Consider the following 72,089-nt stretch of genomic DNA (forward strand, 5'->3'; position numbering starts at 1 on the left):
AGGAATCACTTAACATTAGTCATAATTTAAGTGAAAATAGTTCAATCATAAAAGAGAACATTTTCAAAATTTTACAAAGTCAGATTTTCAGATAATCATGTTTTGGATTCAATAGATACTTTGCAGTTAGCAAAGTGACAAGATTTAGAATGTTCTTACCATTCACATTTTTAGAAATAAAATTCATGAATCACATGTCAAAGCTAGATGGATACTACATTACAAGATCTCTCTCGAGCTTCAGACCAATGTATACACATAAGTCACTGCTGCCGAATGAGCAGTAACAAAACTAAAAGGTCAGTACAATTCTTGGAGGCCCATGGACTGCACAGACATGTACAGACTTGGGGAACCAGGAAGAGCAAGGGAAAGGGTAATGCACAGCTCCTTGTTTTCCTGAGGTTCTAGTGAGCCGGAGTAGGGACTGTAAGGAAAGGTGACTAGTGCTGCTCAAAACGTACTTGATTGCTTGCCAATCCAGGTACAGATGAGAGAGAAACACGCTTTGCATCCACACACTTGTTTCAAGCCCGCCCTGTTTAGGGCTCTGGCCACACCTCTGGACAAAGAGCTTGGAGCCCCTGCTCTTAGGGATCAGTACTATGGAAAGATTGTAGTATTTATGTATGTATGTATATATGTTGCACTGGGTCTTAGTTGGCGGCAGGAGGGCTCTTTAGTTGTGGCATGTGAACTCTTAGCTGCGGCACGCATGTGGGATCTAGTTCCCTGACCAGGGATTGAACCTGGGCCCTCTACATTGGGAGTGCGGAGTCTTATCCACTGCGCCACCAGGGAAGTCCCCAAAGATTGTAATCTTGCTTAGCCATAATCTGCTTCTCTGTTAAAGGAGAAGGGAAGACAACTTTCTTTTTTTTTTTTTCCTGGAGATGCAATAGAATTCAGTATTGGCGTTGCCCATATTATGCCGATTTTTAATAATCATAGCATAACACTGGACAACTTCACTTAAATGTCTCAAACATCTCAAAAATAGCAAGCACCAAACTAAACTACCCTTCTTCCTCTCCAAACCAGTTTATCACTTTTGTTTTCTCTTTTGGGATGGTCCAGCCATTGGCCCAAGGCATTATCTTTTTAACGAGGGTAAGTTTTACCCTTAACTTCTTTCTCTCTGTCCGTACGTTGTTAGTTACAAGTTCTGTTGATTCTGTCTTCTGGATAGTTCTACAGTCTGACCAACCCACTGCATAGCCCTAGTGCAGGCTACTGACATTCTTTATCGGGACCAATGCAACTACCTCATCATTCATTCCTCTGTGTTCCTGATCTTCTAATCTAACCTCTGAATCACAGTTTTTGTCCAAATGAAAACTGGAGGGTGTAATGTGTCTCCTTAAAATCCTGAAACTCTTATGATGAAACCTAAACTCTTTGACATGGTTTAGAAGGCTCTGGATATTTCTTTCTTCTTCTGGCTTCTCATTCCTTACTTCCCACTTATCTGGCCACATCTGGCTCACCATTTAAGGCTTCGGTTATTTGCCAGCTTTTCTGTGAGATGCTTGCTCACCCCTTAAATTAGGTTTGGGATTGGCTGTGTGTTCCAGCAATGTTGTTTGCTCTCCCGTCATAATACTCAACAAATTTCTGACCTTCAGGGATCTGTGAGGGCAAGAAGCATGCTGGTACTTTGTTCATTAATATATTCCAGGTACACAAGGTACATGCTCAATAAATATTTGCTGAAAGGAGATAAAAGTGATCTGGCACAGTTATTTTTCCAGTCATTTCTCTTGCCGAAGTCTCCCCAATTAACCTTTATGATCTAGTCCTGCTGAATTTATTTTCAGTTTTCTAAAATCATGTGCTCTCTTATCTCTGGTCCTTCACACTTGCTGTCCCCTTACCAGGAAGCCTCGGACTCTGCCTATGTGCTACCATAATGTCTTGGAGTTTTTTGACTCTGGTGCTTATCAAACTGTATGGTAAAATTCCAATGCACAAGTATCTACTGCCCACAAGCTTGTTCCCTATGTGCATAGGAACTGTATTTTTCATTGTTAAATCCCCAGCATCCAGCAGCGTACCAGCCTGTATTACGTGCCTAATCCATATTTTTGATTGCAGTAAATGAACAAGGAAATGAATTCATACATATGGAAAATACGGAGAGAGTGCCTAAGAGATTTAAAAATGCATTATAAAAAAGATAAGTACATTATGATCAATGAGAAATGATCTGTCTTGAAAAAGTATGGAAGGAAAAAGTTGTAAAATGTCAGCATGACTGGTTAGGAGTGGTAGGACTCAGGTGATTTTTTTTTTCTACTTGGATTTCTAGAGTTTCCTTAAGGGACAATATTCAAAATATTTTGAAAACTTGAAGAAAAACACAACATAAATGACTGGGGATTGCACCAGTATCTTTTGAATACATTGATGCTTTCTAGAAATACACGTATTTATAGTCAACTTTACAATCCTTGATAAGAGAACCTCCCAGAGTTAGATGAAAATACAAAATGACAAATCAAGTTCTACATTTGGATATTGCAATTTCCTTCTGTTTTTCTGCTAGGTTTATGAGTTTGAGAAGATTATATCTGTCCTTGACTTGCATGAACAGGCAGAGTTCAACAACAAACAAACCTTTTGTCAAACAGAAAGGTAGAAACATCCTTAATTGCACAAGCAGAACTGACTTCCCTTCAGGCTGATCCTTATACTTAATGAAGGACACGTGCAAACTCAGCTAGGAGCTCAACAAGTCTGTACAGTTCATCCTACATGAACTTGGCTTAAAATATCTTTGTATAACTGTGGGAGTTATTTGCCTGTGGGTTCTTTAAAGAACAATCTAAAATGAGAGTCATCTACTCACGTACAACCAAAATCTTCACATCTCAAGAGGTACTAGGTTGTCCTCTTTTATCCCTGCAGGGGTATTGCAGAAGCCAGAGTGGCCTATCGGCTCAGTACACAGATAACATCAATGAGACACAAAGATGTAGATGAAAGTTTTCCAAGCTGTTACAGTATTTCTGCTTCCCAAGGCACTTAAGTATTTTAGAAAATAGGGTTATAAATGAGTCAACTAGGATTGAAATTCTTATCCACTTTGGATTTATGACTGATTTAAATACAAAGCTTGGTCCTTTCTTCTCTTGGGCTTTTACAACACAGAACAAGTTATTGGCCAAGATCCAAATCTGTCTCTTTCTCTACACCTGTACTTGAACTAAAATGAGTTGGTTAAGCACAAGACAAAATATTCCTGTCTTTTAAAAGTTAACTTTCAGAATGACACAGTGATCACTGTTTATTTACAAATACCAAGTGGTATTTGCAAAAAAAAAAAAAAAAAAAAAAATTTTTTTATCCACTTTAACTATTTTGAAATGAATTACTTATCCAATAAAGGAATGCAGAAATATGGTGTTTTAAATCCGTACATTGCTTCTTTTATAATTTAGGTAGTCTTTATTTTATTTTATTTTATTTTGACAGTTCTATATAGTAACTTAATTTTTTTTTAACATCTTTATTGGAGTATAATTGCTTTACAGTGGTGTGTTAGTTTCTTTAGGTAGTCTTTAGATAGAATGTTGGTCATAGTAGGAAAAAACAACCCCTGAATTTTTAATTAGAAAAAACAGTTGCATTGTTCACCACAATTTGACCTGTGTAAGTCACTTAAGCAGATTCTGTTACATTAACCTTTGAAGTGGGAATAATGACACCTGTCTTCCCTACCTTAAAAGGTTAATGAAGGGCTAAGTGAATTAATGTAGGAGTTAATTCACTCCTACATTAGGGCTTAAATGGCAAGTAGTTAAGCCCTATATAAATTTCAAGGCAGACATGATGTTCGTTATGTAAACAACAGCTTGTTTTAATTTCTTCATCTGGATTGGTTGGCTTTGCCATGTTGCTCTGGTCCAAGCAATAATTAACCTAATCCCTGAAAAAACTGAACTTGGGATGCGAATCATAAAATATACGACTACAGATGTATTCCAAATCTTTAGACTTGGAAATAACTGCCATTTGGGTAGTTTCAAGACATTTATGCCCTCATTTTGGACATTCCCAGAAAGAGGTTGCCTTAGATTCCCCCTTCACCCACTCTCTTTGAGGGGGAGGATGAAATGAAAGACATGTTGAACTATTTTGGAATTCTGTGTATATCTATATCTAGATAACAGGCAGCCTTATAAAAATAGCTAGCATGTTTATGGTGTTTTACATGTTTTCGATCTTGAGCCTTAAGGAAATCTATTAGATACGTACATGTGGCAGATGTTATGCCCATTTAACCAATAAGAAAACCTAGACAAAGATTAACAAAATGATACTTCTAAGATCACAAAATCAGTTGTTTGTTGTCTTGGATGATGTTGGGTAAGGTGGAAGGAGGGTTAGAATTCAAACTCCTAAATTAAAAAAAAAAAAAAGCTGCTTATTCCACACTACATTTTACCTCCATAATTTTGCTCTCCTTTTGTATATTTTTACTGTAGCTGTGCCCTCTACCTGCCTTACCTAACTCCTTTCCTTATCTGATGCCTGTTTACCAGCAACACCAACATTATCTCCTCAGTGAAACATTCTCTCCCATGGTTAGGTGCCCCTCCTACACATACTCATTCTTCTAACAAAGCATGGATCACATTCCAGTGTCTGCTGGTTTGCTTCTGCCTCTGCCCCTTGTCTGTTGAAGTCTTGTCTTTTTTTTTTTTTTCAGTTGAAGTATAGTTGATTTACAATGTTAATTTCTGCTGTACAGCAAAGTGATTCAGTTATACATATATATATACATTCTTTTTTAGATTGTTTTCCATTATGGTTTATCACAGGATAAAGTCTTGATCATTCACAGAACAAGGTGAATAGCAAATAAACAAATTTTCTGTATCTTACTCCCAAATCTCTACATACTTATTACTGTTTCTGGTATTCACCTTGACATGGGCAGGAGGTGTTATTAAGGAGTTCTAGCCTCACTATCTGTATTTCACCTTTACCCTGGCTATTTAGACTGGTTCTCAATTTATGATTAAGTAGGATGTTTTCTTGAAGCTCAACCCCCTACTTCAATATTTGCACCAAATCCTCACTTCTATATCTCTGTGCCAGAATCTTGGTCTTGGTATGCCAGTCTCCTCCCACTGTACTCTCTGTCTGATAAACTCTTTGTTGTAAACTACTGTAAACTACTATATTTTCAGTATTCTAAAATCCTTTTAGGTACATCTCCACTTTTCTACAGTATTTTTTTCCTCTTAATGAAGCCCGGTGGTCATGTGCTTTGCCTCCTAAGGAAAGATTTTCTTCATGCTGAGGAGCTTCCCTTCCTGTAGGTGTTTTAAAATCTAATCTATACATGGATTTCCTGTCACCAGCTTTTGCTTGCCTCTTCACATATGCTTGTTAGTGTGTGCTGAACTTCTAACATCTCCCATGCTCCATTCCTCATGCTAACTTCTTTCCTGGACTATCTTTGGTCAATGTATGAAAATAATAAGTTGACTTTAATTTACTAGTAAATATCATTAATATAATCTGTCACATATAAATCTCAATAAATTATTACCAAAAATAAAATGATCTATAATGTCAAAACTCAAGCTTTATCCCTACAGGAATATTCCACAACTCACCTGATCCTTTGTCATCTGTATCATCTATGTCTTCTATATCATGTGACCCTTTGTCAGCTATATCCTTTGTCATCATGAACTTCATTATCCCTCTCAGATCCTTCAGCCTACTTCCTCTAAGTTCCACCCACCCCAGCCATAATAAACTCATATATAGCAGTACATTCACTTATAAAGCATGCAGAATAACAATAACCGATGTTTGGCAACAAGAGAGAAACAATATAAAAATGTAGGGGAAGTTTTTTCCCCTTAGAGTCGCCTTCATTTATAGGTAAATATGAGATCACCAAATTAGTCTGACTGAACATCAAAATTGTTACTAATAATACTTCCCTGGATGATTTAGATCAATTGCATATTAATTCATCTCTTCCAATTACTCAAGTAGGGTAAATGTAGATGAAGGTGTTATCAGGAATAGTTTAATAGCTTGGTGTACTATATTCAAAGAAATGAATGGTACTAAAGTAAAATTAGTCTATAAAATAATTATTTAGTATTCTAATGTGTTCTGTACATACATTGATGAAACACATGAATTAGTATGTATTTTACCAATAGGGGTATTTATAACATACAAAAATGTATCTTTGCGATTGATAATCTTAGAGAAACAAAATGTGTTTATTTGTGATTAATTTACATTTTAATTTTAAGATTTATTCAATAAGCATTTCATAATTTTTCCTTTTTACCTAAGGCTAAATTTTTTCCTGGAGTGTTCAGAATTCTGAGGTATAAATTGGAGGTTCATGATGCATAATCACTATAACTGAACTTTGCCTCCCAAGGACAGAGTAATGGTTTTACACTAGGATAATCCATGAGATAATGAAGAAAACACCATGGTTTCTTTTTTTCTTTCTTTTTCTTTTTTTTTTTTTTTTTGGTTAATCCAATTTACTGACATAACTCTGGAAAGAGTTTTTCTTACGTATCATGGACTTTAAGTGATCTTTGTGGTTATCCCCCTTCACAAGGATATTTTCTCTTGCCAAGATAAATGGAATAGAAGTAAACATAGTATTAAGCAAAATGATAGGTCTGCTTTCTCTTTGGATTAGTGGCAAGAACCAGTGGTATTTAGTGACTTCTCCTTAATGGGTAGATGAAATCTGAAGCTGTATAAATGAGATGATGAAGAAATTATAAGTCTGTTTGCTTCCAGTGTTATTCTTCAGTTTTAATTCTGCTGGAGGGCAAGTACCCTTGGGAAAGTTAAAACCCAGAAGTAGTACATTCAAAAAAGAGGCAATCTTGTAGGTCTCTCCTAAATAATTATATATGTTCCTGTAATATTCTCCACTCATTTAATAGAGTGTCTAAGAATTATTTTGAATTAAGGAACTCTTAACTTGCCTTTAAGCTTTATCTTATTTGTTGAAGTATTGTCATATCTTTATTTTGAATAACAGTAGAGGTATTTAAAATATTAACATAATCTGTCAGTGACATTTTTATGCAATTTCTTCTCCTACTGGCAAAATAATTATTTCTAGATACTATAAACATTCTATAAATTTCTGTAAATTCCCCTTCTAAAATGTTTTTCAACTTTTTACTCTAGCTGAAGTATATTTGGTTTGTTATTCAAGGTAAATTTCTAAATTTTCTTTCCAAATTTTTATTTAATTATACTAGGTTTCTATTTAGTTTTTAAAATAATCCTTTGAAACTCCCTTGTTCTGCAGACATATGGGATCTCATTAGAACTTGCATTTTTTGAAATTAAACATAACGTTTGTGTAAAATAGCAAATGATGTACATGTAAGCTTGTAGAATAGTATTAACGCAGAAACCTGTTTAAGGGAACTTTGAAGTCTCCAATGTGTCTGTCTTTTATCTCTCCACTTTACCATCATCTTCCAGAAGTTAATCATCCTCTAATTTTCTTGATAATTTCATGTCAGTATTTTCCAGATTTGCAGTTTTCTGAAATTTATATAGAGTAGTAATATGTGTACTTTTGCCACTTTCTTTTTTAAAACATTATAAAGATTCTTCTGTGTGAGATGATAAGCTGTAGTTCACTCATTTTCACTATCCTAAGGAATTCTACTGCACAAATGTTACCAGTATATACTTATCCATTGCCCTATCTATGGACATTTGGTTTGTTTTTAGGATTTTGCAATTATATAACACTGCAATGAACATTGTCTCTCCATTAAAATTTTTTACATACACGGAGCTCCTCTTTGTATTTGTGTTTGTTCAAATACCAATATTTCTGTTGAACTCACATTGAATATCAATAGACATTTTGGAAACAATGAGAAGAATTTAATACAATTTATTGTAAGCTATATGGCCATTATTTAAATTCTCTCCAAAATGTTAATATAAGAAGCACTTTATCTGACTTATAAATCTAAAGGGACTTTATTCACTGAGAGAAAGTAAATCATGATAAAATTTAAAACTCTATAAAATAATTACAAATCGGAAGTAATTTTGTTAAAGTATTTTTTTTTTTTATGATTCTTTTTTTTTGGAATTTATTGTTGGGCTTCAAAAATAAGCTTAGAATGCTCATTAAAATCAAGGTCTGATTACTTGCCTCTATTTCTTTTTTATTTTTTTAAGACTCTATAAATAGCTTTTAAGAAGCAGATCCAGTGCCCCCAAATTAAATTAGTAATAAAATACAACTCTTTAAAAATACTTTTTCTCTTTGGAATGTCATGGTACTTTAATGGTACCTTTTATTAGGAATATAGGTAGGTCACTCCACACTTATGGTAAGACTAACGCAGAGTGATTTTTTCCATGGTTGAATAATAAGTCTGTGGTATATTTGGGAATGATGTCTACATTGTTTTTTTTAAACTAAATTTTATTTTTAAATGAAATATAGTTGATTTACAATATTAGTTTCAGGTGTACAACATAATGATCCGGTATTTTTGCAGAGTGTACTCTACTAAAACTTATTACAAAATAACAGCTATAATTTCCTGTGCTGTACAATATATCCTTGTTGCTAATCTATTTTATACATAGTAGTTGGTATCTCTTAATTCCATACTCCTATCTTGCCCCTCCCCCATCCTCTCTCCCCTCTGGTAACTACTAGTTCGTTTTCTATATCTATGAGTCTGTTTTGGGTTGCTATATACATTTGTTAGATTTTTTAGATTCCACATACTTTAGGATGTAAGTATTTGTCTTTCGCTGTCTAATTTCACTATGCATAATATTCTGTAGGTCCCTCCATGTTGCTGCAAATGGAAGAATTTCATTTTTTATGACTAATAGTCCTCTGTGTGTGTGTGCACATGCGTATATCACAAATTCTTTAACCATTTGTCAGTTGAGGGACACTTCGGTTGCCTCCCTATCCTGGCTATTATGAACAATGCTGCAATGAATATTGGGGTGCATATATCTTTTCAAATTAGTGTTTTCATTATTTCTGAATATATACCCAGGAATGGAATTACTGAATCACATATTTCTATTTTTAGTTTTTTGAGGAACCTCCATACTGTTTTCCATAGGGGCTGCACCAATTTATATTCCCACCAACAGTGTGCAAGGGTTCCTTTTTCTCCACATCCTTGCCAACATTTGTTATTTGTGGATTTTCTGATGATAGTCATTCTGACAGGTGTGAGGTGGTATCTCATTGTGGTTTTGTTTTGCATTTCTCTTAATAATTAACAAAGTTGAGCATCTTTCCATGGGCTTGTTAGCCATCTTTATGTCTTAGGGAAAAATGTATATTAAGGTTTTCTGCCCATTTTTTTTATTGTATGAGCTACTTATATATTTTGCATGTTAACCCGTTGTAGATCATGTCATTTGCAAAGATTTTCTCCTATTTGCTAGGTTGTCTTTTTGTTGATGGTTACCTTTGCAGTGCAAAAGGTTTTTTTTTTTTTTTTAAAGAGCTCCTGACTTATTTATTTATTTAATTTTTTGGCTGTGTTGGGTCTTCGTTTCTATGCGAGGGCTTTCTCTAGTTGTGGCAAGCGGGAGCCACTCTTCATCGCATTGCGCGGGCCTCTCACTATCGCGGCCTCTCTTGCTGCGGAGCACAGGCTCCAGACATGCAGGCTCGGTAGTTGTGGCTCACGGGCCTAGTTGCTCCGCGGCATGTGGGATCTTCCCAGACCAGGGCTCGAACCCGTGTCCCCTGCATTGGCAGGCAGATTTTCAACCACTGCACCACCAGGGAAGCCCCAAAAGGTTTTTAAACTTAATTAGGTCTCATTTGTTTATTTTTGCTTTTATTTCTTTTGCCTGAGGAGACAGATCCAAAAAAGTAATGCTACGATATGTGTCAGAGAGTGTTCTGCCTGTTCTCTTCTAGGAATTTTGTGGCTTCTGGTCTTACATTTAGGTCTTTAATCCATTTTGAGTTTATTTTTATGTATGGTGTGAGAAAATGTGCTAATCTCATTGTTTTGCATGTTACTGTCCAGTTTTCGTAGCATCACTTGTTGAAGAAGACTGTCTTTTCTTCATTGTCTATTCTTGCCTCCTTTGTCATAGATTAATTCTCTGTAAGTGTGTGGGTTTATTTCTGGGCTGTCTGTTCCATTGACCTATGGGTCAGTTTTTGTGCCAGTACTGTGCTATTTTAATTACTGTAGCTTTGTATAATATAGTCTGAAGTCTGGGAGGGTGATATCTCCAGCTTTATTCTTTGTTTTCAAGATTGCTTTGGCAATTTGGCATCTTTTGAGGTTCCATATGAATTTTAGGATTATTTGTTCTAGCTCTGTGAAAAATGTCCTGGGTATTTTGATAGGGATTGCATTAAACTGGATTGGATGGCTTTGTGTAGTATAGCCATTTTAACAAAATTAATTCTTCCAATCCAAGAGCACAGGATATCTTTCCATTTCTTTGTATCACCTTCAATTTCCTTCATCAGTGTTTTATAGTTTTCAGAGTACCGGTCTTTCACCTGCTGGTTAAATTTATTCCTAGGAATTTTACTCTTTTTGATGCAATTTTATTTATTTATTTATTATTAAACATCTTTATTGGAGTATAATTGCTTTACATTGTTGGATTAGTTTCTGCTGTATAACAAAGTGAATCAGCTATATGTATACATATATCCCCATATCCCCTCCCTCTTGGGTCTCCCTCCCACCCTCCCTATCCCACCCCTCTAGGTGGCCACTAAACACTGGACTGATCTCCCTGTGCTATGTGGCTGCTTCTCACTAACTATCTATTTTACATTTGGTAGTGTATATATGTCAATGCCACTCTCTCACATCTTCCCAGCTTATCCTTCCTTCTCCCCCCCGGTCCTCAAGTCCATTCTCTAGTAGGTCTGTGACTTTATTCCTGTCCTGCTCCTAGGTTCTTAAGAACCATTTTTTTTTTTTTAGATTCCATATATATGTGTTAGCATACAGTATTTGTTTTTCTCTTTCTGACTTACTTCACTCTGTATGACAGACTCTAGGTCCATCCACCTCACTACAAATAACTCAATTTCCTTTCTTTTTATGGCTGAGCAATATAATTGTATATATGTGCCACATCTTCTTTATCCATTCATCTGTCAATGGACACTTAGGTTGATTCCATGTCCGGGCTATTGTAAATAGTGCAGCAATGAACATTATGGTACATGACTCTTTTTGAATTATGGTTTTCTCAGGGTATATGCCCAGTAGTGGGATTGCTGGGTCGTATGGTAGTTCTATTTTTACTTTTGTAAGGAACCTCCATACTCTTCCCCATAGTGGCTGTATCAATTTACATTCCCACCAACAGTACAAGAGGGTTCCCTTTTCTTCACACCCTCTCCAGCATTTATTTTTTTAGACCTTTTGATGATGGCCATTCTGACTGGTCTGAGGTAATACCTCATTGTAGTTTTGATTTGCATTTCTCTAATGATTAGTGATGTTGAGCATCCTTTCATGTGTTTGTTGGCAATCTGTATATCTTCTTTGGAGAAAAGTCTCTTTAGATCTTCTGCCCATTTTTGGATTGGGTTGTTTGTTTTCTTGATATTGAGCTGCATGAGCTGCTTGTAAATTTTGGAGATTAATCCTTTGTCAGTTGCTTCATTTGCAAATATTGTCTCCCATTCTGAGGGGTGTCTTTTCATCTTGTTTATGGTATCCTTTGCTGTGCAAAAGCTTTTGAGTTTCATTAGGTCCCATTTGTTCATTTTTGTTTTTATTTCCATTTCTCTAGGAGGTGGGTCCAAAAGGATCTTGCTGTGATTTATGTCAAAGAGTGTTCTCCCTAAGTTTTCCTCTAAGAGTTTTACAGTATTCGGCCTTACATTTAGGTCTCTAATCCATTTTGAGTTTATTTTTGTGTATGGTGTTAGGGAGTGTTCTAATTTCATTCTTTTACATGTAGCTGTCCAGTTTCCCCAGCACCATTTATTGAAGAGGCTGTCTTTTCTCCATTGTATATTCTTGCCTCCTTTATTGAAGATAAACCCACGCACATATGTTCACCTTATCTCTGGGCTTCCTATCCTGTTCCATTGATCTATAGTTGTATTTTTGTGCCAGTACCATACTGTCTTGATAAATGTGGCTTTGTAGTATAGTCTGAAGTCAGGGAGCCTGATTCCTCCAGCACCGTTTTTCTTTCTCAAGATTGCTTTGGCTATTCGGGGTCTTCTGTGTTTCCATACAAATTGTAAAATTTTTTGTTATAGTTTTGTGAGAAATGCAATTGATAGTTTGATATGGGTTGCACTGAATCCGTAGATTGCTTTTGGTAGTATGGTCATTTTCACAGTGTTGATTCTTCCAATCCAAGAACATGGTATATCTCTCCATCTGTTTCTATTATGTTTAATTTCTTTCATCAGTGTCTTATAGTTTTCCATATACAGGTCTTTTGTCTCCTTAGGTAGGTTTATTCCTAGGTATTTAATTCTTTTTGTTGCAATGGTAGATGAGAGTGTTTCCTTAATTTCTCTTTCAGACTTTTCAGCACTACTGTATAGGAATGCAAGAGATTACTGTGCATTAATTTTGTATCCTGCTACTTTACCAAATTCATTTATTAGCTCTAGTAGTTTCCTGGTAGCATCTTTAGGATTCTCTATGTATAGTATCATGTCATCTGCAAACAGTGACAGCTTTACTTCTTCTTTTCCAATTTGGATTCCTTTTATTTCTTTTTCTTCCCTGACAACTGTGGCTAAAACTTCCAAAACTATGTTGAATAATAGCGGTGAGAGTGGAAAACCTTGTCTTGTTCCTGATCTTAGTGGAAATGGTTTCAGTTTTTCACCGTTGAGAACGATGTTGGCTGTGGGTTTGTCATATATGTCCTTTATTATGTTGAGGTAAGTTCCCTCTATGCCTACTTTCTGGAGGGTTTTTATCATAAATGGGTGTTGATTTTTGTCGAAAGCTTTTTCTGCATCTATTGAGATGATCATGTGGTTTTTCTCCTTCAATTTGTTAATATGCTTTATCACATTGATTGATTTGCATATACTGAAAAATCCTTGCATTCCTGGGATAAACCCCACTTGATCATGGAGTATGATCCTTTTTATGTGCTGTTGGATTCTGTCTGCCAGTATTTTGTTGAGGATTTTTGCATCTATGTTCATCAGTGATATTGGCCTGTAGTTTTCTTTCTTTGTGACATCTTTGTCTGGTTTTGGTATCAGGGTGATGGTGGCCACATAGAATGAGTTGGGGAGTGTTCCTCCCTCTGCTACATTTTGGAGGAGTTTGAGAAGGATAGGTGTTAGCTCTTCTCTAAATGTTGCTAGAATTCACCTGTGAAGCCATCTGGTCCCAGGCTTTTGTTTGTTGGAAGATATTTAATCACAATCTCAATTTCAGTGCTTGTGATTGATCTGCTTATATTTTCTATTTGTTCCTGGTTCAGTCTTGGAAGGTTGTGCTTTTCTAAGAATTTGTCCATTTCTTCCAGGTTGTCTATTTCATTGGCATATAGTTGCTTGCAGTATTCTCTCATGATGCTTTGTATTTCTGCAGTGTCAGTTGTTACTTTTCCTTTTTCATTTCTAATTCTATTGATTTGAGTCTTCTCCCTTTTTTACTTGGTGAGTCTGGCTAGTGGTTTGTCAGTTTTGCTTATCTTCTCAAATCATCAGCTTTTAGTTTTATTGATCTTTGCTAATGTTTCCTTCATTTCTTTTTCATTTATTTCTGATCTGATCTTTATGATTGCTTTCCTTCTGGTAACTTTGGGGTATTTTTCTTCTTCTTTCTAATTGCTTTAAGTGTAAGGTTAGGTTTTTTATTTGACATGTTTCTTGTTTCTTGAGGTAGGATTGTATTGATATAAACGTCCCTCTTAGAAGTGCTTTTGCTGCATCCCACAGGTTTTGGGTTGTCGTGTTTTCATTATCATTTGTTTCTAGGTATTTTTTGATTTCCTCTTTGATTTCTTCAGTCATCTCTTGGTTATTTAGTAGTGTATTGTTTAGCCTCCATGTGTTTGTGTTTTTTACAGTTTTTTTTCCTGTAATTGATGTCTAGTCTCATAGCGTTTTGGTTGGAAAAGATACTTGATACAATTTCAGTCTTCTTAAATTTACCAAAGCTTGATTTATGACCCAAGATATGATCTATCCTGGAGAATATTCCATGAGCACTTGAGAAGAAAGGGTATTCTGTTGTTTTTGGATGGAATGTCCTATAAATATCAATTAAGTCCATCTTGTTTAATGTATCATTTAAAGCTTGTGTTTCCTTATTTATTTTCATTATGGATGATCTGTCCATTGGTGAAAGTGGGGTGTTAAAGTCCCCTGTTATTGAGTTGGTGTTGATTCCCCTTTTATGGCTGTTAGCATTTGCCTTATGTATTGATGTGTTCCCATGTTGGGTACACAAATATTTACAGTTTGTTATATCTTCTTGGATTGATCCCTTGATCATTATGTAGTGTCTTCTTTGTCTCTTGTAATAGTCTTTATTTTAAAGTCCATTTTGTCTGATATGAGAATTGCTACTCCAGCTTTCTTTTGATTTCCATGTGCATGGAATATCTTTTTCCATCCCCTCACTTTCAGTCTGTATGTGTCCCTAGGTCTAAAGTGGGTCTCTTGTAGACAGCATATATATGGGTCTTGTTTTTGTATCCATTCAGCCTGTCTATGTCTTTTGGTGGGAGCATTTAATCCATTTACATTTAAGGTAATTATCGATATGTATGTTCCTGTTACCATTTTCTTAATTGTTTTGGGTTTGTTATTGTAGGTATTTTCCTTCTCTTGTCTTTCCTGCCTAGAGAAGTTCCTTTAGCATTTGTTGTAAAGCTGGTTTGGTAGTGCTAAATTCTCTTAGCTTTTGCTTGTCTATAAAGGTTTTAATTTCTCCGTCGAATCTGAATGAGATCCTTGCTGGGTAGAGTAATCTTGGTTGTAGGTTTTTCTCTTTCATCCCTTTAAATATGTCCTGCCACTCCTTTCTGGCTTGCAGAGTTTCTGCTGAAATATCAGCTGTTAACCTTATGGGATTCCCTTTTATGTTATTTGTTGTTTTTCCCTTGCTGCTTTTAATATTTTTTCTCTGTATTTAATTTTTGATAGTTTTATTAATGTGTCTTGGCGTTTTTCTCCTTGGATTTATCCTGTATGGGACTCTCTGCTCTTCCTGGACTTGATTGACTATTTCCTTTTCCATATTAGGGAAATTTTCAACTATAATCTCTTCAAATATCTTCTCAGTCCGTTTCTTTTTCTCTTCTTCTTCTGGGACCCCTATAATTTGAATGTTAGTGTGTTTAATGTTGTCCCAGAGGTCTCTGAGACTGTCCTCAATTCTTTTCATTGTTGTTTCTTTATTTCTGCTCTGTCGTAGTTATTTCCACTATTTTATCTTCCAGGTCACTTATCCGTTCTCCTGTCTCAGTTATTCTGCTCTTGATTCCCTCTAGAGAATTTTAAATTTCATTTATTGTGTTGTTCATCATTGTTTGTTTGCTCGTTAGTTCTTCTAGGTCCTTGTTAAACATTTCTTGTATTTTCTCCATTCTATTTCCAAGATTTTGGATGAACTTTACTATCATTACTCTGAATTCTTTTTCGGGTAGACTGCCTCTTTCCTCTTCATTTGTTTGGTCTGGTGGGTTTTCACCTTGCTCCTTCATGCTGTGTATTTCGCTGTCTTCTCATTTTGCTTAACTTACTGTGTTTGGGGTCTCCTTTTTGCAGGCTGCAGGTTCGTAGTTCCCGTTGTTTTTGGTGTCTGTCCCCAGTGGCTAAGGTTGATTCAGTGGGTTGTGTAGGCTTCCTGGTAGAGGGGACTAGTGCCTGTGTTCTGGTGGATGAGGCTGGATCTTGTCTTTCTGGTGGCAGGACCGAGTCCGATGGTGTGATTTGGGGTGTCTGTGAAATTATGATTTTAGGCCACCTTTCTGCTAATGGGTGGGGTCGTGTTCCTGTTTTACTAGTTGGTTGGCATGGGGTGTCCAGCCCTGGAGCTTGCTGGTCGTTGAGTGGAGCTGGGTCTTAGCGTTGAGATGGAGATCTCTGGGAGAGCTCTCACTGATTGATATTACATGGGGCTGGGAGGTCTCTGGTGGTCCAGTGTCCTGAACTCGGCTATCCCATCTCCGAGGCTCAGGCCTGACACCCAGCTGGAACACCAAGACCCTGTCAGCCACGTGGCTCCTAGTGTTGGAGGGTCTCCTGCAGAGGTGGGGCATGGCTGTGGCTTACCATAAGGACAAGGACACTGGCAGCAGAAGTTCTGGGAAGTACTCCTTGGCATGAGCCCTCCCAGAGCCTGCCATTAGCTCCACCAAAGAGCCTGCAGCTGATGCAGTTTTAAATGGGATTTTTTTTAAACTTTCACTTCCTAATTGTTCATTATTTGCATATAGAAACACAATAGGTTTCTGTATATTAATCTTGTATCTTGCAACTTCACTGAATTCATTTATTAGTTTTAATAGATCTTTGGTGATTTTAGGGTTTTCTATATAAAGTATCATGTCATCTGCAAAGAGTTACAGTTTTATTTCTTCCTTTCCATTTTGGATGCCTTTTATTTCTTGTCTGAGTTGCTCTGTCTAGGACTTCACTTTGAATACTTTATTAAATAGAAGTGGTGAGAGTGGGCATCCTTGTCCTGTTCCTGAATTTAGAGGAAAGGCTTTCAGCTTTTCACCATTGTGTATGATGTTAGCTGTGGGTTGGTCATAAATGGCTTTTATTATGTTGAGTTATGTTCCCTCTATACCCACTTTGATGAGAGTTTTTATCATGAATGAGTATTGTATTTTGTCAAATGCTTTTTCTGCATCTATGGAGATGATCATGTAATTTTTCTTTTTTGTTAATGTTCACATTGATTTGTGAATATTGAACCATGCTTGTGGCCTTAGAGTAAATCCAACTTTATCATGGTGTATGATTCTTTTTATACATTGTTAGTTCGGTTCACTATTATTTTCTTGAGGATTTTTGCATCTATGTTAATTAAAGATACTGGTCAGTAATTTTTTTTTGGTAGTGTCTCTGTCTGGTTTTGGTATCTGGGTAAAGGTGGCCTAGTAGAATGAATCTGGGAGTGTTTTGTCCTCTTTACTTTTTTGGAATACTTTGAGAAGGGTAGGTATTAGGTCTTCTTCATATGTTTGGTAGAATTCCCTTGTGAAGCTGTCCAGTACTGGAGTTTTGTTTACTGGGAGTTTTTAAAATACAAATTCTATTTCACTACTACTGATCGGTATGTTCCAACTTGTCTGTTTCTTCTTGACTTAGTCTTGACAAGTTGTACCTTTCTAGAAAATTTGTCAATCTGTTGGCATGTAACTGTTCACAGTATTCTTATGAATTTTTGTATCTCTGGTATCAGTTCTTATTTCTCCTCTTTTTGTTTCTTATTTTGTTTATTTGGGTCCTTTCTCTTTTCTTCTTGGTAAGCCTGGCTAAAGGTTTATCAATTTTTTTATCTTTTCAAAACCTAGTGCTTTTAATTGACCTTTTCTAATTTTTTTTGTTCTCTATTTTATTTTCTCTCTGATCTTCTTCCTGCTGCTGACTTTGGGCTTTGTTTTTCATTTTCTAATTCCTTTAGGTGGTAGGTTAGGTTGTTTGTTTGAAGTTTTTCTTGTTTCTTGAGGAAGGCCTGTATCATTATAAAATTCCCTCTTAGAACTACTTTTGCTTGCTGTACCCCATAGATTTTGGATTGCTGTGCTTTCATTTTCAACTGTCTCGAGGTATTTTGTGAATTCTCTTTGTTTCCTTCATTGACCCATTGGTTTTTTAATAGCTTGTTTTTTAGTGTCCATGTTTTTGTTCTTTTCCCATTTTTCTTTCTGTAATTGATTTCTAGTTTCATATCATTGTGGTCTGAAAAAATGAGAATTTCTGTTCTCTTAAATTTGTTGATTTGTTTTGTGGCTTAGTATGTGTTATTCTGGACAGTATTTGTGCACTTGAAAAGAATGTGTATTCTTTTGTTTTTGGATAAAATGTCCTATAGATATCTATTAAGTCCAGTGGTCTACTGTGTCATTTAAGACCAGTGTTGCCTTAATGATTTTCTGTCTGGATGATCTGTCCATTGATATTAGTGGGCTGTTAAAGTCCCCTAGTATTATTGTATGATTGTCAGTTTCTCCTCTTATGTCTGTTAGTATTTGCTTTACATATTTAGGTGATCCTATACTGTGTATATATATATGTTAAGGAATAGAATGTCCTCTTCTTTACTGACCCATTCATCATTATATAATACCCTTCTTTGTCTTCTGTTATAGGCTTTGTTTTAAAGTTTACTTTGAGTATTGCTACCCCCACTATCTTATCATTTCTGTTGGCATGAATATCTTTTTCCATCCTCTCACTTTCAGTCTGTGTGTCTTAAGCTCTGACATGAATCTCTTGTAGGCAGCATGTTTAAAGTTCTCTCTTTTTTTTTTTAAATACAATCAGCCACTCTGTCTTTCAGTCAGAGCATTTAGTCCATTGACATTTAATACATGAAGTGTACATTGGTAGATATGTACTTATTGCCATTTTATTACTTGCTTTCTGGTTGTTTTTGAAGTTCTTTGTTCATTTCTACTTGTGTTTGTTTTTTCCCTGGTGTTTTGATGATTTTCAGTGGTTGTATGCTTGTGTTCCTTTCTTTTTAGTTTTTGTGTTTTAGTTTTGTAGGTTTTTGATTTGTGGTTACCATGGGGTTTGTATATGTTGACCTATAACTATATTTACTTGTTTTAAACTGGTAGTCACTTAAGTTCAAACACATTCTGAAAGATCCACATTTTTCACTCTGCTCTGCCACATTTTGTGTTTTTGATGTCATATTTTACATTTTCATGTTTATCCCTTAACCATTTATTGTAGTTATAGTTGCTTTTAATTTTTTTTCTGTTAATCTTGGTACTGGCTTATTTAATGGTTGATCCTCAGTGCTTATTATATAATTGCCTTTCCTAGTGGCATTTTTCCTTGCCTATAGATTATTAGTTCTTTTCCACTATTAGAAAACCTTTTAACGTTTCTTTGAGGGTAGTTTTAGTATTAAAGAACTACTTTTGTTTTTGCTTATCTGAGAAGTTCTTCATTTCTCTTTCGATTCTAAATGATAGTCTTGCTGGGTAGAGTGTCCTAGGTTACAGGTTTTTCCCTTTCAGCTCTTGAAAAGTCATGCCACTCCCTACTGGCCTGCAAATTTTCTGCAGAAAAATCAGTTGATAGCCTTATGGGGATTCCCTTGTATATGACTTTTTCCTTTGCTGCCTTTAGAATTCTCTCTTTAGCATTAAATTTTGCCATTTTAATTGTAACATGTCTTGGTGTGGATTTGTTTGGGCTCATCTTGTTGAGGACCCTCTGTGTTTTTCGTACCTGGATATCTGCTTCCTTCTTCAGGTTTGGGAAGTTGTCAGCCATCAAATACGTTTTCAATCCTTTTTCATCAAATACATTTTCAATCCTTTTTTCTCTCTCTTCTCCGTTCATCAAATACATTTTCATCAAATACATTTTCAATCCTTTTTTCTATCTCTTCTCCTTTTGGGACCTCTATAATGAGAATGTTGGTATGTTTAATATTATATCAGAGATCTCTTAGGTTGTATTAATTTTTTTTTATTTGTCTTTCTGCTGTTTTGATAGGGTGATTTCCATTTTCTATCTTTCAGATCACTTATATGTTCTTCTGTATCACTTAGTCTTCTATTCATTCTCATGTATTTGTTTCACTTACTGAATTCTTCATTTCTGGTTGGATCTTTCTTATATTTTCTAGTTCCTTGTTAACATTTTGGCTGTGTTCATCTATTCTTTTTCCTAATTCAGATAACATTTTTATTACCAGTCTTTTGAATTCCTTGACTGGTAAGTTATTTCTGTTTCATTATTTTCTCAGGGGTTTTCTCTTGCTCTTTCCATTGAAAGTAGTTCCTCTGCCTTTTAGTTTTGTTTAACTTTCTGTGCCTCTGTGAATTTAGGGGAAACAGTTACCTGTTGTGGTTTTGAAGGGGTATTCTTATGTGGGAGTATCCCTATACAGACTCTATGTGCCCAATGCCTTTGGTGGGAGAGCAGAGTTTGATGTGGACATGAGTCATGACTTTATCAGGGTGTGCTGGCAGCTGTAACCTTGGTAGGTGATGAGGCTGGAGATGGAGGGGCTAGAGCTGGAGCCCTGTGTGAGGTGGGGCCTCCCCTCTGCTCAGCAGCCATCACTGCTATATTGTGGGTGGCGTCTGATCCCAAATTCCTGGAGCAGAAGCCCTGAAGGTAGGCCTGAGCTGGCTCTGTTCCCTTTAAATGTATGTTTTCCCCCTCTTCCTGCCCCAGGATCCTTGTCCCGAAGAGGGGAAGTGCTGAAGTCAGTTGGGGGGGGGGGGCGGTGTGAGCGCGTGCGTGCGCAGTATAGGCTTTCAGCTCATCTCAGCCACAGACAGAGGTCTGAGCTGTCTCTCATGTACTCCCTATGCACGTGCTAATAATTGTTTCCCTCACTCTCCTCACATGCATCCTTGGGTGCAGGTCCCTTTACTCCTCACAGCCGATCATTGCCCCCAGCTTCTGCCATCCCTGCCCTGTTATGGAGGCACACTGCAGGGCAGGCAGGGCCTGTGTGGAGCTCTGAGCATATATCGGGGCATGAGCCGTGGTGGGTGGCTACCATCAGAGTGCTGGGCTGCTGCTGATGCGGTACTGGATTAAGTGCCAGCAGTGGCTGCCGCTGCACCCCCCAGGTGCTCTCTCAGGACAGGGTTGCGTTTGTATCCCACAGCGAGTCTTCTCTGCAGTTGTTGCCACTCCAGGTCCAGTGCCACACTGTGACATGGAGTGAGTGGGGCTGGAGGGTTCACGTGGCTTGGGCTGGGGTAAAAACACTGAGGTGGTCACAGGAAACCTGGCAGGACCTATAGCAGTCTTCTCTCCAACTTGCCAGGATGGTTGTTTGTCCGTGTATTCTCCCTTTTTCCTCTGAGTCCCTTCCCAGAAGCACAGGTCCCGAACGATTGCTTTTCTTCCCTCTCCACCCGATTATGTGTACATCTTTCCTACAGCTTTGGTTGTATGGGGGAGGGTGGGAGGGTCCTGCTGCCAGTTTCCAGTTAGTTTTCAGTGAGAATTGTTCACATGTAGATGTATTTTTGATGTGTTTGTGGTGAGAGGTGAGCTCCACATCCTCTTATTGGACCCTCCTGATTGATCTCCCATAATGTCTGTACTCTAAATTTTAGAATTTAGATTTTAACTAGTGGACCACTGATTTGGAATATGAAGGAAAAAGCAGGTTGACATATTTGTTGTATACCAAATAGAAATAAGGTATAGATTAATAGTAAAACATGACCAGTAAATAGACAAATGTTTGAACAGTTTATATGAAGAAATATAGGCAGCACAATCTATAGGTTAAGAGCATGGATTTTGGCCAGTTGTACCTGAGATGAGACTTCACTCCACTTAAAGGCTTTGTGAAGTTGGGCAAATTACTATGCCGCTCTGTAATCTGTTGCTTTAGCTGTGAAATAGAGACAAAAATAGCACCTACTTCATACAGTTTTTCTGGTATTAAGAGAGATAATACACCAAAATGCTTTGTAGTGTCTCACAACTATAAGTACTAAATACATGTTAGCTTTTACTAAGAGCAATTGTAGGGAAAGTGTCATCCCCTAGAGAAGTATAGTGAAAACAGAAAACTCCTATATTACTGTCTCAGTGAAAATTGATCCTCTCCTTTTAGAAGAACCATGGCAGCAACTTTCAAGAGCCATAAAATTGATAAGTAGTCTTTTAGTAAATAACAACAGTTTTAAAGACTCATTTTAAGGGGAGGAATCTAAAGCCGGAAAAATGTGCCTGCCAGGAGTTGTTTATCTGTAGCAGAGTACCAGAAACAACTGGAAAGAGCCAATAGTAAATGCATTTAACTGGATAAAATATTTTGTCATCATAACAGTGACATTTATGATGAGGAGAAGACGTAAAAGTGCTTACACAGACATGAAAAAAAATCAGATAAGAAACTTCTGTATAAATATATTATATATTATTCATAATATATTATGAATTGACCTATTGGATGGGAACATAGCATCCTGTTGGCCTCGTTGGTGGTTATGAATAAGCACTGATAGGGATTTATGGGGGGAGGGGCAGCCTACTGACAATACAGTGTACTCTTTGCATCTAAGGAAAAAGTGCAATACCTTAAGTCACTTTCTGTGGGTTGCTTATTATCATTTAGGATTAGCATGTGAAAATCTCCCAAGGGCTTGATTTAGTCCACATGAAGTCAATTTTATCTCCTCCCAGAGCTATCTATCTCAATCAACTCCTTTTCTGTATGTATTCGTCTACATGTCTCATCAGGAATGTGGCAGTAACAAGTTGACTGAACATAAAATACTCTGGGAAAAAAGAATTCAGCAGGAGATGTTGAGGTTCAAGTGCTCTGAGCAGCACAGCTTCATAATTGTGCACTGACTAAAAAGAGATTGTCTTGTCTCTAAGTTGTACAGTGGCCAGACAAACTTGTTTTTATATAACAGGATTAATGATAGGACTGCAAGTACAAACCCAGTTTGTTGGCCCAAACAAGTTATAAGTTTGTAAAGGTGCACAGTCATGAGAATGAGCTTGCTGGAGATGTTTAGAACCCAGCAGTTAAATGACAGATGGTATTACTCACACTGTTACTCCTCAAGCCCCCAAACTCTAAACTTCTTATTTCTCCACCCAAGATAAGGCTTTATGAGGAATACCATCTGTGAGAAAAATTTCTCTTTAGTAAGCCTGTATGAGCTTGCTTTAATTCACTTTCTAATTCAGACTCTCCGACCTCCTATCATTGTTGTGAATTATATGCACTGGATGACTGTGGCGTTGGCACTGTCTGAAGGTATTATTTGTTCACACGATAAAGCTTTACACTTTGATAATGATACATTCTGTGATTTTCCAAAGGGAATGGAAGATGGAATTGTACACAGGCACATTTTTAGTGTAATTCGAAACTCTGTATTACCAAGTGAGGATATTAATACACATGTATTAAAGGTAGAGGTGTGATTGACAAGTCAGTTTTTATTTCAATTAAAAAAATAAAACCAAATGTTCATCACTGTAGTCAAACATTGTTATTAGCATGAGATAGCTACAGTAATTTATGAAATGGTCCACTGAATGGTGCAAGATAGTAAATAAAAATTTTGTGCTGTAATTTATTACAGTTTCACAGTTTCATGGCTGAACAGTGAATTAGTGCCTTTACCCAACATGGTTTCAAATTATTTTCTATGTCAAACCTTCTTTAAGTAGTGGTCATACGTTGCATTATATAATTTTAGAACTAGAAGGGGCTTTGAAAGCATTTAATTTACTAAGCCTTGAACTAGTCATTGTCATATATAGACTTGTTAAAATCAAAAATTTCTCTGGATTGAGAGAGGTCTTCTCACCCTATACGTTGTTGTTTCTTGATATGGCACTCAATCTCCCTGCCGCCAAATACAGTCCATGTGTTTCCCAGGCTGTAGAATATGGAAGAATCTCAAATAGATGATACAGTCAGATGCTGCTGTGCAAAAGCGATGCCAGCAAGAGCATAGGGGTGATGCCTGGCAGAGCTTAGATGATATGTCTCAAGAAACCCTTTAATGATGTCCTCACATCTGCCACACCAAGCCCCAAAGCAGCAAAAGATTTGTCATCCTCTCCAGCTCTACTATCCAGTGCTTGTTTTGAGTTTCATGGTAGCAGTAAATAATTGAAAACAATGGACGAGATATTCTTTCACTTCATCCACTTGGCGTTTGTACTTATAAGAATAATTTAAAATCACCAAATCATTATTTTCACCTAGCAAGTTTAGTGGAGGAAATCTGTTAAACTGTGGGAATATGTCAATAGATTGTCAGATTTATTTATTCATCTAACATGTATGAATACCTACCTTGTGCTGGCACTGGGGGTACAATAAGAATGAGAGGCTTTCTGTTTTCAGAAACTTGCAAGCTTCTGTGGCTTCATGCATTAAAATCTACATTAAAGAATGTTTCATCTAGAGGTTTTAACAGTTATTTTTAAAGAATAGTTTTTTAGCTTCTTTTTTCCTCTTGCCAAACAGTCAGGTTTCTCCCAGCACTGACTCATACAGTGTATCTGGGAAAGATGATCTGAATGACAAAGTGAGTCATGTGAACCATCAAAGCTTCAATTTAAAGTCGCAAATGTGTAAGTCAGGCAGATAGTTTTGTCTGAGAAGATCTGAAGGCTAAAGGGGAATTTGAGGATTCAGTTTTCCTAGCTTTCAAATTGTTTGGGATATGGCCTAGCTTAATAGGTCAGGAGACTAAATCTTTGGTTGGCAAGGCAACAAATAGAAGCAAAATTTTCTTGGTAACATGAGAGTCATAAGTAGAATAAGAATGTGTAAATAACAACTTAGATGGTCTGAGTTACCCCTAGCTGGTATGTGGGAATAACTATACACAGGCACAAATGTGTCATTCTCTGGATATTATGAGAGCATGTACATTTTTAAAGACATATCTGTTACCCCATGACTAAAATTTGGCGATCAGCTTCCAAAGTACAAGCGTCAGCTGCAGCTTTACCATCAGCTCGAATAGAAGTGAACTATATAAAACATACTACTAACTCAGCCACAATTACCCATCAATGTCCTCATCTTTTTAGTAATGCCTCTTTGGTAAAAACAGTAGTATGTAGTATGTCAAATTTCTCATTTAAGAGAACTCCTAGGGTGATGAAAATTTAGTAGAGGAATGATTATTTTAATGCTTTGCTTTTGAAAATTGAAGTGGGAAAAATTATTTAGAACTTAAAATGTTTGAATGGTTGTTAAACCTTCTGACTCTCAGATACACTGAAAGAAGGAACAGGTTCGGAAAGTAGTGAAGTCCCTATCATTGGATGCATTCAAACTTGTGGCCCTGTATTCTCTCTCCCTCCCTTTGCGTCAGAGCTCCATGATTTATCAGTGAGGATCCATGTAGTCCTTAAAAAGTGAACTTCAGTCTTGGTACTGAGAGTGGAGAACATGCTCAAGGCTAAGCCAAAAAGCTGATTCAACCCTTGAGCCACAGTAATTGGCCATTGAGTGAGCACGTGACATAAGGTAGTCTATCATAGCAAGCCTGGGGCTTTGCTTTGATTGGCAGGCCAGAGTTCCTTCCGAGTGAGAAGAAGGTAGCTTTTTGCCCTGGAGGCTGTTGGCTCTTTGCTAACAATGAGAGGAATTGACTTTAGGAGGATTTGACACCATGGAGTACCAAACAGAGACATGGATAGAAGGTGGGGGCATGGTGGTCTTGTTTTGCCACTGGATTAAGACTTCCTTGAAATCCAACCTTCTTCTGAAATTTAGGTATATGAACCAATAAAGTAATTTTATTATTTAAGCTATTTAGTTGGGTTTGTATTACTTGCAACTAAGAAGTACTCTAGTGGATTCAGATATATGATGGGTAACACCATGGAAGAGATACTAGAAAAGGTATTCAGACTGTAGACTGGTAGTTGAACTGTATTGTCTTGAAGAAAGCTTTCAATCTTAGAATTCTAATATGGAATGAATCTTGGTTTGTGTACTCCATCACCTCCACATGAGTCTGGAAAATGTTAACCAGATTCCCTTCAAGCTGTATGTATGCCATCCACAGTGTATGATTCAGCAACGAGGACTACATATTTCTCAGCTCAGTTTATTGCCAAATGATCACATTTCATTGTTCACCTTTATCCAAGATGGTCCTTGATTAATTCTAACTAGGACACATTTCTAATTTATTCTTATTAGGATACTTATTTCTCGATATGATTTCTTTTTAAGAGGTCGTTGTTCCAAATAAAAGAGCAAGGTGTGAAAGAGATTTAACATAAGATTTAGGCAATATAGGTTCTAGCCAAACCTTTACCTTTGATGTGTTGTTCTTTCTTATCCATAAAAAAAAAAAAAAGAAAAAGGCAAAAGGCTAGGTGTATCATTGTAGATGCCATTAAGTAGTAAATGTCATTTAATGTTAAAGAGGGACACATTTTTCTGGATAAAATTTTAGATTAATGCCTATTACAATCCAACCATGTTGGAATAGTATTCCACATTGAAATTGATGTAAAATATGGGAAGTCTGGATGCATGTGGGAATCCTACAGAATAAAGTGATTAAGACAACCTCCAGTATGGACTGAAGTCACATCACTATAGTGTTACTAACCAAGACTGACTACTTTCCTTCTAAAAACAAGGATTCAGCAAGACTGTGGAGATAGAACCAGGGTAGGGAGGACAATGGATTTTTCTCAGTCTGTTGCCATCCAATAGAAGTTTGAATCATCCCTGGCATAGAAAAGGAAAAGGCTGATTCCAGGAAGATCACCACCTGAGCTTGTTTGGACCATTTCCAGAGCAGGATACCTGTGCTACAAAGAACTTCTGTTGTCTTCTTCCTGGAAGATGTGCTTCAGAGCTTCACATTTTTGGCAAACATGCCTCCATTCCCTTTGGGCATCTGTGCTTTTCTTTTCCAGAGAGTACCATTTTTTCCTCCATTGATTATATAAGTTTGTTCTCAATCTTCCATAGCAGAAGGAATCTCCTAAAATCACATCCACTATTTGCATGTATTTCAGAAATCTGTTCAGTGCTTTTTAAAAGATTTTAAACGTCTTTTAAAAATTGAATCAAATTGAATATCGTGTCTGGTTTTTGTTCTTGACCAGTATGAGTTGAGAGCAGGAAGAGCTGCATATGGGGAAGTGAATTAATGAGCTTTATTGTGCCAGAGATGCCAGGCCTGGATTCTCAGAGGTGGAGTTTTTATATAGTTCTTAAAAGTGCACATTATTCTATTGCACTTAAGAGTGCATTATTATTCATTTTAGTAATGTGCACATTATTCCTTGTTTCCAAGAAAACATTTTAGATAATTTTGCAACACTTTTTATTGTGAGCTTTGTTCACATTCTGTAAATTCTTTAAATACATTAATAGGGTTTGTTGTTGCTTTATATGCACATTGAGAAAACAAAATGGGCCCATCTTTTTACTTAAAATTCAGTCTGCTGGAGAAGACTTGGCTCCTTCTGTATGAAATATACTGGAAGATTTAATCTGAGGAAATTTCTTGTGTCAGCAGCTGTCACAAAACGTGTGGCCTGTTTTGGAATCTGGAGCAGCTGCCATGCTGAAATACTATTTCTTTTTCGTGGGGAAATAAGCATATCAGTGGAATTTGTCATCTTTGAAGTGCTTCAGCCCTTTTATTTCTAATTTCAGATGTCAGTGGCCTGTTTGGAATGACTAAATGAGGCAGAGAATATTTTCTGCTGAGCCCTTAATATCTGGGGTATTTCCCAGTAGCAAGAATGTTGTAAGCATTGCTGGGTGGGGAATATCCATTCATGATGTCAGATGCCATAAAGTTCACGAGGAAGACACGCTCCAGGCTTCCGTAAAGGTTATGTATGCTTTCCTCCAGAGAGATTTACAGGAAGTTTTCTAGAAGGAACATGGACTCTTTAATCCATCATAAGACACCTTAGACCATTTGCCCCAAGCTACACCTTCAACAGGACATGTCCAGCCCCTCTCAGGTCTCTAAATGTGCTATCCTTCTCTCCCATTCCTCCAATAGCTTAGGAATCTCCCCCTCTGGAGAAAGGTTTTCCTGATTAAGAATGACTAACTATGCCAAGGATGTTTTCTCACATATACAGAGGCCCAGACGTCCTATATGTACTTGTTATTTTGTTTTTCCATAATAGGTTCACTTTAATTTATATGTCTGTTTGAAATGTTGATCATATGCTCATCATGTATCTGGACATGCTACGTAGTTTTTGAATTAAAAATAACACAGTGCTGTAGGATGCCATGGAAGAGAGTTTAGAGGATAACCTGGCTTTCAGTTTACTTCACATCCCAAGCTCAAAGCAGAGGGTGGCCTGCCGTGGGCTGTGGGTGGGCAGACGTGGAGGAGTCTGATGTAATTGTTAGTAATACAGGTTTGCTCATGTCATATACCAGACTTTTAGTGACCTTGGGCACGTTCCTAACACCTCTAACTTCTATACCAATCTGTAAAATGGGAATAGTAACGGTGCAGAGGAATGCTGTGAGGGTGAACAGAAACAGTGCGTATGAAGAGCTTGGCTGCATCCTTGGTATTAATAAAATTAGCCACGTGACCTCAAGCAAGTGAAAAATCCTCTTCCAACCTCATAATATTCATCAGTATAAGTAAATATCTCCAGGTTGCAGGAAAGATTAAAAAGTGATGACATAAACAAGAGTCACTTTTTGTTAGAAGAAAAATTTTGAAAAAAGAAAATGAGGATTAAACTCTAATATATATTCATCCATATGGTATCTGTAATGATTGTTCAATAAATATTTTAAAAAGTGTGATCTGTGCAAAACACTTGGTAAAATATAAAATGATACCTTCAATGCCGTTTTTATTTTCACATTCACCATCACTATTTCCAACATGAAGATGTCTGTAAAAAAAAAAAAGATCAGAAAAGGACAAGGAGGAAGATGATCAGGGACAACATAAAAGCTGAATCCAAGGGAGGAGGATTTCAAAAAAACAGCAAGTACAGTTGACCTTTAAACAACATGGGTTGAACTGTGGAGATCCACTTATACATGGACATTTTTTGATAAATACGTGCTGCAGTACTACAAAACGGGCAGTTGGTTGAATCTCAGGTTGTGGAACCACCTGTATGGAGGGCCAGCTGTAAAGTTACATGGATTTTCAGCTCTGTGAGGGCTGGCGCTCCTAACCCCTGTGTTGTTCAAGAGTTATCTGTATGTGTGTATGTATTTTGGTTTTCAACAAATTTTATTTTTTTGATTGAAATATAGTTGCCATATTTAGTTTCAGGGGTACGACATAGTGATTGAACATTTAAATACATTACAAAATGCTCACTGTGATAAGTCTAGTAACCATCTGCCTCCATATAAAGTTATTACAATATATTGACCATATTCCTTGTGCTATGTGTATTTAATTTTATCAGTCACATTAAGTAATAGTAGAACAAAAACAGATTGCATTGTTATGATGTATTTGTTCATTGAAACTACATTACTGAATGGTCTCTGTAAAAACAAACCAAAAAAAAAAAAAAAAAAAACCAGAACAAATTGTTCCACATAATAAAATAGTGTAGAAAGAAAAGGGAAAGGGCAAGAAAAAAAGAGGAGGAAACTTAGAATTCTGGGAAAAGACTTTTTCCAACTTTTATTTTAGAAAAATAGATGTACTGTCTTCTAACAAGTATTTCTGATAATCTGCCACATACCAACACTATTGAGATGGAAATTTGATGACAAACGATGTAAAAGAGAAAGTTGCTCTCCTTCGGGTAAATACACAGAAAAATGAGGGAAGAATGAGGAAAAACATTAGAGAACAGAGCAGGGAGGAAGGACAGACAGAAGGATGGACCAAAAAAGATGGAAACAAAACCTCTTGCAGTCTTAAGTAAACAAATTTGATAAAGCTAAAGTAGCAGCTTGGAAGGTAGAAGGAGAGGCTTTTTCTTCTGTAAAATAAAATGGGAAGTGGCTGGCGCCAATGTTCATAGAAGCAATCCCAGCATTCCACTGGCCTCCCAGAACTCGAAATCATCCTCTCAATGAGAGGCTTCCTAAATATGTCTTATCGTCTCCATGTGAGAACATTGCTGGTTTTCCCACTTTACCTGGGAAAGGGGCATATCTCTCACCGCATCAGTTATTTTGCAGTTATACATTTTAATTCAATGATTGTTTCTTGCAGCCATTATGCACTGAACACTGTTTGAAATAGTCACACTTTGATAAGAAACAACACAGAAAGTTGATACAAACTGCCTAATCTCAAGGAGCCCAAATGTCTAATAGGATAACCAGGGATGTAGGCCACTGATTCCATGGCCAGACCCAGCGTGGTAAGAGCTATCACAGTAGCACGAGCTGGAGTAATAAAGGTGCAGAGGAGGCCAAGGGTAATTGTGCTGCCCACAGGGTTTTCTGCAGAGCCTCCTTTTGAAAAGACACCCAGACTCATTTCTCTCCCAGGATAGAATTTTACACAATTTGAACTGAGAGAGTTTAGCTCTGGTTCAGAATGCACGTCCTTTTTTTGCTAAAATAAATCTGATTCTAAAGACTGTTTCGTGGAGAAGTTTCCCTCTCCAGTTTTTAGCCTTTAGCCATTGAGAAACATTTGTAAAGATGATCAGTGGAAGGCACAATGAAATTTAAGAGTATATCCACTCTTCTTGAGGTATTTGCACTTGAATTCATTCTCTTTTGCTGATAAAGGTAAAAGAGAAAAAAATGCCGTTAGGGCAAAATAAAGGCTAAAAAGGTGAGTCCTACAAAACTTGTGGAAACAGCACTTGTACATAAAAGCTCATGTGCTACCATTTTGTTGCTATTGTTTGGCATATATACCCAAAGAAAAGCATTGGGGTTTATTCAAATAGGGGGCTTACTTCGTACTTATTTCAGTATGCTGACTAGACGTGAGGTGACAAGTCAGTTGAATATGTCTGCCTCAAGCCATATCCTAGAAGTAGCACTTTTACAGTGTACTTATTTAGTGTGTTTTGGGTGAAAAGTCATTATATAGGGAAAAAAGTCAAAAATTCTGTGTTCTGTAAAACATGGTATAACTTTTCAAGGATTGTGAACTTAAACTGAACAGTTGTATGAGGCAAGTCTATTTATAGCTCTATACACTATAACTACATTTATACAACTGTGGCACAGAATGTAGAATGCAAAATCCACGTTTACTTGAAGGCTACAAAATAACAAATTTTGAGCTTTGTAACTGTCTGCTTCAGGGTGGACCATTCAGCACCCTGTGGTTACATTTAATCTCTTCTACTGACCTTTCCAATACTCTGCTTTAGTAAAAAATTTCGATGAAAACTGATACAACACATTGCTTGCTGCTGCCACTTTAGAGAGAGTTGTGGCTCTGCCTCTGATTGTCTCAAACTTTTCTGACATTTTCTATGGTTAGAGAAGGGAGGAGGGTTGTGGGCAAAGAAATGTGCTGGGCCCTTTTTTAAATTTTTTATTTTATTGTTTGGCCTCTTAAATTTTTTAAAAAATTATTTTGGTAAGAATACTTAACATGAAATGTATCCTCCTAACAGATTTTCAAGTCTGCAATACAATTTTGTTATAAGTATAGTACTGTACATCAGATCTCTAGAACTTATTCATCTTGCATAACTGAAATTTCATACATGTTTATTAGCAACTCCCCATTTCCCCTTCTACCCCAGCCCCTGGCAACCACCATTTTCTTCCTTGCGTATATAAATTCTCTGCTTTGGTAGAAAGTTTTGAGAAAAATTGGGACAACCCATTTTTTTCTTTGCTTCTTTGAGTCTATTTTAGGTACCTCATATAAGTTGAAACATGCAGTATTTGTTCTTCTGTAACTGACCTAATTCACTTAGCATAATGTCCTCAAGGTGCATCCATGTTTTCTAACATGGCAGGATTTCTTTGTTTTTAAGGCTGAATAATAATCCATTGAACATATATACCACATTTTCTTAATTCATTCCTCTGCAAATGGATATTTAGGTTTTATATACATCTTGGCTATTGGGGATAGGGCTGCATGAACACAGAAGTACTAACATTTCCTTGATTTCAGTTTTTTAGGATAAATAACCAGAAGAGGAATCAATGAATCATAAAGTTGTTCTGTTTTTAATTTTTTGAGGAACCAACATACTTTTCACAGCAGCTGCACCATTTTGCATCCCTACCAGCCATGAGCAGGGTTTCTGATTTCTCCACATCCTCATCAACACTTGCTGTCTTGCTCGCTCTCTCTTTTTTTTTCTTTTTTGACAATAGCTCTTCTAACAGATGTGAGGTGATATCTCATTGAGGTTTTGATTTGTATTTCCCCAGTGATTAGTGGTGTTAGGCATTTTTTCATAAACTTGTTGACCATTTGTATGTTGCCTTTGGAGAAATGTCTATTCAAGTCTTTAGTCCATTTTAAAATCAGGTTATTTAACTTTTTTGCTATTGAGTTGTACGAGTTCCTTATGTATTTTAGATATTAGCCCTTTATCAGGTATGTTTTGCAAATATTTTCTCCCATCTGTACTCCACCTTTTCGCTCTGTTGATTTTTGCCCTTGCTGTGCAGAAGCTTTTTAGTTTGATGTAATCTCACTTGTCTAATTTTGCTTTTGTTACTTGTGGCTGGACTCCTGTCTTATATATTGAAAATCTTTCACCCAAATGAAACCTAAGAGCATACATAAACAGAAAACAAAACAAAATCAACAGACATTCAGCAACAGAATCCTCTGCTGTACTGTCGGTAAGAAAACAAGTGCTTTTCCAAATAAAAAATACCTATAATTTATTTCTCATAAAATTAGCAAGAAATTTTTATATAAAAGAAAAATGTGAAGAGTGATTACTGTTCCCCATTCTAGAGCATTTTTCTTAGAACCAACATCTTTCAAAGCTACTTGTCAAAAGGCAGAGCTTTTCAAATTGAAAGAAAGGTTTTGGTTTCCAGTTCATCTACTATGCTTTGCAGGATAATAAGGAAATAGGCCCTGTAAGCAGAAAGCAAACAAAAGAATTACAGCTAAGTGACAATAAAGCAGCACTGGCTCCTGGAGTAAGCGTTTTATATTTTCACTTCAGAAAAAAGGACGATACGTTATTAATAGAAGGTTGACATGTAGATAATATCAGTTAACAGCTAAAATACATATTATGTAGCTTTAGCTATTCACTCTTTTTTTTTTTTGTAAAGTGTTACCAAGGATTAGCTGTGTGCTCTTACTCTCAGCTTACAGATTCACTTTTTTTTTTTTTTTTTTCTAATTTATTTTTATTTTTGGCTGTGTTGGGTCTTCATTTCTGTGCGAGGGCTTTCTCTAGTTGTGGCGAGCGGGGGCCACTCTTCATCGCGGTGCGCGGGCCTCTCACTATCGTGGCCTCTCTTGTTGTGGAGCGCAGGCTCCAGACGCGCAGGCTCAGTAGTTGTGGCTCACGGGCCCAGTTGCTCCGCGGCGTGTGGGATCCTCCCAGACCAGGGCTCGAACCCGTGTGCCCTGCATTGGCAGGCAGATTCTCAACCACTGCGCCACCAGGGAAGCCCCTAGCTATTCATCCTTAAAGCCAAAACTTGATTGCATCACATATAGAATGAAGAAATAATGGAGACAACATCATCTCCATGTTGCTTACTTTGTTAAAACCCACAAAACCACAATAGGATAATTAACTTACAATTTAATTAGATAACTATAAACTGTATTTGAATGGTTAAAGGTAATTCAAAACAGTATAGTTCTCAAGACTTTCTCAAGTTATTTCTCTTGATATTAGCCTTTTTTGGCCAAACAGAAAAACCAAGTCAAACATAATACATGAAAAATTAATATTCATCATTGTCACAGTGATGTCTTTTGTCCCAATTAGTTTTATGTTCATTCACTATTAGGTAAAACAAATGAAAATGGAGCAGAACATTTACGCCAACAATGGCATATTTTAATTCTGTAGTTAAGAAAGGACATTTTAGGAGCTTCTGATTTCAAAATGTTTTGCAATTATATCCGATTATGCTTCTTACCTGAGATTTTGGAAACAATTGAGTACTAAAACATGGGCATTTTAGATTTCCAAATCAGACTGGTAAAGCACACTGTTTATAAAATTTCTAAATAAGTGGCAAAAGGCAGAGCACAAATTTGAACTGTGATCTTAGGTGCAAGTAATAAAGGAAAGGAAAAGTCCCTAAAGAAGGATGTAGAGAAAATCTAAAGTAAAACCTTCCCAGTACAGCCCAGGGGAGGGGGATTGGCTTAGCATCTTCTCACCTATCTCGCTGTAGCCGCGTGACCCGCCTGTGGTAGCCGATCATTTTCACTCTAGGGAAGCCTGTGCAGGGTGTTTGAAGAGGAGCTTGTCCTAAGAGTTCCACTCAGGGAAACCAGGCTAAAGAAAAGCACATCGTTTAATAATGAAGAACCCAGTGAGCTTGCCAGCCTGACATTTTTCTTTTTTTTTGACAAATAAAAATTGTGTGTGTGTATACACACATATGTGTATATGTATAACATGCTTTGATATACACATGTACATTGTAATATGAAATGATTACTACAATCAGTTTATTTCACACATCCATCACCTCACATTTCACTTTTTCTGTGGTGATAATACTGAAGTTCATAACAAATTGCAAGTATACTATACAGTATTACTAACTATAGTCATCATTAATTCCCCAGAACTTAATTATCTTACAACTAAAAGTTTGTACCCTTTGCCCAATATCCTCCCCACCTCCTGATCCTTGCAACCATTGTTCTATTCTCTGGTTTTAGGATTTCAACGTTTTTAGATTCTACATGTAAATGAGATCATCCCATATTTGTCTTTCTGTGTCTGGCTTATTTCACTTAGCATGATGTCCTCCGGGTCCATCCATATTTTCACAAATGGCAGAATTTTCTTTTTTTATGCCAGCTTGGTGTTTCTAACATATCACTTTCTTTGCTTTCTTTATTCATGCAACTAATAATAATAAAGACGACTAATGTTGGGTGATATACTATACACATTGGAGAGGAAGAAGGCCAGAGGCAGAAAGATCATTTAGAAAGCTATTTCTGTACCTTGTTTCCATTGTGAGGGCTTTACAGATACATGGGTAATGATGGAAGTACTGTGTATCATAAGGCAGAGACTGTATCAACATAGAGGAAGGTTCTGTTCTGGATTCATTGATTATAGGCACGGGGTCAATGTTCAGGTAAAAATATACCTGGGAACAAAGTTCAGGAGACAGGGTAGGAATGGAGAAAGCGTGAGGTTTAAGTTGCTCATCTTATTGTCTTTATGTATGAGTAAAATTATAGCATATTAGATATATAATTATTTAAAGATTATTTTGAAATAAATACTTCTTGAGTCTTTACTCTGTTACAGGTTTATGTTAAGTATTTTATATGAAATTTCTGAAGACTTGCAAGAGGTCTGTAAGTTTATTATTCTTATCCTTCTTTCATAAATGTGGTCTCCCAGCTAGTAAAGGGATTACAAATCAGACAGGGTTCCCTAATTCCAACATCTATGCTTGAATCTCAGCCCTGTCTTTGCATCCCAGTACCTAGATAAGTATCTGTGTAGAGTCGGCATTCAACCCATGTCTGTTTAACACATTACTGCATACTAGTATCTGTGCCACAGGACAGCCTGAAGTTGCAAACAGTGTGTCTGAAGAAAGAAGAAAAGTAGAGAGCCAAAGGGTGTAATCGTTGATTGATTTTTAAAAACTGAAACAATGGAGATTAAGAAGTTAAAAAATTAACTAAGCACAATAAAAAAAAGATTTAGAATGCTACAGTAATTTGGGGGGAAATATGGCAAACAGAGCGTATAACTTTTAGGAAAGTTTCTGCTTTGACCTAAGTTTTATGAATTTGTGATAGATAGGGTCATTCAGTTGGCCTACAGTTCATGTATCCAGGGGTAAATTGTTTTCATTTGATGAACATCAAGATATTCATAGCAAATTTCTTTACATGTAAATGTCAGTGCCTCGTCATAGATATGTTTTTAAATGTCTACTCAGTGCAAGATCGCACAGTACGTTCCATGGAAGATTTAAAATGTGTGTCTAAGACAGTTCTGTAGTCAAAGAACTTTACCTGGGAGCTGGGGAGGCAGGATAAAAACATTATGAATCCTGCACCCAGCTGTTTCCATTTCCCTCACCCTGTCCTGCACACTGGCATCTGGAAAACACCATGGACATTGTTGACTCGGCCTTCTTTTTTTTCTTTTTTTTTTTTTTTGCCTTTGCTCTTCCACTGTCTGGGTGACTTCTCTCAATATGCCACCATGGCTTGCTCGCTCACTTCTGTCAGGGTTCTGCTGAAAAATTAGGTAATAGGGGCTCTTTTGACTCCCTAATACAAAATATCCATATGCACCTTATTCCCCTTTCCCTACTTTATTTTCCTCTCTGGTACTCATCACCAACATCCACGTGCTTAGACAGTTTATACAAATGATGCATTTATTTATTATTAGCTGTCTCCACCCACTAGACTGTGAGCTCTTTGAGAAGAGGAACCATTTTGCTCATGGCTGTATCTTCACCACCCAGAACAGTGCCAGGCGTGAAGTAAGGACTCCATAAATATTTATCAAGTGAATGAAAAAATGAGCTGGTTAGTGAAACCTTTAATTGTACAACAGCCAAATTGTTAACACAGGTGATAATCACTATAGAAATTCTTAGGAAATGCTTGGGTATGCACCTTTTCCTGAATTTTACGGTATCTCAGGGAAAGAGATTCTCTCTCTTGAATATCTGTATCCAGTGATGTCCTGGCAGAGTACCTAACATATTGAGTTTATCTGATACATATTTGTAAAAATGTTACATTTCCAAGAGGAGATGTATCTTTGGCAGGGCTTTGAAGGTCAGATGGGATTTAGATGACTGGGTAAGTAGAAGAGAATGGCATCAATTTTCTGAATAAGATGCAGATGGAGATACAATTTCCCTTGACATGGAGTCAGGATACCCTGGTAAGAGCAGAGACTTAAGTTAAAAAAAAAAAAAAAAAAAGTAAACAGTGGTAGGGTTGGGGATAAATTGTGGAAGGTTTGTGTTGAAAGGGATGCAGGGTGCTAAACAAATTTTTAAAGGAGTCATTCTTTTGAGCATGTGACAGACTAATGTTTTTGGGAGATGCATTTTACTCTTGTATTCATGCACATTCATTTCTATTCAGTATGTGTAGGATCAGAGTGGCTATGTTTTGGAGAAGCACAACGTCAACTTTACTAAATGGGTTCAGGGAGAATTACAGTGTAGCGAGCAGATACTAAGTCTGCAGAAATAGTGTGGACTCGAGTGATAAGAGAACAGAAGACATGGATGTGAGAAATCATGTGAAGAAATAATGAAAAGAATTTTCTCATGCAGTAGTTTCAAAGAGGGGTCACAAATAGAGAGGGTAAAATGTGCTTGGGAAAATGGTTTTATTGAGAAATCTGAAGGTCAAGATAAGGAGGAGAAAACCAAGATGAAATAGCAACAGGCTGGCAAAAATGTGGCCAGGAATTCCAGGGAGACACCGTGGTTGGAAATAGAAATTTAGGACTTAGCACAACTACCTACTGTGTTTTGCTAATATTCCCAGAGCATTTGGGATTTGTAGTTCTCATTAATTCATGTGTACAAGTGGTTATTGGGCACTTCATTGCCAAGAATTCTTCTAGGTGCTAAGGATGCAACAGAGGCCAAACAGAAAAAGTCCCTGCCCTTATGTACTTTACATTCTAGCTGGAGAAAGTAAAATGTATGATGTATCATATCTGTGGAGGATAAGTGAAGAGGAGAAAAATAAAGCAGGGCAGGAAGGTAGGGGCTGTAAGTGTGGAGGGCGGGACGATGACAGTTGCAGACAGAGTGGTCAGGGCAGGTTGCGTTGAAAAGAGCAAGATCTGAAGGAGGTGAGCCCCTGAAACCTGGGGGAGCAGCTTAGAGGAAGCAGGAAAGCAGAGGCCCTGATCCTGCTTCCCCTGCTCAAGAAAGAGCAAGAAGGTGACCGAGGCAGAGGAACAGGGCACGGGATCAGGGCAGAGCTGTCAGTGCGAGGGAAAGACCTTCTCATGCCTCGTGGGCCAAAACCAACTTGGGATTTACTCTGAATAAGAAGGGAAGCTGGTGAATAGTTTGGGAGCAGACAGGGTACATGATGTGACTTGTATTTCAAACAGATCATTACTGTTGCTCTGTTGATTACAGAGCTGTGAATCATCTGGAATGAAGGGGGGGGGGCTTATTGCCTCTAGCCAAAGGCATTTTTTATCTGATTTATTTATTTTTGGCTGCGTTGGGTCTTCGTTGCTGAGCGTGGGCTTCCTCTGGTTGTGGCGAGCGGGGGCTACTCTTTGTTGCGGTGCATGGGCTTCTCATTGTGGTGGCTTCTCGTGTTGCGGAGCATGGGCTCTGGGCACGCGGGCTTCAGTAGTTGTCGCTTGCGGGCTCTACAGTGCAGGCTCAGTAGTTCGGTGCAGGGCTTAGTTGCTCCGTGGCATGTGGGATCTTCCCGGACCAGGACTCAAACCCGTGTCCCCTGCCTTGGCAGGCGGATTCTTAACCATTGCGCCACCAGGGAAGCCCGGCATTTTTGTTCAGACAAAATAACTTACTATTTTACGTTTGCATTCCCCCAAACCATCTTTTTAGGTTTCAAATAACATTCCCTCACTTCCATTTGAGCGTGTCTCCAACATCCTCTTTGGCCTTTCTAACGTCCTCCCTGCTACCATGGAGTGTTAACCTCAGGAGGCTTCCTGGGGTAGGTGGAAGAGCCACAGCAAATGAATCATCTCTTCCATGGACTCTGTCATTAAGTTCAGACAGCATTGATCTTTGTGGACTTTAACTCATTCTCTATGTGTTTTTCTATTGAACGCTCAGGTAAATGAATATGGAGAGAAGTGTGTCATGGATTTCCTTCTCTTTGCATTGGTTCCAATTACAGTTTGAATTATCTGTCTCTTGAGGTCTACTACCCATTATATCATAAAAATATATGCTATATATTATTCAAAACCATGTTTGGCTGCTGTGTCATTAAAACAATGACAAACTCTAGACAATTCCAAGAAGGACTTTAACCTACCCTGGTGGGTCTGAAACTTTTTGAGACACCCTTCCTTTCATATTTACATTAGTTATAAATGTCTAGAGTTCTGACTTCAATTTAGCTCAGATGTTGCCAATAATTGTGAAGAGAGAGCTACTTTAGAATTCAGGTTGTAGGTTTCCCTGCTTAAAATCTATTTAAGTGTGGGAAAATGAAATGGGCATGACATTTATAAACGGACATATCTGTACATCACTTTTTAATAAGGTTAGTGTTTTTCAGCGTGCATTGCTGTGCCATTTAGTAGAGGCTGTGTACTGGTTCAGTGTTCACAGATCACTGTTAAAAAAAAAAAAAAAAACCTACATAATACCCCTCTGAAGACAAAATCAAATCCAGAACACCTGGAATGAGTCATTTTCTTTGCTCTTTGATAAACCTTACTTTAGAAATCTGAAAGTTCTCCTTCAAGTAACTTAATAAATTAAGTAAAATAAAATTTACCATCTGTTATGTGAGCTCCTTTGTTCAAGTTATGACAAATTATCACATAATGCGTGATTGTTTAATTAATTAAATTGAAGTGAGCCTAACACTGTATATTCTTGAAATTGCTAGTGAGTTTCTGAATTGTGAACACCTGAAAGAAAATTAAGGGTTTAGTTTAAGTAATTGAAGGATAATTTACACTATTATCGCCTATTGAAAACTTGAAGATCCCTTGAGTATTTGAGCTGGTGTATGGAGGTCCCTTTATATGAAAATTTCTTTTTCTAAAACTATAATCATAATCTCATTTTTATTAAACACTTCCGTAGTTCACCCCCCTCCCCATTAAAGTAAAACAGAGTTTATAACCAGGGCTGTGAAGTAGGTAGACTACATTCTTTTCACTGTTTCCATGTTTAAGTAGGGGAATATGATAATGTTCAGATTCTCACCAAAAAAATCACATGTAAAAGGCATACTGATTTGGCTTTGTCTATTCACAATGTCATCGTCCGCTCATGTCCATTGTTTAGGACTCCTTTGGATAATTAAAAATTCAAATCCAGTTAAAACCCTGCTGCTCTGGGCAGGGCTGTGGGACTCACAAAATTTCTAAAATGATGAATAGGACCATTTCAAAGTCTAGGGTGTGATATGAAAATAACTTAAAAATCTGGAGAAAACTAAAATTTTATGGACAGATGTTTTTCTTTGAGGATTTTCTAAGAAAGTAATGAGGAAATGGTTCATCTTCCTCTCAAGGAAATAAGATGCCAGGTCTATTTTTAACAGTTTTCCATGATAATACTTCAGATATAGGAAATAGATTGAAATTAGCTTCTGATCTGACTTGACTGTTTTTCTGTCATTTGCAATTCCGTACGTAGTTACTCTCTTTACCTAAACCAACCTTCCCTGGGTATCCTTTTCAGTTTTCAGGTGATACCTTCCATATGCATGGCTAGGAAAATACTTATATGTGTGTGTATTAGGTATTGATTTTTTTCTTAATCCTTTTGTTTAATAAATCAAACAGCTGGTAGAGAATGTATTTTGGTGAAGAGGTCATGGATTTGAAAGCTTTGCTTCTCAGAGAATTCACTGAAATTTTCTGTTACGAGAAAATGGGCATTTAACCCCACACGGATCATAGAGAAAATGAAGCAGATCCCAGACCTCAGCTACAAAGTCACAGAGAACATGTAATGTTGCCTGGGATTTTACCGCAGTGACTCACAGCGTCACAATCACCTTTGCAGAAAACAGACACTTCAGTACTCAAAGAATACCTCTCATTTGGGAGATAAAAAAGGCTTCATTTTTTCATTAGAAAGAAGCACTGTTTAGGAGTCTGACCATAGGGAATATGGATACTTTCATTCACTGCTGCTTTGTTAGTATATCACATAATGCCTACCATACAATAAACACTTAGTAGATATTTGTTGTTTCGTGGGTGATGAAAGAATGAATGAAAGAATGCCACTTCTTGATCTGCCCTTTCTGGCAGCATGAGAAAGTTATTTGGAAGTTACGTATTATTTAACAATTCAGTGATTTGTTCATTCATCAAAAACATATTGCCTACTATATACCAATGCTAGGTCCTAGGGAAAAAAAATAAGAAATCAGTTGGACATCATCCCTGATCTCATTGTGTTTCTAATCTCATGAGTCTTGCTATGAGGATGAAACAAGTAGAATGCAGGGATGTATTCTGACATTTTTGTAAACTATCATCGTGACTGAGTTAGTATTGGATGGCTCCTTTCTGGTTGATTCGTGTCTTGCTAAACATGTTATCAGTTCTGAAGTTAAGTTATGCATCAGTAGTATCTAGGGAAACTGTAAAACAGATTTCCATGCCCTAAGCCAGAATCTTTAAAGTTGGAGTCTAGAAGTCTGCACTTTTAAGAAACTCTGTAGATCTGTCTGACCAAGCTAAACTGATATTCAGGAATCACTATTCAGGGATAAATAGAGATCTGAAATTATGATTAGTATAAGGTAAATGTTTATGTTTGTGCCAACCCAAAAGTAAACATTAACTGACTGGCTTTCAGTGTCAGATTATTTTATATAAAGAGATGATTAATCAAGATAGCCTCAACTCTTGGCCCTACCTCATAACACCCTAGATTACAATCTCTCTCCTAGAACCTTGCCGTCACCACGTGCTTTGTTCCCCTGAGGCTTCTGGTCTTGGTTATTATTCTTTGGATAGTGTAACTCTTCTTTCATTTTCATCACTCTTTTTCCTGTAGTTAAAATCATCTCAGGACACACTTTGTCCATGGATACTTGGAAGGTTTATTTCAGAGGGTCTGATAACTTTCATTGTCATTCAAAGAATGTTGCCTCTTCTACAAACCTCTTGTTCTAATTGTTTAATCCTCACCTGTGTAACAATGTACTTATGCACATAATGAAAAAATCCACTTTTTGATTACTCATACAGAAGGAATTTTAGATACAAGATCATATGCTCAAAGTTTCTCATAACTCTCAATTTTGATGGTCTCATTGCTTTAGTCTCCCGGAATTTAGCTCTCAAAGAACCATCTCTATGCACGTTCATAAGCTTCTTCCCTGTGCGTCTCTCCACTTTAAAAGTGGTACTAGTAAACTCTGCCAGTCAGGTAACCGGGATGGTCAGGATTGGGAGAACTAGTTACTTTCAAACTCATGACTCTGGAGAAAGTGCTACCTACTCTTAACTAGCTACAAGTGGCCCTGGCTATGGTTCTGAAGTGGGGATGAGAGGTACTGAGCCAACCTTCTTTCCTCTGAGGATGGGGCAAGTGAAGCCTCAACTCATCCTTTATGCGATCAGAGATATGCTTCATTGTCTCAGAACTGCAGAGAGTGCACGTTGCTTCCAGTACTCAATGCAGAGAATTAAAAATTCTCAATCAAGAGAGTGAAATGGAGAGTCTGTCCAAACAACTTCTCCTGAACAGGGGGAGTCTGCCTACATACAATCTCCTTGTTACGTAGGGGTGAAGTACAATAAGCAAGCTTCTTTATTAAGGAAGAAACACAGTTGTGTTTGTTTTTGCTTTTTTTTTAAAGCAATGTGGAGAGATATAGAATTTCTCTTTACTTTTAAAAAAATCAAGAATGATAATTTATTAGCTTAAGTAATATGTCTTATTTATTTAGACCCAGCCCACTTCCTACTGCAGTAGCATAAGGGACCCCAAGTAAGAACCCTCTAGTTGAACTCATCAACCCCCCCAAATCATGAGAAATAATAATAAATGATTATTGATTAAAACAGTTTTGCACCATAAATCTGGGTGATTTGTTATACAGCAAAGGATAATTGATCTTTCTCTCTTTCTCTATCCTTTGCAGTCTTATGATGTTTATCGGTGAAGAAAACCAGGTTGCTTTTCCTGTAGCATTTCCTACAGTCTAGATATTGAAACTTGTGTTCCCATTTTTAAAAACATGTTCTTCTGTTGTATGGCTCATTTTTGAAAATAAAATGCATGTGTAATTGTGTTGACAATGATAAACAAAAACATGCAAAGATTGGAAGTATGAATCCCAAATCATCCTTGACTGTGATTCATTGCTGCATGGTGGAAGATCAACGTGAAGTACTTTTGTTTGCTTGCCAGTTTTTGTATAGCTGTAGTTTCTGAATTTCATAATTAATATAAAAAATAATAGCTTAAGAGTAGTAAAATATCCCTTGAATATTTTAAGAAATTTTCTAGGCATTTTTTTAAAAAAAAAAACTAAAGTGTTAGGAATTAGTGAAATGTTACTAATGTTTTCCAGTTTTGAAAGCACTTTTTAGTGAAAACAGAGTGATTTATATTTTGGTCTCTGTCAACGAAGGAAAATTGTACATCTCTTCTTTCAGGTTAAATTTAAACTCACTTTAACCCTATGAATCTCTTGATATTTATTCTATTCCTGAAAACTGAGTTAATTATGCAGCTGTTTTTTATGCCGTGTGTTGTGAATTTGGTTTCTCTTTCACATTTCAGATCTCTTTCACATGGTCTGCTCTTTTTGCAAAGAGAAGTGGTATAAAAAATCTAAGCAAGTAGCAAAAGGATATTCATGTTTAAATTAACAACTGTGGGACTTAATAAAGGTTAGGGAGAATTTTTCTTTTATTTGGCTTATTAGCATAACTTGAAATCAACATAAACAACTGCTTCTGTTTTCAGCAAAGTCTTAAATTTTGCAGTAATTTCAGCATTCTCCTGGTGCTGACAACTGCTGAGCATTTAGTTTTTGATCTTCTTAGCTTGAATTGCCATTGCTTTCGTTAATGCTTGAGCTAAGCAAAAACAGCCTAAATAAGACTTCTCTACAACCGTCTTTAATAAACATTTTAAATCACATTTATAGGAGCAACTCTCCGCATTCAAGCCACAAGTTTATTAACACACTGTAATGTTCACATTGGACCAGCAACGCAGAAAATTGCAGCAGCATTTCTAGACCAAGCCTATGGGTGACACAAACGTTTGGCTTTTCTTTAACTGAGCTGAATATTAAGCTGATTTAGAATGCCGCCTATTCTTGTTATATGTGTAGCCTACGGTCGTAATCTAATTTCCATTGTGTGATGGCCCGGAGCATAGTGCTTACTTGGAGCAGGGCAAATGTCTGTTGTCCATTTGAGAGACTCCTCAGGTCAGCCTAACTATGTCCTAACCTCTTTTCACTTTCCAAGAATTCTCCAGTAAGTCTGAATGATGGTTAAGAACAAGCGTTGCCGCTGTTGCAAAGCGGGACATTTAAATTATAGCTTGTAAGATAGGTCAACCCTGGAAGAGAAGCTGTCTCTTCAGAGTGTTACAAAGTTCTTAATCTTAAAATCATTACTTGAGTCAGTTCAACTTCCTCCGTTCTTCTCCTTTTTTGCCTGTTGATGTGTCTATCATCATCAGGAGCGGTATCTACCACTGTGTTCGGTACATACCATGTAGCAAATACCATGCTAGGTTTAAGTATAATTTGCCACAATCACCCATTTTAGGTAGTATTATCTCTGTTATGCAGATGAGGAGATGGAAGCCTGTGGCCCAAATCCCAAGGCTAGAAAGTGGTAGACTCAGGATTCAAGTTCAATCCTCCCTTGATCCTTTCTATTCTATGCGGTTGTAGCCAAATGGTACTTCCATTTCAAAATAATCTTAAGGAAAACCTGTAGTCCCACTGCTGACTCAGTTGACATGACCATTAACCCCCAGGCTAATTGAGCTACCGCCCTCTGTGCTACCATTGAATTTTGAATGATACTCTATAAACAGATAATTATTTATACATGTAGTTCTACCACTAGTTGTGCTATGAACTCTTGAACCACAAGGACTATAATTTATTAATCTTGTTACCTGTAGTGTCTAACAGAGTAATTATTCAATGAATGGGATACCCTTCAAGAGGTTAGTAAGTTTACTTTGATACTCCTGCCATCAACTCCTCCTCCTCTGTTGAATTTTAGTTAAAAGCTGAGGTAACACATGCAATACTTTATTCATTAGAAACAATTTATAAACTGAAAAGCTAGCTATTTAATAAAAGGGCAGAATACATTTGCCATAATATAACAATCATTAGCATTAGCTTTGCAAATGTTCTTATGCAAAATTCTCTGGAATTTTAATTATCTCCAAGCTTGTCATGATCCAATGGTGCAGGGGGAAAAAGCCATTGAATAAGAGATGTGGAATGTGCAAATCATGATTAATAAAGAGATCTGGTTTTGCCACTTCCTGGTTTTGTCATCTTGGACTTTTTTTTCCCCCTGTTTTAGAATGGGGATATAACGATTAGTTCTTGTGATATAATAATATACTGATGAGTCTTTGGTTACTTCCTACATCACATTGCACACTGGTCATATAACTTCTAAGATGTGATACACAATTCGAACAGTCACAGTTTAGGAAGGATATTATCCATTCACAGAAATTAGAGATTGTATAAAAGTCTGGAAATCAGGCCATGCAAGGAAAAACTGAAGCAACTTGGGATGCTTAGCTTATAGAATAGAGGACTATTTGCAGATAGAGAAGCACACTATGTGGAAAAGTCTCGATCTATGCTATATTTCTATAGAGGAACAAAGTCTGGAAAATTACAGGAGATTATCCAGTTTTCCAGTTGTTTGTTGTTGGATGGAAAGTCTGGTATCAGGTACTCCAAAATGGGGGAGTGGAATTTCCCCTATCCACTAAATTTTATTGTGTGTGGGGATAGCTTTTCCAGGGGTTTTGATATCTGTTTTGTTTGTTTTTATCTTCTACCATTGTTGCTATCTTTTATGATTTCCACTCTAAATGTAGTGTTTAAAAAATGTGACTTTGCTTTTGAATGGGGATGGTAATACAATTTTTCCTTAAAGATAGTTCAGGAAAGAGTGAAAAGTACTTTATTTAGAGATTTTGAATGAATTCTTCATCTATAAACAGATAAGGTAGTCTCTTTAAGTTTGTTCCTACCCAATAATATTGAACTATAAGAATTAATGATTTTTAAAGATGGTAGAATAATGGCATTCATACCTCATTGTTCTAAGTATAAGGGAAAACTGCAAAGCAATGTAAATGGGAGGAGAAGATAGCCTCATCCATGTATGTAAAAGACACCCACAACTTTTATCAAAATACCTGTCATACTTCTCTTGATCTGAACCCAATCAAGAGAAGAAGGCACAGTTAGACAGACATGAGCCACCAGAGGTCACAAGGTAATGTGGGTTCTCTGAAAGTAATTGATACACTTGGGTGGTATCAAACAGTGCCTTACTTTGAACTGAGATTTTCAGATAATGACATTCCACACTTCTTAGCTGTGTGTTAGGTTGAAATAATTAATAGTAGTAGTAGTAGTAAGCTTTGTAGATGTGCTTGTAGAGCACCAGTAGATGTGTATGAGTTTGAAGAGTCAGACAGGAAGAGTATCCACATACAAAAGAAGTAAACAGCTTTGGATCAAAGTGGAATCTAATCTGAATCTGTGGTGGAGCAAGTATATAATAAGAGTAAAAACCCTGAATGTTAAAAACTAATGTGGGAGCTTGGGGTTTTTATGGGGCATGAGCCACGAATCTCCTTGTATGGCCCTGCAATAAACTTTTCTCTGCTCCAAAAAGAAAGAAAAGAAAAGAAAACAAACCCAAAATCAATGTGACATTGTAACACATGGGGGAAAACTTCAAGTCTTATGCCTTGCTTAAAGAAGGGCGAATGAAGCAAAGTTAAACATTAAAATTAAGAAAGTAAAAAGAATAAATAAGGAAGAAATAGAAAAGATAAAAATGAAAGTCTATCAATAACAGGTATGAAAATGGTTTAATTAATACATAATTTAGAAACTCATTCTTTGAGGAAGAAGCAACCTAATCAAGAAAAGGAAAAAAACACAACTGTACAAAGTAAAAAATGAGAGCAGGGAAATTTTTTCTGTACAGTCCTTCCTTACTTTCCCCTGCACTCTGTTACCTGAGATGTGTATATATTGGAACCATGTCTTATTTTGCAGAGCTCCCATACTTAATTTCTGTTAACACAGTACTGTGCAAAGCATGGACTTCTATAGTTACAAAATGTTTGCCACCAAATCAAAGAGGTAACTTGGCTTAACTCTAGGCAAATTAATTTTTTTTAAATCTATAATAAATAAATCCATAGAATGTTGTGTTACTGAATCTTACACAAGAAGAGACATAAACGTTTAGTAGACCAGTTAACATAGACATAAAATTGTCAGTTACTTTCTTTACGTTTCCAGACCCAGATGATTTGTTGAATTTTATGAAATATTTAACATATCTCTGATGCTTTTAAGATGTTTCAAAGCACAGAGAATGAAGAAAAATTTGTCCTTTTTAATAGGCAGCATAACATTATTATAAAAATATGACAAACATAATACAATAAAGGAAAACTAGAAAACAGACTCATTTACAAATGTCATTGCAGAATCCTAAATAACAAAATAGTCACATTAAATTAAAGAAGTAAATATTATGTCCAAGTAAAATTCATATAAAGTAATGACAGTTCCTTATTAGTAAATCTATAATTTACTATTTAACAAGTTAAGGGGAAAACCATATTCATCTCCAGGTATGCTAAAAAGACAATTGATAAAATTCATATTTATTCCTTATTTTAAAAACACACACACACACAATTAAAAGATTATTTGGGGACTTCCCTGGTAGTCCAGTGGTTAAGACTGCATGCTTCCAATGCAGGGGGCATGGGTTGATCCCTGGTTGGGGAACTAAGATCCCACATGCCATGCAGCCAAAAATAAATAAATATATATTAAAATAAAACTGTGATCTTAAAAAAATATTATTTCAAACCAAAAATTAGTGTCATCCTCAGTGACAAAGTGATGGATTCACTTCTATTAAAGTCTAGAAAAAGAAATGCCATTCACTGTCATCTCTATATGATAGCACTCTATAAATTCTAATCATTAAGATCAGAGAAAGTCCAAGTGTAAGTATTGGAAAGGAAGTGGCAAATTGATTATTTTCAGTTGACTTAATATTTACCTGAAAAAATTCAAAGAATTGTTTTAAATGAGAAATGATATGGAAAAATATTTCACTAGAACTCCAGGTTACAAAGCTGGTATAAAAATCATAGCATTCACATACACAAACAAAACAATGCATTAAAGAATATGAGAATAAATTATAACAGAATAAATTTAAGAAACTATAATGAATCTAAATTTTTTTGAAAATCCTCTATTTATGAAAGAGGGCTTGACTAAATAGAAATACATTGCTTGTTTTTGGATTGAAAGACTCCCTGTTAATGTGTCAAATTTCTCAAAGTTCATAAATGTAAAGGCGCTCCCAACCAAAAAAATGGCATTCTTATTGGAATTTGACAAATTGATTTTAAAGTTCATTTGGAAAAGTTACAGTGCTGAAAGATTTCTGTGTTTTTCTGGGATAGATGGAAAATATTGAATAGAATATAGTAGTAAGGGGGCTTCCCTGGTGGTGCAGTGGTTGAGAATTCGCCTGCTAATGCAGGGGACGCGGGTTCGCGCCCTGGTCTGGGAAGATCCCACATGCCGCGGAGCAACTGGGCCCGTGAGCCACAATTACTGAGCCTGCGTGTCTGGAGCCTGTGCTCCGCAACAAGAGAGGCCGCGATAGTGAGAGGCCCGCGCACCGCGATGAAGAGCGGCCCCCGCTCACCGCAACTAGAGAAAGCCCTCGCACAGAAAGGAAGACCCAACACAGCCAAAAATAAATAAATAAATAAATAAATTTAAAAAAGAATATAGTAGTAAGAAATAGGCTCGCAGGAGATTGGTTCAAGGTGGCGGAGTAGAAGGACGTGTGCTCACTCCCTCTTCCGAGAGCACCGGAATCACAACTGCTGAACAATCATCGCCAGGAAGACACTGGAACTCACCAAAAAAGATACCCCACATCCAAAGACAAAGGAGAAGCTGCAATGAGATGGTAGGAGGGACACAATCACAAGAAAATCAAATCCCATAACCACTGGATGGGTGACTGACAAATTGGAGAACAATTATACCACAGAAGTCCACCCACTGGAGTGAAGGTTCTGAGCCCCACGTCAGACTTCCCAGCCTGGGGGTCTGGCAACAGAAGGAGGAATTCCCAGAGAATCAGACTTTGAAGGATAGCGGAATTTGATTCCAGGACTTTGACAGGTATGGGGGAAACAGAGACTCCACTCTTGGAGGGCACACACAAAGTACTGTGCGCATAAGGACCCAGGGGGAAGGAGCAGTGACCCCATAGGAGACAGCACCACACCTACCTGCTAGTGTTGGAGGATCTCTTGCAGAGGCGGGGAGGGGCTGTGGCTCACTGCAGGGACAAGGACACTGGCAACAGAAGTTCTGGGAAGCACTCCTTGGTGTGAGCCCTCCCAGAGTCTGCTGTTAGCCCCACCAAAGAACCAGGTAGGCTTCAGTGTTGGGTCGCCTCAGGCCAAATAACCAACAAGGAGGGAACTCAGCCCCACCCATCAGCAGACAAGCAGATTAAAGTTTTACTGAATTCTGCCCACCAGCTCTACCCACCACCAGTCCCTCCCATCAGGAAACTTGCACAAGACTTTTAGATAGCCTCATCCACCAGAGGGCAGAGAGCAGAAGCAAGAAGAACTACAATCCTGCAGCCTGTGGAACAAAAACCTCATTCACAGGAAGATAGACAAAATGAAAAGGCAGAAGACTATGTACCAGATGAAGGAACAAGATAAAACCCCAGAAAAACAACTAACTGAAGTGGAGATAGGCAACTGTCCAGAAAAACAACTCATAATAATGACAGTGCAGATGATCCAGGACCTCAGAAAAAGAATGGAGGCAAAGATCGAGAAGATGCAAGAAATGTTTAACAAAGACATAGAAGAGTTAAAGAACAAACACCTAGAAGAATTAAAGAACAAACAAACAGGGATGAACAATACAATAACTGAAATGAAAAATACACTGCAAGGAATCAATAGAATAACTGAGGCAGAAGAACGGATAAGTGACCTGGAAGACAGAATGGTGGAATTCACTACCACAGAACAGAATAAAGAAAAAAGAATGAAAAGAAATGAAGACAGCCTAAGAAACCTCTGGGAAAACATTGAATGCACCAACATTCACATTATAGGGGTCCCAGAAGGAGAAGAGAGAGAGACAGGATCAGAGAAAATATTGGAAGAGATTATAGTCGAAAACTTCCCTAACATGGGAAAGGAAATAGCCACCCAAGTACAGGAAATGCAAAGACTCCCATACAGGATAAACCCAAGGAGAAACATGCACAGACACATAGTAATCAAGTTGGCAAAAATTAAAGACAAAGCAAAATTATTAAAAGCAACAAGGGAAAAACAACAAATAACATACAAGGGAACTCCCATAAGGTTAACAGCTGATTTTGCAGCAGAAACTCTACAAGCCAGAAGGTAGTGGCATGATATATTTAAAGTGATGAAAGGGAACAACCTATAACCAAGATTACTCTACCCAGCAAGGATCTCATTCAGATTCCACTGGAAATCAAAAGCTTTACAGATAAGCAAAAGCTAAGAGAATTCAGAACCAACAAACCAGCTCTGCAACAAATGCTAAAGGAACTTCTCTAAGTGGGAAACACAAGAGAAGAAAAGGACCTACAGAAACAAACTCAAAACAATTAAGAAAATGGTCATAGGAACATACATATCGATAATTACCTTAAACGTGAATGGATTAAATGCTCCAACCAAAAGATACAGTCTCGCTGAATGGATACAAAAACAAGACCCATATATATGCTGTCTACAAGAGACCCACTTCAGACCTAGGGACACATCCGGACTGAAAGTGAGGGGATGGAAAAAGATATTCCATGCAAATGGAAATCAAAAGAAAGCTGGGGTAGCAATACTCGTATCAGATGAAATAGACTTTAAAATAAATAATGTTACAAGAGACAAGGAAGGACACTACATAATAATCAAGGGATCAATCCAAGAAGAAGACATAACAATTATAAATATATATGCATCCAACATAGGAGCACCTCAATACATAAGGCAACTGCTAACAGCTATAAAAGAGGAAAATCGACAGTAACACAATAGTGGAGGACTTTAACAGCTCAGTTATACCAATGGACAGATCATCCAGACAGAAAATTAATAAGGAAACAAAAGCTTTAAATGACACAATAGACCAGATAGATTTAATTGATATATATAGGACATGCCATCCGAAAACAGCAGATTACACTTTCTTCTCAAGTGCACAAAGAACGTTCTCCAGGATAGATCACACCTTGGGTCACAAATCAATCCTCAGTAAATTTAAGAAAATTGAAATCATATCAAGCATCTTTTCTGACCACAATGCTATGAGATTAGAGATAAATTACTGGGAAAAAAACATAAAAAAACCAAACACATGGAGGCTAAGCAATACGTTACTAAATAACCAAGAGATCACTGAAGAAATCAAAGAGGAGATCAAAAAATACCTAGAGACAAATGACAACAAAAACAGGATGATCCAAAACCTATGGGACGCAGCAAAAGCATTTCTACCTCAGGAAACAAGAAAAATCTCAGACAGTCTAACCTTACAGCTAAAGGAACTAGAGAAAGAAGAACAAACAAAACCCAAAGTTAGTAGAAGGAAAGAAATCATAAAGATCAGTACAGAAATAAATGAAATAGAAACAAAACAATAGCAAAGATCAGTAAAACTAAAAGATGCTTCTTTGAGAAGATGAACAAAATTGATAAAACTTTAGTCAGACTCATCAAGAAAAGGAGGGAGAGGACTCAAATCAATAAAAAGGAGAAGTTACAACAGACACCACAGAAATACAAAGCATCATAAGAGATTACTGCAAGCAACTCTATGACAATAAAATGGACAACCTGGAAGAAATAGACAAATTATTAGAAAGGTATAACCTTCCAAGACTGAACCAGGAAGAAATAGAAAATATGAACAGACCAATCACATGTAATGTAATTGGAACTGTGATTAAGTCTTCCAACAAACAAAAGTCCAGGACCAGATGGCTTCACAGGTGAATTCTGTCAAACATTTAGAGAAGAGCTAACACCCATCCTCTCAAACTCTTCCAAAAAACTGCAGAGCAAGGAACACTCCCAAACTCATTCTATGAGGCCACCATCACCCTGATACCAAAACCAGAAAAAGAAACTACAAAAAAGGAAAATTACAGACCAATATCATTGATGAATATAGATGCAAAAATCCTCAACAAAATACAAGCAAACAGAATCCAACAACACATTAGAAGGATCACACACCATGATCAAGTGGGATTTATCTCAGGGATGCAAGGATTCTTCAATATACGCAAATCAATCAATGTGATACACCATGTTAACAAAGTGAAGAATAAAAAGCATATAATCTCAATAGATGCAGAAAAAGCTTTTGACAAAATTCAACACCCATTTATGATAAAAACTCTCCAGAAAGTGGGCACAGAGGGAACCTACCTCAACATAATAAAGGTAATATACAACAAACCCAAAGCAAACATCATTCTCAATGGTGAAAAACTGAAACCATTTCCTCTAAGATCAGGAACAAGACAACGATGTCCACTCTTGCCACTATTATTCAACATAATTTTGGAAGTCCTAGCTGTGGCAATCAGAGAAGAAAAATAAAACGAATCCAAATTGGAGAAGAAGAAAAACTCTCACTGTTTGCAGATGACATGATACTATACATAGAGAATCCTAAAAATGCCACCAGAAAACTACTAAAGCTAATCAGTGAATTTGGTAAAGTTGCAGGATATAAAATTAATGCACAGAAATCTTTTGCATTCCTATACACTAACAATGAAAGATCAGAAAGAGAAATTTAAGGAAACAATCCCATTCACCATGGCAACAAAAGGAATAAAATACTTAGGATAAACCTACCTAAGGAGGTAAAAGACCTGTACTCAGAAAATTATAAAACACTGATGAAAGCAATCAAAGATGACACAAACAGATGGAGAAATATACCATGCTATTGTGTTGGAAGAATCAATATTGTGAAAATGACTATACTACCCAAAGCAATCTACAGATTTAATGCAATCCCTATCAAATTACCAATGGCATTTTTTACAGAGGTAGAACAAAAAATCTTAAAATTTGTATGTAGACATAAAAGACCCCAAATAGCCAAAGTGATCTTGAGTGAAAAAAACGGAGCTGGAGGAATCAGACTCCCTGACTTTAGGCTATACTACAAAGCTACAATAATCAAGACAATATGGTACTGGCACAAAACAGAAATATAGGTCAGTGGAACAAGATAGAAAGCCCAGAGATAAACCCACGCACCTATGGTCAACTAATCTATGACAAAGGAGGCAAGGATATACAGTTGAGAAAAGACAGTCTGTTCAGTAAGTGGTGCTGGGAAAGCTATACAGCTACACATAGAAGAATGAAATTAGAACAGTCACTAACACCATACACAAAAATAAACTCAAAATGGATTAAAGACCTAAATGTCAGACCGGACACTATAAAACTCTTAGCAGAAAACATAGGAAGAATACTCTTTGACATAAATCACAGCAAGATCTTTTTTGACCCACCTCCTAGAATAATGGAAATAAAAACAAAAATAAACAAATGGGACCTAATGAAACTTAAAAGCTTTTGCACAACAAAGGAAACTATGAACGAGATGAAATGACAACCCTCAGAATGGGAGAAAATATTTACAAACGAATCAATGGACAAAGGATTAATCTCCAAAATATATAAGTAGCTCATGTACCTCAATATGAAAAAAACAAACAACCCAGTCCAAAAATGGGCAGAAGACCTAAATAGACATTTCTCCATAGAAGACATACAAATGGCAAAGAGACACATGAAAAGCTGCTCAACATCACTAATTATTAGAGAAATGGAAATCAAAACTACAATGAAGTATCACTTCACACCAGTTAGAATGGGCATCATCAGAAAATCTACAAACAAGAAATGCTGGAGAGGGTGCGGAGAAAAGAGAGCCCTCTTGCACTGTTGGTGGGAATGTAAATTGACACAGCCACTATGGAGTACAGTATGGAGGTTCCTTAAAAAACTAAAAATAGAACTACCATACAACCCAGCGATCCCACTACTGGGCATATACCCAGAGAAAACCATAATTCAAAAAGACACATGCACCCCAGTGTTCATTGCAGCTCTATTTACAATAGCCAGGTCATGGAAGCAACCTAAATGCCCATGGACAGACAAAGAAGATGTGGTACATATATACAATGGAATATTACTCAGCCATAGAAAGAACAAAATTGGGTCATTTGTAGAGACGTGGATGGACCTAGAGACTGTCATACAGAGTGAAGTAAGTCAGAAAGAGAAAAATATCGTATATTAACACATATGTGTGGAATCTAGAAAAATGGTACAGACGAACTGGTTTGCAAGGCAGAAATATAGACACAGATGTAGAGAACAAACATGGGGACACCAAGGGAGATTAGCGGGGCATGGGTGGGGTGGTGGTGGGATGAATTGGGAGATTGGGATTGACATATATACACTAGTATGTATAAAATAGATAACTAATAAGAACCTGCTGTGTAAAAAATAAATAAATTTTTAAAAATAGGCTCAATTTCAATGAGAATTTAGCACATAATAAAGCTAGACTTCAAATATCTCTATGTGCCATTGGCCAAATGCTAGTTCTTTGGGGGAGAAAAGCTATATTTCTACCTGTTCTCAAAGTTAGAAAGAAAACTGAAGCCATAAGAAACGTAGGTGATAATGAACATCGGTGAATAGATTTTACTTAACAATATGTAACAAAGTTTTGAGATCTAAAGCACAAATATCTGCTTTACTTTAATAACTTTATACTGTTCCATTGTATGACTGTATCATTATTTAAATAGGACTTGGTGGCTAGACCTTACATTGTTTCTATGTTATAAAAAATGCTATAATGAGCATCCTTTCACAAATGAGCAAGTGAAATCTCTTGAAGTACAAAAAGGGTATGACGTGTGCACACTTTAAAAAGTGATATACTCACATGTATCAGAGTTTTTAGTGTCAATTTAATGTATTAATAAAAAATGATAATCAGGCCTGTGCTTTTGATAGACATTGGGTTTGTGAAGTGAGGGGACATCTTTTTAAGGTATATGAAGTTGCACAGTATGAACATTTTTTTTAACCTTTGCATGTTATTTACCAAGTAACTTCTTAGATAGCTGAAGGAAGTTTGTCTGAATTGAAAGTAAAGAGAGCAAGCTGCAGAACATTGTGGATGCTGTGATCTTATTTTTGTAGAAAAAAGGCTATTCATGCATGTATAATTTGAACTCACAAGGGAGTAAAACAAAAGAAGAGCTATAAATAAAAAGAAAAGGGAAATAAAATAATGCTATTGGGCAGACATCAAAGATATCTGGATTTGTTTCTAATCTTTCTAAATTAGCTAAAATTAGATTCAGAACTAGGAAGTATGCAATTAACACTTCATGACAACATTACTTAAGCTAGTAAGAATATATGTGTGTTTCTTGTCAATTTTAAGTTTTTTAATTACATTCTTTCTTTCCTTCTTGTTAGAAATTCTACAACCCTTTGTGTGCATCATGGTGGTTTTCAATTTCTAAATACTATCTGGTAAACATATGTAACTGAGAAACAAACCAAACAGTAAACCCCAGACAAACAAGGAACAAAGGTGTTTGGTTTTCACTGCATATTCCAGATAGGATATTTTAAAACAAATGACTGAAAATGTTATAAAAATTAACAGTTCTCTCATCAGCAAAAGAAGGAGTCTAGATTTTGATTTATATAAAATCCATCTTTAAGGCAATATGGTTTTATTTAAAGCTTACATTAAAAAATTGAGAATGCTGTTTAGCTTATAAGTTCAAGAATCATTTTCTTCGGGATTCCAATAGAAGGGCAAATGGGAAAAAATGAGGTTTGAGTTATCCCACACATGAATTGGTCTACATAAGCTATTTCTACTTGATAGAGACATTTAATCAGCATTCTTTATTTTCCTTTGCTGATTGTATCACGATTATCCAAAGTAAAACGAAGAAAGTAAGGAAAAAGAAATACATCAATAAAGTGCAGGACAATCTAATCAGTTGGCGTTTTTAGAATGCTGCACAACCTCCAAGTACGTGCTTAAATGACGTCTTCTCGGTGAACCTCACCTGGACCATCCCGTTCTAAAATTAGACTCACCCACCCACCACCATTTGGATTCTTACTCTGTTTCATGTTCTTTTCTCACAGCGTTTATCACTTTCTAAATGGTCATACACTTATTTATTATGTTGATGAGTCTGTCTCCCCTGCTGAAACCTAAGTTCTGAGAGGACAGAGATCTGTCTGGTTTCTTCTCTGGTGTATACCTAGCATCTGGAATAATGCTGGAACATGATAAGTGTTCAATAATTACGTGCTGAATAAATGAAATTATACAGAAGAAGTTCCTGACCATAAAAAGCAAACTTGCAGTAAATTATTAGGTAAGGCTAGAGATACAACTGTCAAAGATTTAAAAGCATTCATAGTAGGCTAAGTAGAGGAGTAAATTAATTAAAAATTTAGAATCCATCAAATATTTATGAAGCACCTCTTGTGGCAAAACACATTAACCTAAGTGTATGACTGTGTTAATTATTAAAATCATAGTAAGTTTTGGCATTGTTAAGTTTAAAAAAAAAAAACCACCCAATTTGGTTTTTGAGGGTCAGTATGTTTTTTCTTTTGTTTGTATGCATACAGATCTCAACATCCTCCTTGGTGACCACAGTCTCGTGTAGATACTACATCCAGAATTTTACATCTTACTTCTAATATCCTTGCCTTTTCTCCTATTCAGCTACTCACTCCCAGGACTATACCTTGGACATTGCCAACAGTTGGAAACCCTTTATTTTTTACATAATCAATTTGAATAAGTAGCTTTCTGCCTATAATTTCCCATGTTTCCATCAGGCTTACTTATTTAGCCAGTTATTTGAACTTAATCTAATCTTGAGCTTCAGGACTGATCCCCATGTGCACTGAACCTTTCCTTTGCCTCAAATCATTGGCTGCTCTTCCTAGTAACCTCTTGTCTTTCCGAGGTTGGAGTTCATAGCTTATTACTTTAAGCAATCTTTTCAAACAAATAATATTAAAAATACTAATTCCATACTGAAACTAATATTAAATTTAATAACAATACTAATATAAATAGTTAACATTTTTGAATCCTTGCTGCATGCCCAACCCTATTCGAATCTCTTTACATGTACTTATTAATTTAATCCTTACAGCTCCATAGTTGGTATCATTTTATCCTCATTGTACATATGAAAAAACTAAAGGAACATAAGGTTAAAATTTTTTGCTTGAGGTCACACAAGTGAACAGTTTAGAACTAGATTATGAAGCCTGAAATTCAGTTTCCAGGGCACGTTCTCATAAGCGTGGTTTCTGCCCTTATTGATCCACTGAAATGGCCTTTGCAACTTTACAGCGAGCTGCCTATTGCTAAATGTAATCAACATTTCTTACTCTCCATGGCAGAAGAGTGAAACTATACATTCATGGCCCCCAAACTTGACTCTCAAATGCTCTCCAGCTATCGTTTTTCTATTTCCTGATTGATTGGCTGTTTCTGGTTCTCTCTGTCAAATTATCTCTTTTTTCCTCATTCGCCCCACCCCCATTCTCTTTATTGTTAAAATACAATGACGACTTTTGTTTCATGGAGAAAGTAGAAACTATAAGATAAATTTTCCTGTACCTCTCCCAATTCTATTCTCTTACTACCATGTATAATTTATTTCTCCTTCTATTTAATGTTCCCTTTACCTCTGCTTTCACTTTCATAAAGCACTTTTGCCTCCATGATGTCTTTCTCTGCCTTATTCTTAAGTTCTGGTGTTTATCAGGGTTCAGTTTTAGTCTAGATTCTCTTATGCTATGCACTACCTCTAGGCTTTATTAACCATTCCCATGATTTCAGTTATTATACATAAGAGTTTGGTTAAAAATCTGTATCTGTAGCCCAGATCTCTCCTGAGATTTATCCAGTGTACTGAAAGATAAACTGAGGTATATTAAAAATTTTAGAAGTCTGAGTGAAAAGTGATTAGACTCTGGCAGCATCCAATCTAGCAGATAGAAGGAGAAGCTGTACAAAATGAAAGACTTTTATAGGCATAAGGTAGTAGGAACAAGGAAATTTATACCAGACAAAAAATGGGTTGGTTATTGCAAGGTTACTTTCCTTTAGGGGATTGCAGGGGTCTCTCAGGAAGACTACCTAACAAGTGCTGATTGGGAGATTCCTAGCTGACTGGTTTATTTAAGATCCCATTTCTGGGAGAGCCAAAACTAAGTCTCGGTTTGGTGACGAGGGCTTTGCAGAAGTTACTCTATCTTGGGCCTGTTGTCTTGTGTTTTAACAGTATGTAATCATGTTCTGGATATCTTTGCTTGGATGTTCCATAAGCACCTTAAACTCAGTATCTAAAATTGAATTTACATTTTCCTCCACGACTTTCTTCTTCCTGCCATATCTCAGTGAATGGCATCACCATCCACTTAGTTTTTGCAAGGTATAAACTTTAAAATAGAGTCATCCTAAAATGTTGCTTTTCTTTCAACACTTACCTTCAAGCAGTCTTCAAAACTTTAAAACTTCCTCCTATATATCTTTTTAAATACTTATTTATTTATCTGGTTGCACTGGGTCTTAGTTGAGGCAGGCGGGTTCCTTAGTTGTGGCATGCATGTGGGATCTAGTTCCCTGACCAGGGACTGAACCTGGGCCCCCTGCATTGGGAGCACGGAGTCTTATCCACTGCGCCACCAGGGAAGTCCCCCTCCTATATATGTTTTGAATCCATCCACTTCCATCTAAGTCAACTGACATTTCCTAATGTGGAGAAGAGTACATGCTTTTAAAATATTAGAGTTGCAACAACCTTTTAATTGCCTTCTCTTCATCCAATATAGCCATAAGAAACCCATAATAACCATAATCTCGCCAATGTTAAAAGATAAACTGAAGCATATTAAAAATTGTAAGAGTTTATTTGAGCAAAAATCTATTTGAATTGGGTAGCGCCAAATAGGAAGTAGTTAGAAGTGCTCACTGACAGGAGCTAGGGGAAAGGCTTTTACAGGAAAGGTGAGGAAACAAACCAAGGGCATTATTTGATGGACTGTAGCTTAATTGTTCGTCTTATTTCGAAAAGACTAGTCAGCTGTTTGTGATTGGTTGTCCTTGGTTTCCATGACTTTACCTCACAGGATTTACAGGCTGAGGTTTTGGTTTGCTTGCATAGGCTGCCAAAGGCTTAGGCCACCTCAGTCTAATGGCCTTCAGGTTGAGTTAACACCAAGTAGGAAATAAACTTCCTCCTTCCCCCAAATTCCCAAAGTTTCATCCCATTACAAGTTTAGGCTCAGGCTTGAGGTCTAGAATCTTGATATCCAAATCAGGATGAGGCAAGTATGTCTCTTTTCCGCCCAAAGACCTGTGAACTAAAGAGACAAGTTAATTGCCCTTCACAAACCCAACATACGGTGGTGGGACAGGGATAGAATGGTCACAGTAGACACTCCTGTTCACTGTGGTGTGGGGGAGGTGATGAGGAGGCATCACAGGAGGCAAGCGGTCCCTAGTGCCAAGAAATTCTGAAATCGCGTTAGACATATATCAACACTTCCAGCTAGGGTCCAATTCTACTTCCAGGAAATGGGTTTCTGAGGCTTTTGGCTCCTTCCTCTGGACTGTTAGCTTCATTCTCTGAGTCATCTTTCCTTTTCCATAATAAATGGCTCATGCTTGCTGCAGAGTGGTTTCTCATTCCTCTTCCTTCACGGGAAGGTTGAGAATGTGGTCTCTTTCCGCTGAGGCTTTCCTTGTCAAGAATGACAACTCTCAGTGTCTGACCAGTGAAAAGCCCTCTGACCTTCTGCTCACAAGTGGAATCTTCTTTATGGTGTCCTTGGAGTTGCTCTGGGAATACCAGGAAGTACATTGTGGTGGCCAACATGGCGGAGGGCATGGAGAGGTGAGCAACAGATAGGGGTAAAGGAATCTAGGTGGTGTGAGATGGTCCATACACCTCTTGATCTCTCTACATTTCCCTTCCCCCTTCCTTGGCATTGGCCCTCTGGAGAGGCCTTTCTGGTGAGAGTCATTGTTTTCCTCAGACCAAACCACTGAGTTAATCATATGAAAGCAGAAAAACAACAAAATAGAAAAAGGCCTTCTTTCCCACTTAGTCATTTTACAAGTTAGTCCACGAATAGGACTAAATTTTGGTGAAAAGAATTTTCATCCAAAGAAAAGATTGTATTTTTACCCCACCTGGCACAGTTAAAGAATCTTTTATGTACTGACTGTTTCTCCTGCCAAAGAAGAGGATAGAAACAAAATTCTTACTCCTCTGAACCCATGCATTTGCTTCTCTAATTCCTGGTCATTGAAGTTTAAAAGGTCCACAGCAGCTTTCAATTCTTTAGCCTTAGGCTTAAATGAAAATCTCTGAAGGTGAAAGCTAAAATAGTCTGGGATAACATTAATTCTGAGAATGAAAGTAGCCTTCAGCTCTATTTCCCTGAAATAGCATTCCTGCAAAAGAACACATGCTGATAGATAATTACTAATAAGTCTGGTCTTTAATAATGCACTTTTCTTGTTCTGAGAAGTGTGTCAATTACAGATCAGGTGGGTCTCTGGGGAGGTATGGACCACTTCTTAAAGATAACCTCATCTTTAGAGACCATATTTACATTGTTGTTCTAGATCTACTTTAGCATTTTTGTACTACTTAGACAAATGACTTGTATTTGTCCTTGAGAAGATAATATTTGTGTTGCAATGATTTAGAAGTGATTGTGCATGACAGGCAATCTTGCTCTTCTTTCAATAATAGCATCCTGACCAAGGGACGATTATGTGTCTCTTCCTTGATTCATCTGTCCTTTATATAGAATCTTCTTGAAGATGGGCAAATTATGACTAAAATTATATATTCACTGGGAAGAAGAATAACTTTTATTCTTTTTCAAGTAAGGGACCATAAGTTAACCCCTTAGCTACACTTCTATGTGAAAGTCTACATAATTACTCTATTCCCATTACCATGGTTGACCCTGAAATTTTGTCTTTTCCAACAGTGATTTGGAAAAAATATAATGTTTTCTGTATTTTAGGGGAGACTTTTGAACTCAGAGTCTGTGGTAGTTTATACTGTGTCCACTTGGTTAAACTGGAATTAGTTTTCTCCAAACCACCTTCCTTCTGTGGCCCTGGGTTAGAATCGACCAAAGAGAAAGGTATATGGAAGATGAAAGTGCAGTAGTGGCTGTTGCGCTCTGAAGGCTGTTGTGAGATGTGGTCAGAAACACAGGTGTGATGGCAGGTTCCAGCTTGTCCTCCGTGTCCCTTATTCACTGTCCTAAGCACTGGCCCTGCTGACCAGCAGGGGCCTCCAGCCCCCATAACCAGACCTTTGGCTGCTAACAGAAGAAGGAGCTACACAAAGGCAACCAGTTTCCATAGACTGAGTTCTCCACCAGCGACATTACGTGGTCCCACATCAACAGCTTAATATGCCCTGCTTCCCAGATTCTCCTGCAACCTGTCTGCCTGCCCCAGAGCTTTGGCAGTTGCCAGCTCTGATAGCAATTCTGTCTGTGGATAGATGAAATCCCTGAGAACTAGCATAGATTGATAACCTAAGGAATACTAGGAGCATCTCAGTCTAGCTTTTAACTGTTTTTTCATTAGTAAGATCTGGTGCACATTTATCTAGAACTGTAGCAGCCACTAACCAGTGTGATGAGGAACTAAATTTTAATTTTATAATTTTCACTTACCAAAGTTTAATTTCAAAACTGAAGTCGTAAAAAATATTTTTCTGTGAAACACAACTTCATTAAATTGGTAGAACGACATTTCACTTTAACTGTTGCACTGTGAAGTTGCTGTTTATTGTGGTGTGCAGATCAGGTGTGTGCATCTAGTCAGTGTCAATGGATTGACTCAATTTGAATGCATTTTTTCTGTACATCAATGTAAAATTGTGGCATGTTTACTTGACATTTTATGCAGTAATACCTATATAATTTGTAAGTGGTAATTAAAAGGAAATACTAATTATTATTTTAACTATAATTATTATTTTAGCTAAAAACAAGTATGAACATATTTTAAAATTTGAAATGAAGGCTTACTGTGGATGCAGCATTGAGTGAAGACATTAAAACCAGAACAGTAAAGTCAAAAAAGAGAGAGAGGTCGTAAATTGCATGGTGAATAGCAATTGCAAGTCACTAGCACAGAGCAAAACCAAAAAGCTGTTTCACTGTTGCGTAAAATTTTTAAAAACAATAAAATGGACAGTATAAGGAGACATTTTCAACAAATTCATGGTAAATTTGATACTTCCTTTCAGCAACAAAAATATCAGTGAAATTAGGCACACAAAATCAAAGAGAAGAATAGATAAATCAGCTGAAATGAGAAATATGTGCATAACAAGTTTTTAAGTGACTTTTAATAGGATCTAATCTAGCAAATAACACGAACTTTTTGTATAAAGACTCTTTTGATGGAAAGGAGGCAAAAGACAGTGATTAATTTTACGTTTTTTTTAACCTTCCTTTAATGTGCTACCAGACAATTAAAAATTATACACATAGCTTGCATTATATTTCTAGTGGACAGTGCTGATTTAAAAAGTATACCAAGACTTGAGTTAAAGTCTCATTTAAACAAATCAGAGAGGCTAGGAAACGCTTCATTTCAGATCTTTTCATTTCTAAGGGATCTTTGCAAAGTATATTTTAGCTTTTACTCTGTAGTTCATAAATATTTGATATTTTGCTGTTAGCATTACTGGCTACTTGTGTTTATATGTGCTAGTAAATATTCATACATTAAAGAATATTTCTATATAAACTTAGAAAATAGAAAATGTATTTTACTACCCTATATAGTCATTATTAGCATATTGATAGCTTTTCTATAAAGCACAAAATTTACTTCAAAGTAAAATCATAGGGGAATATACGAAAAAGACACTATTGGAAGTAAAGACTTTTCAACCATAACTGATGAGATATCACGTAATTAGATAAAATGGGAAACATAAAGTGTTGCCAGTGAATATCAATTTTCACAGGTATCTAGGAGTAACTATTTGGTAGAATAAGTAATGGCAAATACCAACATGTCTTTGTTGGTTAGAAGTGGTTCTTGATAACCATATGCTTAAATTTAATTATTTTTGTATATTCAGGTTAATATCTGAACTATCGTTCAGTAATGTTGCATTTGAACTATCAGTTTTGAACTCAATGAACTGCTTGTCCATTTAAGAACCAACCTCAGAATTTTCTTTTGCTGTATGATTTCATTGGTGTCATTTATAACCATACTGTGTCATTTCTGGAATAAATTTCTTCCACGGAGACCAAGTAGGCAATGTCCTTGCAAAATACATAGTGCTCTATCAATCTAAAGGTTGGGTTACCAGACTTAAAAGCCAACCTAATTTAATGACTAAACAAACCTCTGTAGAAACTTAGACCTGCTTAACTCCTTCAGGCATTTCTAAGCACTTTAAATTCTGCCAAAGATGTGAGCTGGTGCTCTAATGAATAGTCAGCAAGTGGCCTTAATCCATGGGGATATTGATTCCAGCTGGAGATGCCTATCACCTGAGTTGACATTTAATACCTTTGATAAAAGGGAAAATAAAAAGCCAAACTTGCTTTATCATTCTTATAAAATATCAACTTGAAAGAATCTCAGGTTTAAAAAAACAACAAAAACAAAATTGTAGGGTAAAAATATGGCTTTGCTGCCTAAACAGTCTTGTGGAGCCCAGAAGTTGGAAAGGGCCTCCACAGACAAAACCTGACTCAGAAATAGTTTTGATTCCTGGGTGTGATTAAGGATATATCCATCCTATTTGTAGAGTATGTGTGGAAGACTGCAATTGGTCATGAGAGTTATCTGCATATTAAAATGTACTCCATAGTGACAATGTTTCTGCCATATTTCTCATCTCATACTCCTGACCTTGTAAGGTAGGAGAAGAAGTTTGAAAAGGGTATGCCATTCAGAGTATATATTTATGCTACTTGGTTAAACATCAAGCTGTAGAATGTGGGGGAAGTGGGACTTCTAGAATGGCAGAATAAGGTACTTGATGAACCCTCTCCCCAGCAAAACTCCAATTTAACCAATAAAAATTGTAAGTAAAATAGTCATTTTAAGTTTCTGGAAATTGTCCTAAGAGCATAGAGTGAATGGAGAAACATTCATTTTTAAAAATGTACTAAATCTCAGTAAGACTAGCATGAATCTGGAGCAGTTGAGTCACAACCTGTTCCCTTAACCTCCACCCCTAGTTCCATGTTACAGAAGCTCTGTACCAGGTGCTCTTCCCTGGCCACCTACAGCCAAGAAGAGAGGGGCTCCCTCTTCCCTAAGCTCTCAGTCTGGGGCTACAGTTTCCATTTCTCATCCCAGCCCCGTGTTGCAGAATGTCTGTCTATTCCATGCAGGTGTGGCTGAGAGAAATAGGTCTCCCTTTTCCTATGGAATCCTTAATCATAAAGCAGAAGTTCAACCCCAAATGCAGCAGGCTGAAAATACCAGGACCCCAATTTTGTAGGGTGGGAGGGGCAACCCGAGAAAACAAGGGGAAGCCGCCCTGCCTTTCCCCTCGCGGCCACTCATATGCAAAGGTGTCACTCTTGGAAAAGCAGGTACTTACCCCTAGCTTTGCTAAAATGGTGCAAAGTTTCTGCCCAGGAGGAAAGGCAGCCCATAAGGACAAGGAGCTCTGCAGCTTTGGCTGAGGAAACTGGCTTTATTTAGAACACAGCATGGAGAACTCTATGTCTAAGGGTGATTTTTAAAATGTGGACACCTTTGTTGAGGGCAGCTAAGAAAGAGCAACCAGAAGTTTAATAGAGTGAATTGGAGAAAAAGATAGCCAAGAAGAGCCCTCCTGGGACCTTAGTCAATTCTTGGAGTCAGGAAGGCTGTCACATATAACAACAGTAAGAAGAAATCTGAGTAGGAAAATCAGACCTGCACATGGGGAAGGAATTAGAATTTTCAGAATTAGTTCAACCAAGTTCATTGAACAAAATCAGTTGACTCTTGAACAGCATGGGGATTAGGGATGACAACCCTTTGTGCAGTGGAAAATCCGCTTATAACTTTAGTTGGCCTTCTGTATCTGTGGTCTTTCATCTTTGGATTCAACCAAACATGGACCATGTAGTACTGTAGTACATACTTACTGAAAAAAAAAATCTGTGTATAAGTGGACTTGCACAATTCAAACCCATGTTGTTCAAGGGTCAACTATAAACAAATGACTCAGCAAACAAGAACAACCCCCAGAGGGTTATCAGTATCCAGATTTGCTACAATATACCTGAAATGTCTAGTTCTCAATTAAAAAATTGAGATATGCAAAGAAACAGTAAAGTGTAATCCATACACATAATAAAATAACAGGCAATAAAAACTACTTCCAAGGAGGCCCAAATGGTAGGATGGTGGACTTGGCAGACAGACCTCAAAGCAGCTATTACAAAGATGTTTAAAGACTAAAAGAAACAATGCTTAAGGAATTGAAGGTATGATGATAATGCCTTATCTGTAAATGGAGATGAAAGTATTAAAAAGAAACAGAAATTCTGGAGATGAAAAGTAAAATAACCAAAATGAAAAATTTAGTAGAGGGGCTCAACAGGAGACTTGATCTGTCAGAAGAAAGAATCAGCAAACTGAAGATAGGTCAATAGAGATTAGGCAATCTGAAGAAAACAGAAAAAAAAAAAAAAAAGAACAAAACCTCACAGAAATGTGGGACACAATTAAGCACTCAAGATTATATGTGATGGATATACCAGAGGGAGAAGAAAAAGGAAAAAGACAGCAAATAAATAAATGATGGCTGGGAAACTTTCCAAATATGAAGAAAAACATAAATCTACACATCCAAGAAGCTGAAAAAACTTCCAATAGGAAAAGTGGAAAGAGATCCACAATGGAATACATTATAGTCAAAATGTTGAAAGACAAAGACAAATGTTGAAAGCAGCAAGTGAAAAAACATCTCAAACTGTACATGCAAACTCCAGTAAGATGAACAATTAACTTCTCAGAAACAATGGAGATCAGAAGGCAGTGGAAGACATATGAAAAGTGCTAAAAGTAAACTGTCAAAAATCTTAAATTCAGCAAAACTATCTTTCAAAAATGAAGGTGAAATAATATAGCCAGATAAACAAAAACTGAGAGATTAGGATGCTAGAACACCTGCCTTACAGAAAATAATAAAGGAAGTTTTTCAAAGGGAACCAGAAATGGTTAAAAAAAAAGGTTAAAATTACAAACTCTACAAAAATTACTTGCTGTCCTTTCTTCTCCCAGCTTCTTTAAAAGACAAACGATTATAAAAAGTAATAATTTTAACAATGTATTGGTGGAGGTGTAGCATATATAGATACAATATGTATACCACTAATAGCACAAACAAGATGGCAAAGAGGGAATTGGCTTATATATGAATAAATTTTCCATATTTCTGAAGTAGAGTCTGACAGTTAAGATGTAAGTCCTAGAGTAACCAGTAAGAAAAAACAAAACTATAAATAAAAAATCATTAAAGCTATTATTGATACACTAGAAAATATACACTTAATACAAAAGAAGCCAATAAATAAGGAATAGAGGAACAAACAAGAAATGAGATGCATAGAAAACAAAAAGCAAAATGGTAAATGTACATACATCCAATATCAATAATAGTAAATATGAATGGATTAAAAATCCAATCAGAAGACAGATTGCCATATGGGTAAAAGAAATCTAGTCCAGCTCTATTTATAGAAGACATGTTATAGATTAAAAATTATAAATAGGTTGTAAGTAAAGGATAGAAAAAGATGTGTGCTGCAAACAGTATCTAAAAGAGAGCTGGGGGACTTCCCAGGTGGCACAGTGGTTAAGAATCCGCCTGCCAATGCAGGGGACACAGGTTCAATCCCTGGTCCAGGAAAATCCCACATGCCGCGGAGCAGCTAAGCCCATGTGCTACAACAACTGAGCCTGTGCTCTAGCGCCCATGAGCCACAACTACTGAGCCCGTGTGCCACAACTACTGAAGCCCATGCGCCTAGAGCCCATGTCCGCAACAAAGAGAAGCCGCCACAATGAGAAGCCCATGCACCGCAATGAAGAGTAGCCCCCGCATGCCACAACTAGAGAAAGCCTGGGCGCAGCAATGAAGACCCAACACAGCCAAAAATAAATAAATAAAAAATAAATAAATTTATAAAAAAAAAAAAGGGAGCTGGAATAACTATAATAATATCGAACAAAATAGGCTTTAAGAGAAAAATTCTTATTAGAGGCAAAGAAGGACATTTTGTATTGATAAATGGGTCGATTCACAAGGAACGTCTAATAATTATAAACATATTTGTATCTAACAACAGAAACCTAAGGCCATGAAGCAAAACCTAGTAGAATGAAAGAGAAATAGAAAATTCAACAATAATAGTTAGGTAGAACAACTTGCATAATGGATAGAACAACTAGGCAGAAGATCAACTAGTAAAAAGAGTTGAAAATAACTGTGTAAGCCAAATAAATGTTATAGACATCTACAAACTCTTCACCCAACAAAAGCACATTCTTCTTAAGTGCACATGGAACATCCTTCAAGGTAGACGATATGGTAGGCTATTAACCAAATCTCAATAAATTTAAAGGGATTGAAATTATACAAAATGTTTTCTGACTTCAATGAAATGTAATTAGAAATCAGTAGCACGAAAAACTGGAAAATCCAAATATGCAGAAATTTAAGAACACATTCCTAAATAAACAATGAATCAAAGAAGAAATTAGAAAGGAAGTTAGAACATTTTGAAAAAAACCCCAAAACACAACATACTAAAATTTATGTGATCAGCTATAGTCACGCTTAGAGGGAAATTTATAGCTACCAAGTTCATGATTTGGAGCACTTAATATCGTTAAGTGGTTAATACTCCCAAAATTGAATTACATAGTTAATACAATCTTTATCAAAATTCCAGCTGGCTTTTCTTTTAGAAATTGACATACTTTTTCTAAAATTCATACGGAATTCAAGGAGCCTAAAATAGTCAAAATAATGTTTGTAAAGAAAAACAAATTTTGAGGACTCAGATTTCCTAACTTTTAAGATATTGTAAAACTACAGTAAGCAAGACAGTGTAGTAACTGGCCTAACGATAGATGTGAGGCCAGAAATAAACTCTTACTTTCGTGGTGTAGGGGAACAACATTTACCACCCCAAAATGTCTCTGACATGAAGATTATTTCGAGCTGAAAACAGTCAAAGCCCAAAAGACTCAGGAAGAAAGTTGACCTTCCCCCCAGCTGCCTAAAGAATTTAGGTAGAGAAATATTACAGGAATAGAGCTATTACCAAAGATATCTGCAAAGAATATAGAGGAGGAATGGTGAAGGAATTTCTTAGCGGTCAGAGTCTGGGCTGGGTTCTATTGTCTCTGCAGGACCCGGCAAACATTTGTTTACCAAACATTTGCTTTTCCTTGTGAATTGCCTTCCTCCTCTTTGAAATCCCAGACTATTACTCCCAACACCCTCTTGCATCTTTAGCTGAAGATGGTATTTAAGGTGTGGATTTCTGTCATTTGTTGAGTTACTCAGTTTTTCTGTGTCTCTCCTATGTATACATGTTATTAAACTTTGGTGTGATTTTTCTCCTGTTAATCTGTCTTATGTCACTTTAATTCTTTGACCAGCTTGGAGAATCTAGAAGGGTAGAGGAAATTTTCTTTCTCCCTGACAATGGTCAATTGATTTTTTTCATAGGGATGCAAAAATATTTCTATGGGGAAAGAATAGTCTTTCACAAATGGTGCTGGAATAGCCTGTTATTAATATGCAAAACTATATAAAATTCTTAGAAAAAAACACAGAAGTAAAACTCCATGACCTTGATTTAGGCAATGGTTCCTTAGGTATGACACCAAAAACACAAAGGATTTTTAAAAAAATGATAAATTACACTAAATCAATATTAAAAACTGTGTGTGTGTCAGATGGTACCATCAAGAAAGTGAAAAGACTGTTCACAGACTGGGAGAAAATATTTGCCAATTATATATCTGATAAAGGACTTGTATCCAGAATATTAAAGTAACACTTAAGACTCAATAGTAAAAAGGCAACTCAATTTAAAACCGGATAAAGGATTTGAATAGGCTTATTTCCAAAGAAGATAGCAAATGGCCAATAAGCAAACTAACCGGTGCTTAACATCATTTGTCATTGGGAAATGCAAATTAAAATCACAATGGGTATACTTTACACCCACTAGAATGGCTATAATTAAAAAGAAAGTTAATGAAAAGCGTTGGTGAGGATGTAGAGAAATTGTAAAGCTCACACTTTGTTGATGGTAAAATTGTGTAGCTGCTTTAAGAAAGTTAGGTAGTTCCTCTATCTGTCAAACAAAAGATACCATATGAGCTGACAAGTTCGCTCCAAGGTATATAGCCAAGAGAATGAAAACATACATCCACACAAAACTTGTACACATATGTTTATGGTAGCATTGTTCATAATAGCCAAAGACGTGTAAATAACCCAAGTGTCTATCAACTAATGAGTGAATAAAGTGTGTTACCACCATGCCATGGACTATTATTCAGTAGTACAAAGGAGTGAAGTACTGATACGGGATTAAACACTGATAAACTTTGAAAAAAGTAAGCTAAGTGAAAGAAGCCTGTCACAAAATATACAGTGTATTATTTAATTTCATAGATATGAAATGTCTAGAATATACAACTTTATAAAGACAGAAGTTAGATTAGTCACTGCTTAGGGCTGGAAGTGGGAGTGGCAAATGTGGAGTGATTGCTAAAGGGCAGGAGGTTTCCTTAGAGGGGAAGAGATGGTGTAAAATCAGATTGTGGTGGTGATTGTACAACCCTATGAGTACACTAAATATCATTTTATTTTATACTTTAAATGGGTGAATTATATGGTATGTGAATTATAGATCTGCTTTTAAAAAAGCAGTGACCTGTGAAGGCATACATCTGTTTAAAATGTAGCTCTCTTTCCTATTTTCTTATGTCCATCTTCTCCTTTTTGTACCCCACTCTCAAATTATTCAGTAGATAAAAGTTATTATTTCTCTTTCTCTAATTAATAAGAGGTAAACTGAATTATATTTTTACAAAAGGATATTTTCAGTATAGTCTACTCAGTTATCTATTAGGTATTTTAAAAAATAGTCAAACTCTATATTCGTGGTGCTCGTGAAATAGATACTTAGGAAAATCCCAGTCTTCCCCTTTTCTTTGGCTACATACCAGCTGTAATACCATTATTCTCCAGTCTACAGCTCCCATAAAATATGCTGTTTACTCCCTTTTCAAAGTAGACTCTATTATAAGTGCTCAGCATTTACATATCACTTTGCATTTAAATTGCCCTCCTTATAATCATGTTATTTCCCGTAACAGCCATTATCAGCACCAGTGTTTATGAAATGCCCACTAGTATTCCCCTTGCTTGTGGGCTCAAGGGTTGAATCTGTTAAGAGGAAGAAGCAAAGAAGTTTTACAGATGTTTGATTAGCAGGCCAAGGTCACAGAACAATCCTGTGGCAATCCTGGGATTAGGACTCACAATTTTCTCATTTTAACTGCTCCGTGTCCCATTCACCTGCACAGTTTCCCTATAGAAAAGGATAAATAGAAAGTATTTCATCACATCTCATGTTTCTGATGCATTTGCTGAGATTTGCATGTTCCAGCAAATTCTAAGGGCACAGCTCTGTAGTTAAAGTCATGACATCCCCCTAGGCTTACATTGTAACAACTTTGCCATCTGGAGCGCTGGTTCTCTTTAGCAGTCATTTTCTTCCATGCTGTTCTCCTAATCTCTCACGTTTCATTTCTTTGCTATGCGGTGAGCTTTCCTTCTCATAACTTGAGCAAAGCATGCAAACTCTCTCTCTTCTTTTTGACTGTTAAATATTAAAGCTTATGTTTTACTGTGCAAACCTAAATTGTACAAAGTGATATAATGATAAACCAGTTCTGAACCAGCTGTTGTTGGGACATTTCCCATTTCTGTAAATCATGGCTCTTTCAAAACTAGTGTTTTGGTTTTTTTTTAAGAGACTGAGGGCAGGTGTGGAACTTTGTGAGCGTTGAAGATATTTCTCTCATCTTTGTTTTTACGATGATTGAAAGAAGACAGATTGAAATTAAATCCTTCGTAATAACTAAATTGTTTCCTTAATCCCTCTGAAAATGCATCGGCATTTCCAAAGCTCACCCTGAGGAAATAAAGAAATAACCATATCTTTATGGTGCCTTCCTTCTTTTTTTTTCTTTTTTTTAATTTTTATTTTTAAATATATTTATTTTATTTATTTATTTTTGGCTGCGTTGGGTCTTCGTTGCTGCGCAGGCTTTCTCTAGTTGTGGCGAGCAGGAGCTACTCTTCATTGAGGTGCGTGGGCTTCTCTTGTTGTGGAGCACTGGCTCTAGGCACGTGGGCTTCAGTAGTTGTGGCACGCGGGCTCAGTAGTTGTGGCGCATGGGCTTAGTTGCTCCGCAGCACGTGGGATCTTCCCCGACCAGGGCTCGAACCCGTATCCCCCGCATTGGCAGGCGGATTCTCAACCACTGCGCCACCAGGGAAGCCCTACGGTGCCTTCTTTATCATAGTAACACAGCCTCCTTGTCTCTCCTCCCAACATTACACAGCACACAAAGCTTCACATAAGTTGCGAAGTTGCTTAGGTTTTTATAAAAACTCTGAATAAGTAAATTTTAAAAAGTGGAGTTTTGCTTTTCTTTAAACTCATGGATGTTACATTTTAGAAATGACAAGTGGAAGCCTTTCCTATTCATGATTCAGATTAGGAAAACTATATTTACCAACAATCCTGATTTCCAATGATCAGAGAGTAATTTTAAGAGATTACCTCTTTGGGCAGATTTTTTGAAGGCCATGAGCCATACAAATCAAGCCATACAAATCAACACATAGATATTTCTCTGTGTGTGTGTGTGTGTGTGTGTGTGTGTGTGTGTGTATGTGTATGTAGTTTCTATATAATAAATTGTGGCTGTAAAACCGTGCTGTCCCTACAAGGGAAACTACGGCATTCTGTGACTGTATGTGTTTGACTATGTATTTGCTTGGAGGAAAAAAAATAATGTTTATCAGGAACTAGAAATTTGAAAGCTATATG

Source organism: Balaenoptera ricei, chromosome 9 (assembly GCF_028023285.1).
Source record: "Balaenoptera ricei isolate mBalRic1 chromosome 9, mBalRic1.hap2, whole genome shotgun sequence".
Classification (NCBI taxonomy): domain Eukaryota; kingdom Metazoa; phylum Chordata; class Mammalia; order Artiodactyla; family Balaenopteridae; genus Balaenoptera; species Balaenoptera ricei.